The sequence below is a fragment of the Elephas maximus genome, chromosome X, assembly GCF_024166365.1.
Source record: "Elephas maximus indicus isolate mEleMax1 chromosome X, mEleMax1 primary haplotype, whole genome shotgun sequence".
In the NCBI taxonomy this organism is placed as follows: Eukaryota; Metazoa; Chordata; class Mammalia; order Proboscidea; family Elephantidae; genus Elephas; species Elephas maximus.
In genome coordinates, this window is record NC_064846.1 from 110,766,989 (window position 1) to 110,839,077 (window position 72,089).

General features: G+C 39.6%; 2 protein-coding genes across 2 annotated transcripts; both read left to right on the top strand.

Annotated features, from left to right (window-relative positions):
* Nucleotides 1-2,539: 2,539 nt before the first annotated feature.
* Nucleotides 2,540-33,117, top strand: LOC126068771 (spindlin-2-like). Its single transcript, XM_049871480.1, has 2 exons — nt 2,540-2,646; nt 32,483-33,117. Exons 1-2 carry the CDS (start codon nt 2,540-2,542, stop codon nt 32,919-32,921), a joined length of 546 nt encoding a protein of 181 aa, XP_049727437.1. The 3' UTR covers nt 32,922-33,117.
* Nucleotides 33,118-45,418: 12,301 nt separating this feature from the next.
* Nucleotides 45,419-47,117, top strand: LOC126069525 (spindlin-2). The gene is made up of 2 exons (XM_049872998.1): nt 45,419-45,603; nt 46,279-47,117. The coding sequence occupies exon 2, from the start codon at nt 46,281-46,283 to the stop codon at nt 47,055-47,057; it is 777 nt and encodes a 258-aa protein (XP_049728955.1). The 5' UTR covers nt 45,419-45,603; nt 46,279-46,280; the 3' UTR covers nt 47,058-47,117.
* Nucleotides 47,118-72,089: the final 24,972 nt, after the last annotated feature.

Consider the following 72,089-nt stretch of genomic DNA (forward strand, 5'->3'; position numbering starts at 1 on the left):
AGTCCCAACTGAAATTAAAAGAATCATATCAGATTTCTATGAAAAACTGTACTCTAACAAATTTGAAAACGTAGAAGAAATGGATGAATTCCTAGAAACACACTAGACAGCTAATCTAACACAAACAGAGGTAAAACAACTAAATGGACCCATAAAAACAGAAGGGATTGAAAAAGTAATCAAAAAACTCCTAAGGAAAAAAAGCTCTGGCCTGGGCGGCTTCACTGGAGATTTCTACCAAACGTTCAGAGAATAGGTAACACCACTACTACTAAAGGTATTTCAGAGCATAGGGAAGGATAAAATAGTCCTAAATTCATTCTATGAAGCCAGCATATCCCTAATACCAAAACCAGGTAAAGACACCACAAAAAAAGAAAATCACACACCTATATTCCTCATGAACTTAGATGCAAAAATCCTCAGCAAAATTCTAGCCAATAGAATTCAACAATATAGCAAAAAAACAATTCACCATGACCAAGTGGGATTCATACCAGGTATGCAGGGATGGTTCAACATTAGAAAAACAATTAATGTAATCCATCACACAAAAGAGTCACATGATTTTATCAATCGATGCAGAAAACGTATTTGACAAAGTTCAACACCGATTCATGAGAAAAACTCTCAGCAAAATAGGGATAGAAGGAAAATTCTTCAACATAATAAAGGGCCTTTATATGAAGCCAACAGCCAACATCATCCCAAACGGAGAGAGTCTGAAAGCATTTTCCACGAGATCGGGAACAGGACAAGGATGCCCTTTATCACCACTCTTATTCAACACTGTTCTGGAGGTCCTAGCTAGAGCAATTAAGCTAGATAAAGAAATAAAGGGCATCCAAATTGGCCAGGAAGAAGTAAAAGTATCTCTATTTGCAGATGACATGATCTTACACGCAGAAAGCCCTAAGGAATCCTCAAGAAATCTACTGAAACAGCAGAGTATCAAGATATAAGATAAACACACAAAAATCAGTTGGATCCCTCTACACCAGCAAAAAGAACATCAAAGAGGAAATCACCAAATGAATACCATTTACAGTAGCCCCCAAGAAGATAAAATACTTAGGAATAAATCTTCCCAGAGATGTAAAAGACTCATACAAAGAAAACTACAAAACCTTTCCGCAAGAAACCAAAAGAGACCTACATAAGTGGAAAAACATACCTTGCTCATGGATAGGAAGGCTTAACACTGTAAAAATGTCTATTCTACCCAAAGCCATCCATAGACTTAATGCAATTCCAATACAAATTCCAATGACATTTTTTAAGGAGATGGAGATACAAATCACCAATTTCATATGGAAGGGAAAGAGGTCCCAAATAAGTAAAGCATTACTGAAAAAGAAGAACAAAGTGGGAGGCCTCACTCCACCTGATTTTAGAACCTATTATACCGCCACAGTAGTCAAAACAGCTTGGTACTGGTACAACAACAGATACATGGACCAATGGAACAGAATTGAGAATCCAGACATACATCCATCCACATATGAGCAGCTGATATTTGACAAAGGCCTCAAAACAGTTAAATGAAGAAAAAGTCTTTTTAACAAATGGTGCTGGCATAACTGGATATCCACCTGCAAAAAAATGAAACAAGACCCATACCTCACTCCATGCACAAAAACTAACTCAAAATGGATCAAAGACCTAAATCCAAAAGGAAAGTGTGGAGGGAAGGAGCAGGCCGTCTCATTCGGGGGAGAGCAAGTAGGAGTACATAGCAAGGTGTATATAAATTTTTGTATGAGAGACTGACTTGGTTTGTAAACTTTCACTTAAAGCACAATAAAAATTTTTTAAAAAGATGCATACAGTAAACTTAATATTTTAAATGTAGAAAAACATTAAAGAAATAAAAATGTTACAATAGAAAATATTCACATAATACATGATAAGGCAGTTAAGGAGGAACCCAAAACCAAAACCCAGTGCCATCGAGTCGATTGCAACTCATAGCAACCCTATAGGACAGAGTAGAACTGCCCCGCAGAGTTTCCAAGGAGCACCTGGCGGATTCAAACTGCTGACCTCTTGGTTAACAGCCATAGCATTTAACCACAACGACACCAGGGTTTTCTAAGGAGGAACAAAAGATCAAAATAGTCATGAGACACATAGAATACAAATAGTAAGATAGCAGATATAAATCCACCTACATCAATAATGCCATTAAATGGGCTTCCAACCAATACAGCGCAGTAGACAGAAGCACCACACCATGCCTGCACAGCAAAGAACCAAAAAACTATGTAAAACAGAGACTAACATCATTCCTTGAAGCTGAAGTGTCAAATGAAGAGAAAAAGAACTCGGTCTAACACTGAATGGAATAAGAAACTGACAGAGGACAGAGAAGGAGGAGAGATACGTGCAGAGGGCCCCTATCATCTATAACTGCCTGGGTCTGCCATCTTGGACTCCTGTCGGGGATCCGCAGACAGGGAGCACAGGAAAGCAGCTTCGGGGAACTCCCAGCAGGAGACAGAACACTGGGTAACCAGTCACAAATGCTTTCACACCCCCCATGCTCTCCCTGCTGCTCTACCTCCGAGCTTTGGCAGCAGTGGCTCGTCCAGCCAGGATGTGCAGCATCCAAGATGCTTGGATTCACTCCATCCACATCGCAGATAGGTGGGTAGGGAGTATGGGAAAGCAGATTCACGAAGTTCCCAGAAGGAGACAGAGCACCCGGTAACAAGCGATATAGGCTTTCCTAACCCCCACGCTTTTTCCCCTACCCCTTCTGTCTCCTCTGCTTCCTGCCAGCCACAGTCTCTTGGCCGGGAGGCAACTGCTTTGGCTCAGGGAGCTTGGATTCACCCCACCCACAAGGGTTGGCCCTCTGAGCTGGTGTTGCTTCTTTCCATTTCTTTTGGTTTCTTCCATTCCTCCCACCACCTCCCCATCCTTATTCTTGAACACCTGGCTCCCTGTACCATTTTTGCTTCTTTTTGGAAGGCTGTGAAGCCCCGCTTGACTGAGAAACCTCTCCCCAGGCCCCCTACGCCACGCTGGTAGGATCCCTGGGGCATTTTTTTGCTTGTTTTGTTTTGCTTTGTTCTGTTTGTTTTCTTTTTTCTTTTTGTTGCTTGGGAGCCCCTTCTAGCCGGGCTGCACTGCATGGCTTAGGAACCACTCCCCCAATCTGTGCAGCCATGTCGGTGTGATCCCTGAGGGCATTTCTTTCTTTCTTTCTCTTTTTCCATTTCTGTGTTTCTTCATTTCTCAGTTCTCATCTCTCTATACTTACCTTCCTGTCTTCTGAATACCTGGTGCTGTGTGACATCTATGCCTCCTCTAGCCAGGCTATACTGTACAGCCTGGGAGCTATTTCCCCAGTCTTCACAGCCCCACTGGTGGGACTTCTGGGGGCTTTTCTTTTCCAAATTCTTATCTAGTTACTATTTTTCTTTTCCGTTTTTTTTTTTTTTCCTTTTTGCTTTTCTCCGTTCCATGGTTTCTCATCTCTCTACTCCAGCGGTAAGCTCCCTTAGCACTCTTTTTTTCCTTTTATTTATTTGTTTGTTTTTGGCTCGTGTTTCTCTCTCCTCTTTCCGATACCCATATTACCTCCACACATCACAACCTCCCCCCACTTTCTGACCTACCTGCACCATGCACTGAACATCACATTCCTGAATGGAACAGGCACAGCCTACCAGAACCTACCCAGCACTGATTCATGACAAGCCCCATTGGCCCTAGTACATGTCTCAAACAAGAGTCCCAGCCTCTCCCCTTCAGCTGGACCTTCCCTGCTGCACCATAGCTGACAGACTGGCCCTGTCCATTGGACAAGGAGGTGAGAAGTATCATGACTACAGATGAGTAAACAACAAAGAATGCATAGCCTACCTGCTCCAACATAACAAAAAAAGGACAAAACAAACAAACCTACAATCAAGAAATGAAGAAAATAATTACTTAACGTCCCAAAGACAGCAGACAATATCAAAACATTAAAAAAAAAAAAAAAAAAAAAAAAAGGACAGGATGGGTCCAGTAGGTGTCAAAAATAAAAAAGGACAGGATGGGTCCAGTAGGTGTCCAGATGACTTTCCAGTAGAGGAAAAGGCACTAGAACTATCTGACAGGAAATTCAAATCTCTAATATTCAGAGCAATCCAATAGCTAAATCAAAAAGGAGACAAAAATGAGGAAAAATAGACAAACTTATGGAAAATACAGATCAATAAAATGGAAGAATTCAGGAAAATAATACAGGAACAAAATGCCAAAATAAATGCACAACTAGAAATGATACAAAAACAATTATAAATCCAAAAGACAAACAACAAGATATCAGAAATGGACAGGGTCATAGAGGGGCTGAGGAACAGGTTGAAATGACGGAAGACAGGATCAGCAAAATTGAAGACAAACACTTGGCAACAAATATGCTTGAGGAAAAATCAGAAAAAAGGAAAGGAGAAAATTGAAGATACCCTGAGAATTATGTGAGATACAATCAAAAGCAAAAATCTGTGAGGAATAGGAGTTCCAGAACAGGGACAGAAAATGGAAAACACAGAGACAATCATTGAGGAATTGCCCACAGAAAACTTCCATAATATCATGAATGATGAAAAGCTGACTGTCTGAGAACCTCAATGAACCTCATATAGGATAGACCCCAAAAGAAAAACACCAAGGCATATCATAATCAACATTCCTAAAGCTAAAGACAAAGACAAAGAAAAAATCCTGCAAGCAGCTTGAAAAATACAAAAAGCCACATAGAAGAAGAAACACTAAGACTAAGCTCTGATTATTCAGCAGAAACCATGCAGGCAAGAAGGCAATGAGATGACATACATAAAGCCTTGAAAGAAAAACAATTGCCAACCAAGAATAATATACCCTGCAAAACTCTCATTCAAATGTGATGGTGAAATTAGGACATTTCCAGATAAACAGAAATTAGCAGAATATGTAAAAACCAAATTTACAATAATTATTAAAGGGAGTCCTACAGTCTGAAAACAAAGAACATCAGACCACACCCTGAATCTAGGACACAAGGCTGTACCAGCCAGATACCACCCTTGGAAATGAACTCTCAAGGACTATCCAAAACCAAAACAATTGCAACAGGGAACCAGAGAGGTTAATCTATAAATGACAAGAACATCAGGACAATAAAAGAAGGAAAAAACTGTATAGGTATAGAACTTTCTATAGGAGAGGAAGACAAGGTGATACCAAGTAATAATAGACTGGTTGAAACCTAGGAAGATAAGGGTAAATTTCAAGGTAACCACAAAGAAAGTTAAACCAACTCATCAAAATAAAGAAGAAAAACATAAAGTCTCAATAAAAACAAAATTTACAGAAACAAAAGAAATCCACAGACAAAAGGAACTCAGCACAAGAGTGTAAAAGAAACAAAGACTTGTTAGCCCCACAAAAAAAGCACTACAAAATGACAGCAATAAACCTACACCTATCAACAATTACACTGAAATTGGCCTAAGTGCACCCATAAAGAGACAGAGAGTGACAGAATGGATTAAAAAACAGGATCTATCAGTATGCTGTCTACAAGAGACACACCTTAGAAACAAAGATGTAAATTTATTAAAAATCAAAGCATGGAAAAAAAATCAAGCAAATAACTACCAAAAAACAGCAAGAGTGGCAATACTAATCTCAACTGAAATAGACTTTAAAACAAAATTCACCATAAAAGACAAAGAAGGGCATTATACAATGAAAGGGATGATCCATCACGAAGACTTAAACATAATAAACATCTAGCCACCCAATGACAAGGTTCCAAAATAAATAAAACAAACCCTAACAGCACTGAAAACAGAAACTGACTGTTCCACAATAATAGTAGAAGACTTCAACACACCACTCTTGGTAAAGGACAGAACAGCTAGAAAGAAACTCAGCAAAGATAAAGAAAAGCTAAAGAGCACAATCAGCCAAATTGACCTCATAGACGTATATAGAACACTCCACCCAACAACTCCAAAGTACACTTCTTTTCCAATGTACATGGAACATTCTCCAGGATAGACCACATCTTAGACAACAGAGCAACCCTCAACAAAATCCAAAGCATTGGGATAATACAAACTATCTTCTCTGTCCACAATGCCATCAAAGTAGTAACTAACCACAGAAAAAGTAAGGGAAAAACAATCAGTTATATGGAAACTGAATAACACTCTGCTTAAAAACCACTGTGTAATAGAAGAAATCAAAGACGAACCAAAAAATTCCTAGAAATCAAACGAGAATGAAAACACATCATACCAAAACCTTTGGGACACAGCAAAGGCGGTCCTCAGAGGTCAATTTATAGCAAAAGATGCACATGTCAAAAAAAGAAGAAAGAGACAAAATCAAAGCATTAGCTACACAACTTGATCAAATAGAAAGAGAACAGCAAAAGAAGCACACACCCACCAGAAGAAAGAAAATAATAAAGATCAGAGCAGAAATAAATGAAATAGATAATAGAAAAATAATAGGAAGAATCAACAAAATCAAAAGTTGGTTCTTTGAAAGGATCAACAATATCAAAAAACCACTGGCCAAACTGACCAAAGAAAAACAGGAGAGGACACAAATAACCCAATAAGAAATGAAATGGGGGACATTACAACAGACCCAACTGAAATAGAAAAGATCATAACAGAGTATTATGAAAAACTACGGTCCAACAAATTTGAAAACCTAGAGGATATGGACAAATTTCTAGAGACACATTACCTACCCAAACTAATACAAAATGACATTGAAAATCTGAACAGACCCATAACAAAAGAAGAGATTGAAAAGGTAATTTAAGTTTACAATAGCAAAAAGTTGGAAGCAACCAAGGTGTCCATCAACGGATGAATGGGTAAATAAATTGTGGTATATTCACACAATGGAATACTACGCATCGATAAAGAACAGTGACGAATCTCTGAAACATTTCATAACATGGAGGAACCTGGAAGACATTATGCTGAGCGAAATTAGTCAGAGGCAAAAGGACAAATATTGTATAAGACCACTATTATAAGATCTTGAGAAATAGTAAACCTGAGAAGAACACATACTTTTGTGGTTACGAGGGGGGGAGGGAGGGAGGGTGGGAGAGGGTTTTTTATTGATTAATCAGTAGATAAGAACTGCTTTAGGTGAAGGGAAAGACAACACTCAATACATGGAAGGTCAGCTCAATTGGACTGGACCAAAAGCAAAGAAGTTTCCGGGATAAAATGAATGCTTCAAAGCTCAGCGGAGCAAGCGCGGGGGTCTGGGGAACATGGTTTGCGGGGACTTCTAAGTCAATTGGCAAAATAATTCTATTATGAAATCATTCTGCATCCCACTTTGAAATGTGGCGTCTGGGGTCTTAAATGCTAACAAGCGGCCATCTAAGATGCAGCAATTGGTCTCAACCCACCTGGAGCAAAGGAAAATGAAGAACACCAAGGCCACACGACATCTAAGAGCCCAAGAGACAGAAAGGGCCACATGAACCAGAGACCTACATCACCCTGAGACCAGAAGAACTAGTTGGTGCCCAGCCACAATCGATGACTGCCCTGACAGGGAGCACAGCAGAGGACCCCTGAGGGAGCAGGAGATCAGTGGGATGCAGACCCCAAATTCTCATAAAAAGACCAAACTTAATGGTCTGACTGAGACTGGAGGAATCCCGGCGGCCATGCTCCCCAGACCTTCTGTTGACACAGGACAGGAACCATCCCCGAAGACAACTCATCAGAAATGAAAGGGACTGGTCAGCGGGTGGGAGAGAGACGCTGATGAAGAGTGAGCTAATTATATCAGATGGACACTTGAGATTGTGTTGGCAACTCCTGTCTGGAGGGGGGATGGGAGGATAGAGAGAGAGGGAAGCAGGCAAAATTGTCAAGAAAGGAGAGACTGAAAGGGCTGACTCAAGAGGGGGAGAGTAAGTGGGAGTAGGGAGTGAGATGTATGTAAACTTATATGTGACAGACTGATTGGATTTGTAAACGTTCACTTGAAGCTTAATAAAAGTTATTAAAAAAAAAAAAGGTAATTTAAAAAATTACCGACCAAAAAAAGCACTGGCCCAGATGGCTTCACTGGAGAATTCCACCAAACATTCAGAGAAGAGCTTACACCAGTACTACTAAAGCTATTTCAGAACATAGAAAAGGAAGCAATACCTCTGAATTCATTCTATAAAGCCAGCATAACCCTGATACCAAAACCAGGCAACGACACCACAAAAAAAGAAAATTACAGTCCAAATCTCTCACTAATATAGATGCAAAAGTTCTCAATAAAATTCTAGCCAATAGAATTCAGCATCATATCAAAAAAATAATACACCATGACCAAATAGAACTCATACTAGCTATACAAGGATGGTTCAACGTTAGAAAATCAATCAACGTAATCAACCAAATAAATAAAAGGAATCACATGATCATCTCAATCGATGAAGGAAAAGGCATTGGACAAAGTCCAACACCCATTCCTAATAAGAACTCTCAATTAAACAGGTATAGAAGGGAAATTTCTCAACTTAATAAAGGGCATCTATGCAAAATAAACGGCCAACATCATTCTTAAGAGAGAGAGGCTGAAAACATTCCCCTTGAGAATAGGAACAAGATAAGGATGTCGTTTATCACCGCTCCTATTTAACATTATGTTGGAAGTCCTAGCTAGAGCAATAAGGCAAGAAATGGAAATAAAGGGCATCCAAATTGGTAATAAAGAAATTAAACTCTCTCTATTTGCAGATGATATGATACTATACATACAAAACCCAAAAGACTGCACAAGACAACTACTGGAACTAAAAGAAAGATTCAGCAGAGTAGCAGGCTACAAGAGAAACATGCAAAACTCAGTTGGGTTCCTATACACCAGTAAAGGATGATGGAAAAGAAATCCTGAAAACAATACCATTTATAATAGCCTCTAAAAAAATCAAATACTTGGAAATAAATCTAACCAGGGATGTAAAAGATCTATACAAAGAAAACCGGAAAACACTACTGCAAGAAACCAAAAGAGAGCTATATAAGTGGAAAACCGTACTGTGCTCATGGATAGGGAGACTCAACATTGTGAAAATGACAATTCTACCCAAAGTGATTTACAAATACACTGCAATCCCAATCCAAATACCAACAACATTCTTTAAAGAGATGGAAAAACCTATCACTAACTTTATATGGAAAGGGAAGAGGCCCCTGATAGTAAAGCACTAGTGAAGAAGAATAAAGTAGGAGGACTTGCACTACCTGATCTCAGAACCTACTATACAGCTACAGTAGTCAAAACAGCCTGGTACTAGTACAATGACAGATACACTGACCAGTGAAACAGAATTGAGAACCCAGATGTAAATCCACCCACCTATGGTCACCTGATATTTGGGAAGGGCCCAAAGTCCACCAAAAGGAGAAACGCAAGTCTTTTTAACAAATGGTGCCGGCCAAACTGGATGTCCATATGCAAAAAAATGAAACAGGACCCATAGCTCCACACCATATACAAAAACTAATTCAAAATGGATCAAAAACCTAAATATAAAGCCCAAAACTATGAAGGTCATAGAAGAAAAATAGGATCTACGCTAGAGGCCCTAATACATGACATTAAAAGGATACAAACCACAGCCAACAACACACAAGCTCCAGAAGATAAGCTAGATAACTGGGATCTTCTAAAAATTAAGCACTTATGGTCATCAAAAGACTTCACCAAAAGAATAAAAAGAGAACCTACAGACTGGGGAAAAAATTTTGTCTATTCCAAATCAGACAAAGGTCTAATTTCTAAAATCTACAAGAAAATCCAACATCTCTACAACAAAAAGACAATCCAATTAAATGGGCAAAGGAAATCAGCAGACACTTCACCAAAGAAGACATTCAAGCAGTCAACAGACACATGAGGAAATGTTCCCGATCTCTAGCCATCGGAGAAATGCAAATCAAACCCACCATGAGATACCATCTCACCCTGGCATTACTGGTACGAATCAGAAAAACAGAAAATAACAAATGTTGGAGAGGCTGCAGGGAGATTGGAACTCTTAAGCACTGCTGGTGGGAATGAAAAATGATACAACCATTTTGGAAAAGGATATAGTGCTTCCTTAGAAAGCTAGAAATAGAAATACTGTATGATCCAGCAATCCCACTCCTAAGAATATATCCTAGGGAAATAAGTCTTCCGACAGATATATGTACACCCATGTTCATTGCAGCAATTGTTCACAATGGCAAAAAGATGGAAACAATTTAGATGTCCATCAACACATGAATGGATAAACAAACTGTGGTACATAGACACAATAGAGTATTATGCAATAACAAATAATGATGAGTCTGTGAAGCATCTCATAACATGGATGAATCTGGAGGGCATTATGCTGAGTGAAATAAGTAATGCCAGAATGAAATGATGTCTTTGTCATTTTGATTTGCATTTCTCTAATGGCTAGTGATCTTGAGTATTTCCTCATGTATCTGTTGTTGTCATTGCTGTTGTTAGGTGCCGTCGAGTCTGTTCTGACTCATAGTGACCCCATGCACAACAGAACGACACACTGCCCAGTCCTATGCCATCCTCACAATTGTTGCTATGCTTGAGCCCATTGTTGCAGCCACTGCGTCAATCCATCTCATTGAGGGTCTTCCTTCCTCTTTTTCTCTGACCCTCTACTTCACCAAGCATGATGTCCTTCTCCAGGGACTGATCCCTCCTGACAACACGTCCAAAGTATGTGAAATGAAGTCTCACTACCCTTGCTTCTAAGGAGCTTTCTGGTTGTATTTCTTCCAAGACAGATTCGTTCATTCTTTTGGCAGTCCGTGGTATAGTCAATATTCTTCACCAACACCACAATTCAAAGGCATCAATTCTGTTAGCTGCTTGACTGTTTTCTTTGGTAAAGTGTCTGCTCGTTTCCTTTGCCCATTTTTTAATTGGATTATTTGCCTTTTTGTTGTGGAAGTGTTGGATTTTCCTGTAGATTTTAGAGGTTAGACCTTTGTCAGATTTGTCACAGCCAAAATTTTTTTTCCGATCTGTAGGTTCTCTTTTCACTCTTTTAGTGAAGCCTTTTTGATGAGTATAAATGTTTAATTTTTAGAAGGTCCCAGTTATCTAGCTTATCTTCTGGAGTTTTTGTGTTGATAGTTATGGTGTGTATTCTGTTAATGCCATGTATTTGGGCCACTAGCATTGATCCTGTTGTTTCTTCCATGATCTTTATAGTTTTTGGTTTTATATTTAGACCTATTTTGATCTATTTTGCATTAGTTTTGTGTATGGTGTGAAGTACGGGCCCTGTTTCATTTTTTTGCTGATGGATATCCAGTTTTGCCAGGATCATTTGTTAAAAAAATATCTTTTCCCCCCTTTAATGGAGTTTGGATCCTTGTTGAAGATCAGTTGACTGTAGGTGGATGAATTTACACCTGGGTTCTCAATTCTGTACCATTGGTCAATGTATCTAACACTGCACCAGTACCAGGCTGTTTTGACTACCGTAGCTATATAGTAGGTTCTGAGGTCAGGTAGTGTGAGTCCTCCTACTTTATTCTTCATCTTCGTTAGTGCTTTACTTATCCCGGGCCTCTTTGTCCATATAAAGTTAAAGATTAGCTTTTCCGTCTCTTTAAAGAACACTGTTGGTATTTGGATTGGGATTGCATTGTATTTGTAGATTTCTTTGGGTAGAATTGACATTTTCTCAGTGTTGAGTCTACCTATCCATGAGCATGGTATGTTATTCCATCAATATAGGTATCTTTTGGTTTCTTGCAATAATGTTTTTCAGTTTTCTTTGTACAGGTCTTCCACATCCCTGGTTTGATTTATTCCTAAGTGTTTTATCTTTTTAAGAAAAATGGTATTGTTTTCCCAATTTCTTTTTCATCATTCTCTTTATTGGTGTATGGGAATCCAAATGATTTTTGGATGTTTATCCTATATCCTGCTACGGTACTGAATCTTTCTATTAATTTCAGTAGTTTTCTTGTGGAGCCTTTTGGGTTTTTTACATGGAGTATATCTTCTGCAAATAGGAACAATTTTACTTCATTTTTACCAATTCAGATGGCCTTTATTTCTCTTTCTTGTCTTATTGCTCTAGCTAGGACTTCCAGCACAATCTTAAATAGGAGTAGTGATAAAGGTTATCCTTTTCTTGTTCCTGTTCTCAAGGAGAATGTTTTCATCCTCTTTCTGTTACATACGAAGTTGGCTGTTTTTGTATAAAAAAAAAAAAAAGATGCCCTTAATTACATTGAAGAATTTCCCTTTTCTACCTATTTTATTGAGAATTTTTATCAGGAATGGGTGTTGGGTTTTGTCGAAGGCCCTTTCTTATTTGGTGGAGATGATCATGTGATTCTTTTTTTTTTATTTATGTGGTGGATTATGTTGATTGACTTTCTAAATTTGAGCCATCCTCACATACCTAGTATGAATCCCACTTGCTTGTGGTGTGTTATTATTTTTTGATCTGATGCTGAATTCTGTCGGTAAAATTTTGCCCAGAATTTTTGCATCTATATTCATAAGAGATATTGGTCTGTAATTTTCTTTTTTGTAGTATCTCTGGCTGGTTTTGGTATCAGGGTTATCCTGGCTTCATAAATCAGTTAGGAAGTATCCCTTCCTTTTCCATGTTCTGAGATTTGTGTGATACGGGTGTAAGCTTTCCTCTGAATGTTTGGCATTATTCTCCAGTGAAACCATCTGGGCTAGGGCTTTTCATTTGTTTGTTTGGAGTTTTTTGTTTGTTTATTTGTTTTGTTTTTTACCTTTTGAATCTCTTCTCTTGTCATGAGTCTGTTTAGATTTTCTACTTCAGTTTGTGTTAGTTTGGGTAGGTAGTGTGTTTCTAGAAATTTGTCCACTTCCTCTAGGTTTTCAAATTTGCTGAAGTATAGTTTTCCATAGTACTCTGTTACGACCCTTTTTATGTCAGTTGAGTCTGTTGTAATGTCTCTGATTTCATTTCTTATTTGGGTTATTTGCATCCACTCCTGTTTTTCTTTTGTCAACTTGGCCAATGGTTTGTTGATTTTGTTGATCCTTTCAAAGAACCAACTTTTGGTTTGGTTGATTCTTTCTATTGTTTTTCTATTCTCTGTTTCATTTATTTCTGCTCAGATGTTTATTATTTCCTTTCTTCTGGTGGCTGTGGTCTTCCTTGCTCTCCTCTTTATATTTGCTTGAGTTGTGTAGCTAATGTTTTGATTTTATTCCTTTCTTCTTTTTTGATGTGTGCATCTATTGCTATAAATTGGCCTCTGAGCACTGCCTTTGCTGTGTCCTAAAGGTCTGGGTGTGATGTGTTTTCATTCTCATTTGAGTCTAGAAATTTTTTTATTCCATCTTTGATTTTTTTCTATTACCCAGTGGTTTTTAAGCAGGGTGTTAAACTCAGTTTCCATGTGGCTGATTTTTTCCCTTGATCTTCCCGTTGTTAATTTCTACTTTTATGGTGTTGTGATCAGAGAAGAGACTTTCTATTATCTCAATGTTTTGGATTTTGCTGAGGGTTGCTTCGTGGCCTAAAATGTGGTCTATTCTGGAGAACTTTCCCTGTGGGTTGGAAAAGATATGTACTTTGCAGCTTTGAGTGGAGGGTTCTATATACGTCTTTGAGTCAAGTTGGCTGATTGTGGTCTTTAGATCTTCTGTATCTTTGTTGAATTTCTTTCTAGATTTTCTGTCCTTTACCGAGAGTGGTGTGTTGAAGCCTCCTACTATTATTGTAGAACTGTCAATTTCTCCTTCCAGTGCTGTTAGAGTTTGTTTTATGTATTTGGAAGCCCTGTCATTGAGTGCATAGATATTTATCATGGTTATGTCTTCATGATGGATTATCCTTTTAATCATTATATAATACCCTTCTTTGTCTTTTATGGTGGATTTTGTTCTAAAATCTATTTCATCTGAAATTAGTACTGCCATGCCTGCTCTTTTTTGATTGCAGTTTGCTTGATATATTTCTTTCCATCCTTTGATTATAAATAAATTTATGTCTTTGTTTCTAAGGTGTGTCTCCTATAGACAGCATAATGATGGTCCTGTATTTTTAATCCATTGTGTCACTTTTTGTCTCTTTATGGGTGTATTTAGGCCATTTACATTCAGTGTAATTATTGATAGCTGTGAGTTTATTGCTGTCATTTTGTAGTTTTGTGTGTGTGTGTGTGTGTGTGGTACTGATGTCTTCTTTGTTCTTCTTACTCTCCTGGGCTGAATTCCTTTTGTTGGTGGATTTTTTTTTCATTTCTTTTGCTTTTGTAGATTTCGTGTTTACTGAGACTTTATGTTTTTCTTCTTTATCTTGATGAATAGGTTTGTTAACTTTCTGTTTACCTTCAAATTTGCTCTTATGTTCCATAGTTTGAAATATTCTTTTATTATTTGGTAGTGCCTTGACTTTCTCTCCATTTGAATGTTCTATACCTACACCATTTATTCCTTCTTTTATTGTTCCAACATTGTCATTTACAGATTAACCTCTCTGGGTTCCTACTGTAAATCTTTTAGTTTTGGTTTATCCTTGAGAGTTACCCAGGTTGATATCTGGCTGATGCAGCCTCGTGTCCTAGATTCAGGCTGTCACCTGATGTTGTTGGTTCTCTAACTGAAGGACTTCTTTTAATAATTTTTGTAAATTTGTTTTAGTTTTTACATATTCCCTTAATTTTTTTTTGTCTGGAAAGCTCCTAATTTCTCCATTATATTTGAGTGAGAGCTTTGCAGGATATATTATTCTTGGTTGGCAGTTTTTTTCTTTCAAGGTTTTACGTATGTCATTCCATTGCCTTTTGGCCTGCATGGTTTTTGCCAAGTAATCAGTGCTGAGTCTTATTTTTTCCCTTCTGTATGTTACTCTTGACTTTGCTCGAGCTGCTCTCAGGATTCTTTCTGTGTTTTTGGTTTTAGTGAGTGTGATTATGCTATGCCTTTTTTTTTTTTTTTTTTGGTGATTATATTTTGGGGTCTTTCCTACGTGGGGTTTGTTGAGCTTCTTAGATAGTTAGCTTTTCATTTTTCGTATTAGGGAAGTTTTCTGTCAGCAACTTTTCAATGATATTCTCTGTGTTTTCCATTTTCTCCCCCTGTTCTGGAATTCTGATCACTACCAAATTTTTGCTTTTGATTGTATCTGTCATGGATTGAATTATGTCCCCCCCACAGAATGTGTGTATCAATTTGGCTATGTCATGATTCCCAGTATTGTGTGATTTTTCTGTATGTTGTAAATCCTGTCTCTATGATGTTAATGAGGGAGGATGGGCTGCAGTTGTCTTAGTGAGGCAGGATTCAGTCTACAAGACTGGACTGTGTCTTGAGGCAATCTCTTGAGATATGGAAGACAGAAGGGAGCAGAGAGAAAGGAGGACATCATTCCACCAAGAAAGCAGTGCCAGGAGCAAAGCACCTTCCTCGGACCAGGGTCCCTCCTCAGAGAGGCCCCTAGTCTGGGGGGAAGATTGATGAGAAGGTCAACACAGAAAGAAACCCTTCCCATGGAGCTAAAGCCCTGAATGTGGACTTTTAACCTTCTTTATTATGAGAACATGAACTTCTTTTTATTAAAGTCATCCACTTGTGGTATCTCTGTTATAGCAGCACTAGATGACTAAGACAGTATCCCACTTTATTCTCAGGGTTTCTTCATTTTTCTTCATTCTTTTCTCTGATTTTTCCTCAAAGTGGTATCGAAGGATTTGTCTTCAATTGTTTCAAACCTGCTCCTCAAACCTTCTATGACACTGTCCATTTCTGAAATTTTATTGTTTATCTTTTGGATTTCTAATTACTGTTTTTGTATGATATCTAGTTGTGAATTTATTTTGACATTTTGTTCCTGTTTTATATTTCTGAATTATTACATTGTTTTGTCTGTTTTTTCCATGATTTTGTCTATATTCTCCATGAGTTTGTCTGTTTTTTCCTCATTTTGCCTGCTTTTTCCTTCAACTGAATATTAGAGATTTGAATTCCCTATCAAGTATTCCCAGTGTCTTTTCTTCTACTGGACGGTCATCTGATGTTTTATTTTGGATGCCTACTGGAACCACCCTGTCCTGTTTTGATATTGTCTGCTATCTTTAGGACATTCAGTACTTCTTTGTTTATTGATTGTAAATTTGTTTGTTTCATCCTGATTTTTTTGTTTGTGTTTTGGTTATGTCTGAGCAGATGGGCTGGGCTTTCTTTGTTGTTTGCTTTTCTGTGAGCATAGTACTTCTCACTACCTTGTCCAGATGGTGGGGCCATTTGCTCTGCTATACGCAGCAGGACAGGTCCAATGGATGGAGAGAGGCTGAGATTGGTAGTTTGTGGCATGTACTGTGTCCAACAGGGCAGGGCCAGGAATTTGCAGGACAGGTTTTGGTAGACCGTGACTGTGCTGTTTGGGGGTGTGATATTCAGTGCGCAGTGAAGATAGGAAGGAAGTAAGTTGTGAAGTGTGGAGCAAAGTGGTTATGGGACAGAAAAGAAGGAGGACAGAAACAGGAGCCAAGAAAAAAGAGAAAAGGAAAAAATGCTGAGGAAGCCTGCCATTGGAGTGGCACAGACCTAGGGAAGCTGTGTGCCAGTGGCTTTCTAGCCAAGTGGTGAGGTACAGTCCATCAAGAAGGTACAGATATGGCACACGTAACTAGGTGGGCATGAGAAAGGAAACAAAGGAAGTGAGAGAGAGATAAGAAACTAGATTTAAAAAAAGAGAGAGAGAGAAAAGCACATGCAGCCAGGTGGTCAGGAAAAAGGAACGAGAGGAATTTAGGAAGAGACAAGAAAGTGAGAAAAAAATTAAAAAGATGCCAGGTGGTATGGAGTAAGGAAAAGAAGGGATATAAAGAGAGACAAGAAACCAAGAAAAAAAAAAGAAGAAGAAAATGCCCCGAAGGAGCCCACCAGAAGCCAGTCCCAGCCCAGGGACACTGCACAACCTTTCAAGAAGGAGCAGAGATGCCACATGGCGCCAGGTGTTCAGGTGAAGTGTAAGAAAGGAAGACAGAGGCAAGAAACCAAGAAGAGAAAAAATAAAGCCCTGAGGGAGCCCGTTGGTGTGGTGGTGTGGACCAGGGAAGTGGCTTCCCAGCTGAGTGGCATTGCACAGCCCATCTAGAAGGAGCAAAGATGGCACATGGCACTAGGTGTTTAGGAGAAAAGGGCAGATGGATGGTAGAGAGAGAGAGAGGAAACCGAGAAAATAAAAAAAATCCCCAAGGGAGCCCACTGGCTTGGCATTGCAGACTGGAGAAGTGGCTCCCAAGCTGGGGGGGCACTGCACAGCCCATCTAAAAGGAGCAGAAATGGCACATGGCACCAGGTATTCGGGAGACAAGGAAAAGAAGGAAGGTAGAGAGAGATGAGAAACCAAGAAATGAAGAAAAACAAAAAGAAAAAAAGAAAAAAAAATGCCCCCAGGGAGCCCACTGATATGGTGGCCCAGACCAGAGAAGTGGCTTCCCAGCCAAGTGGCACTTCATAGCCTATCAAGAAGGAGCAGAGATGGCACACGGAGCCAGATGTTCAAGAGAATGGAAAGAAAGGAGGTGAGAGAGAAAGAAGCCAAAAGAAGCAGAAAAAAAGCAACAACAGAAGCAAAAAACGGCACTGAAGGAGCTGGCTCGTGTGGATGGGGTGAATCCAAGCAGCAAGGAGCCAGCATCTCCCCGACCAAGCGACCTAAGCCCACCAGAAAGTGGCAAAGGCTGAGCAGTGGGAAGAAAGGTGGAGGATGAGAAAGCGTGTATCACTGGTTACCGGGTGCTCTGTCTCCTGATGGGAGCTCCGTGAAGCTGTCTTTCCATGCTCCCTGTCCAGCATTCTTGGTGTCTGAGGAGTCGAAGATGGCGAATTCTCTGTTCTCTGTCAGTTTCTTATTCCATTCTGTGCTTTGTTGAGTTCTTTATCCCTTCATTTGACATTTAGGGTTCCAGGACTGATGTTTGTCTCTATTTAGTTTTTCGAGTCTTTCCTGTGGAAGGACAGTGCAGTGCTTCTGTCTATAGAGCCATGTTGACTCCGGATCCAAAGGTGTATTTTTAATGAAGTCCAATTTATCTTTTTTTTTCTTTATGGTTGGACCTTTTGGCATCATGAATAAGAAATGTCTGGATATCCCAAGGTCACAAAGGTTTCTTCCATATTTTCTTCAAGAAGTACCATAGTCTTAGATTTTACAGTTTTTTATATGGTCCATTCTGAATTTATTTTGTATGTAGTGCACAGTGTGTGTCAAAAGTTGATCAAAGCTCTTTTTCTTTTCTCTCTTTTTTTTTTTCATGTGGGTCTCCAATTGTTCCAGCACCATTTGTTGAAAAGACCACTCCACTGAATTGCCTTTGCACTGTTGTCTAAAGAGAGTTCTGCAAATTAATATGGATTTACTTCTGGACACTCCTCTGTTCCATCCATCTGTTTGTCTGTCTCAATGCCAAGACCACACTGTCTTGATTACTGAGCTTTATACTACTTCTTAGAAATCAAACAAGATTAGTCACCTAAGTTTTCTCTTCTTTTTCAAAGTTTTCTTACCTATTCTAGGTGCTTTGTATTTCCCATATGAATTTTAGGATAAGGTTTTCAATTTCCACAAAAATATATGAAGGGATTTTGATTGAGAATGCTTTGAATATGTAGATCAAATTGGGGAGGATTTACATGTTAAAAATAATTAAGTCTTCTAACCATTAAAAAGGTTTCTCTCTCCAAATGTGTTAGGTGTTCCTTAAATTCTCTCATTGAAGTTTTGTAGTTTTCACTCTTTCACATCCAATGTCAGATTTATTCCTAAGTTTTTCATATTTTCATGACATTGTATAAATCACTGATTTTTAATTTCAGTTGTTGACAGCTGCTAGTGCATACAAATACAACTTATTTTTGCATATTGTTCTTTTAATACAAAAAAATTATAAATTCAATTATTATATCTAGTATATTTTTATAGACTCCATAGACAATTGCATTCTTTGGTAGTAAAGACAGTTTTAGTTATTCTTTTCCAATCTTGGAGCCTTTTAATTATTTCTCTTGTCAGATTTCACAGAATACAAGCTTCAGTATAATACTGAGAAGAAGTAGCAAGCACTAGCAATCTTGTCTTTTCTCTAATCCTAAAAAAAAAAAAAATCTTAGGGAGTAAGTAATTCAGTCTTTCTCCATTAAGTATGACGCTATCTTCTGGTTTCTGGAAGACATTCTGTTTTAGGTTGAGGAAGTTCCATTATATTCCTAGTTTGCTAACATTTTTTTTTTTAATCAGGAGTTGGTTTTTGTCAAATAATTTAGAGGAATCTGTTGAGATTATCATATGGCTTTTCTTTTTCAGGCTCTTAATATACTGACTGCCATTGATAGGTTTGTGAATGTTAAATCAACCATGCATTCCTGGCATAGACCTCATTTGGTCTTGTTTTATTAATCATGAGTTTTGATTTGCCAAATTTACTTAGAATTATTGCCTCTATGACACTGTGAGATATATTTTTTTAATTATTATTGTGCTTTAACTGAAAGTTTACAAATCAAGTCAGTCTCTCATACAAAAATTTATATACACCTTGCTATATACTCCTAGTTGCTCTCCCTCTAATAAGACAGCACGCACCTTCCCTCCACTCTCTATTTTCCTGTCCGTTTGGCCAGTTTCTGACACCTTCTGCCCTCTCATCTCCTCTCCAGACAGGAACTGCTCGCATAGTCTCATGTGTCTACTTGATCCAAGAAGCTCGCTCTTCACCAGTATCATTTTCTATCCCATAGTCCTGTCCAATCCCTGTCTGAAGAGTTGGCTTTGGGAATGGTCCCTGTCTTGGGCTAACAGAAGACCTGGAGACAATGACCTCCAGGGTCCTTCTAGTCTCAGTCAGACCATTAAGTCTGCTCTTTTTATGAGAATTTGGTGTCTGCATCCCACTGCTCTCCTACTCCCTAAGGGGTTTTCTGTTGTGTCCCCTGTCAGGGCAGTCATAAGTTGTAGCCAGGCACCATCTAGTTCTTCTGGTCTCAGGATGATGTGGTCTCTGGTTTATGTGGTTCTTTCTGTCTCTTGGGCTCATAATCACCTTGTGTCCTTGGTGCTCTTCATTCTCCTTTGATCCAGGTGAGTTGAGACCAATTGATGCATCTTAGATGGCTGCTTGCTAGCGTTTAAGACCCAGACGCCACTCTCTAAAGTGGGATGCAGAATGCTTTCTCAATAGATTTTATTATGCCAATTGACTTAGATGTATCCTGAAACCATGGTCCCCAAAACCCCGCCCCTGCTATGTTGGCCTTCGAAGCATTCAGTTTATTCAGGAAACTTCTTTGATCTTGCTTTAGTCCGGTTGTGCTGACCTCTCCTGTATTGTGTGTTGTCTTTCCCATCACCTAAAGTAATTATTATCTACTATCTAATTAGTGAATACTGCTCTCCCACCCTCCCTCCCTCCCTCTTGTAACCATCAGAGAATATTTTCTTCTGTTTAAACTATTTCTAGAGTTCTTATAACAGTGGTCTTATACAACATTTGTCCTTTTGCACCTGACTAATGTCACTCAGCATAATGCTTTCCAGATTCCTCCATGTTATGAAATACGTTTCACAGATTCATCACTGGTCTTTATAGATGAACAGTATTCCATTGTGTGAATATACCATAATTTATTTGTCCACTAAAATAGTTCTTATCTAATATCTAATAAGTGAAAAGCCCTCTTCCTCCCTCCCCACTCTCGTAACCATCAGAGAATGTTTTCTTCTCCATTTAAACTATTTTTTGAGTTCCTGTAATAGTGGTCTCATACATTATTTGTCCCTCTGCAACTGACTAATTTCACTCAGCATAATGCCTTCCAGATTCCTACGTTATGAAACGTTTCACGGATTCATCATTGTTCTTTAACGATGCATAGTATTCCATTGTGTGAATACACCACAATTTATTTATCCATTCATCTGTTAATGGGTACCTTGGTTGCTTCCACTTTTTCCTATTGTAAAGAGTGCTGCAGTGAACATGGGTGGGCAAATATCTGTTTGTGTAAAGGCTCTTATATCTATAGGATATATTCCAAGGAGTGGGATTGCTGGGTCTTATGGTAGTTCTATTTTTAGCTTTTTAAGGAAGCTCCAAATGGATTTCCAAAGTGGTTGTACCATTTTACATTCCCATCGGCAGTGTATAAGTGTTCCAGTCTCTCCACAACCAGCTTTGTTAGTGTGAGATGGAATCTCATTGTAGTTTTGATTTGCATTTTGAGTCGGAATCGACTCGATGACATTGGGTTTTTTCTTTGTTGGTTTTTAATGGCTATAGATCATGAGCATTTCCTCATGTATCTGTTAGTTACCTGAATGTCTTCTTTAGTGAAGTGCCTGTTCAAATACTTTGCCCATTTTTTAATTGGGTTACCTGTCTTTTTGCAGTTGACTTTTTGCAGTATCATGTACATTTTAGAGATCAGAGGCTGATCAGAAATGTCATAGCTAAAAACTTTTTCCCAGTCTCTAGGTAGTCTTTTTACTCTTTTGGTGAAGTCTTTGGATGAGCATAGGTGTTTGATTTTTAGGAGCTCCCAGTTATCTAGTTTCTCTCCTGCATTGTTAGTAATGATTTATATACTGTTTATGCCATGTATTAGGGCTCCTAGCCTTGTCCCTAATTTTTCTTCCATGATCTTTATTGTTTTAGATTTTATATTTAGGTCTTTGATCCATTTTGAATTAGTTTTTGTGCATGGAGTGAGGTATGGGTCTTGTTTCATTTTCTTGCAGATGGATATCCCATTATGCCAGCACCATTTGTTAAACAGACTATCTTGTCCCCATTTAACTGACGTTGGGCCATTGTCAAATATCAGCTGCTCATATGTGGATGGATTTATGTTTGGATTCTCAATTCCGTTCCATTGGTCTGTGTATCTGTTGTTGTAGCAGTACCAGGCTGTTTTGACTACTGTGGCGATATAATAGGTTCTAAAATCAGGTAGAGTAAGGCCTCCCACTTTGTTCTTTTTCAATAATGCATTACTTATCCAGGGCCTCTTTCTCTTCCATATGATGTTGCTGATTTGTTTCTCCAGCTCATTAAGAAATGTCGTTGGAATTTGTATCAGAATTGCATTGTATCTATAGATAGGTTTTGGTAGAATAGACAGCTATATAATGTTATGTCTTCCTATCCATGAGCAAGGTATGTTTTTTCACTTATGTAGGCCTCTTTTGGTTTCTTGGAGTAGCGTCTTGTAGTTTCCATTGTATAGGTCTTTTACGTCTCTGGTAAGATTTATTCCTAAGTATTTTATTTTCTTGGGGGATTCTGTAAATAGTATTGATTTGGTGATTTCCTCTTCAATGTTCTTTTTGTTGGTGTAGGGGAATCCAAATGATTTTTGTGTGCTTATCTTGTATCCTGATATTTGGCTAAACGCTATTAGTTTCAGTAGTTTTCCTGAGAATTCTTTAGGGTTTTCTGTGTATAAGATCATGTCATCTGCAAATAGAGATACTTTTACTTTTTCCTTACCAATTTGAATACCCTTTTTTTCTTTATCTAGCCTAATTGCTCTGGCTAGCACCTCCAGCACAATGTCGAATAAGAGTGGTGATAAAGGGCATCCTTGTCTGGTTCCTGATCTCAAGGGGAATGCTTTCAGACTCTCTCCATTTAGGATGATGTTGGCTGTTGGCTTTGTATAAATGCCCTTTATTATGTTGAAGAATTTTCCTTCTATTCCTATTTTGCTGAGAGTTTTTCTCATGAATGGGTGTCAAACTTTTTCAAATGCCTTTTCTGCATCAATTGATCAGATCATGTGACTCTTGTTCTTTGTTTTATTTATATGTTGGATTACATTAATTGTTTTTCTAATGTTGAACCATCTCTGCATACCTGGTATGAATCCCACTTGGTCATGGTGAACTATTTTTTTTTATTTTTATTGAGCTTCAAGTGAAAGTTTACAAATCAAGTCAGTCTGTCACGTATAAGCTTATATACACCTTACTCCATACTCCCACTTGCTCTCCCCCAATGAGTCAGCCCTTCCAGTCTCTCCTTTCGTGACAATTTTGCCAGCTTCCAACCCTCTCTACCCTCCCATCCCCCCTCCAGACAGGAGATGCCAACACAGTCTCAAGTGTCCACCTGATACAAATAGCTCACTCTTCATCAGCATCTCTCTCCTACCCATTGTCCAGTCCCTTCCATGTCTGATGAGTTGTCTTGGGGTATGGTTCCTGTCCTGTGCCAACAGAAAGTTTGGGGACCATGACCGCTGGGATTCCTCTAGTCTCAGTCAGAACATTAAGTATGGTCTTTTTGTGAGAATTTGGGGTCTGCATCCCACTGATCTCCTGCTCCCTCAGGGGTTCTCTGTTGTGCTCCCTGTCAGGGCATGGTCAACTATTTTTTGGTATGTTTTTGAATTCTATTGACTAGAGTGTTGTTGAGGATTTTTGCATCTAAGTTCATGAGCAATATAGGTCTATAATTTTCTTTCCTTTTTTTTGTGGTGTCTTTACCTGGTTTTGGTATCAGGGATATGCTGGCTTCATAGAATGAGTCTGGGAGTATTCCGTCCTTTTCCATGGTCTGAAATACCTTTAATAGTAGTGGTTTTAGCTCTTCTCTGAAAGTTTTGTAGAACTCTGCAGTGAAGCTGTCCAGGCCATGGCTTTTGTTTTGTAGGGAATTTTTTAATTACCTTTTCAATCTCTTCTTTTGTTGCAGGTTTATTTAGTTGTTGTAGCTTTGTTTGTGTTAGTTTAGGTGGGTAGTGTTTCTAGAAATTCATCCAATTCTTCTAGGTTTTCAAATTTTTTAGAGTACAATTTATCATAGTAATCTGATATGATTCTTTAAATTTCAGTTGGATCTGTTATAATATCCCCCATCTCATTTCTTATTCAGGTTATTTGCTTCTTCTCCTGTGTTTCTTTTGTTAATTAGTTCAAACATTTATCAATTTTGTTATTTTTTTCCAAGAACCATATTTTGGTCTTGTAGACTCTTTCAATTGTTTTTCTGTTCTCTTAATTTCCTTTAATTCTGCTCTAATTTTTATTATTTGCTTTCTTCTGGTGCCTGAGGGTTTCTTTTGTTGCTCTCTTTCTGTTTGTTCAAGGTGTAGGGATAATTCTTTGATTTTAGCTCTTTCTTCTTTTTGTATGTGTGCATTTATTGATATAAATTGACCTCTGAAGGCTGTTTTTTTGCTGTGTCCCAAAGGTTCTGATGGGAAATGTTTTCATTCTCTTTGAATTCTATGAATTTCTTTATTCCATCCTTGATGTTTTGTATAACCCAGTCATTTTTGATCAGCGTATTGTTCAGTTTCCAAGTATTTGATTTCCTTTCCCTGCTTTTTCTGTTATTGATTCTTACTTTTATGGCCTTGTGGTCAGAGAAGATGCTTTGTAATATTTCGATGTTTTGGATGCTTCTAAGGCTTGCTTTAAGACCTAATATTTGGTCTATTCTAGGGAATGTTCCATGCGTATTGGAAAAGAAAGTATACTTGGCTGCTGTTGGGTGGAGTGTTCTGTATATATCTATGAAGTCGAGTTGGTTGACTATGGCGATTAAGTCTCCGGTGTCTTTATTGAGCTTCTTTCTGGATGTTCTGTCCTTCGTCGAAAGCGTTGTCTTGAAGTCTCCTACTATAATTGTGTCGCTGTCTATCTTACTTTTCAATGCTATTAGAGTTTGTTTTATGTGTCTTGAAGCCCTGTCATTGGGTGCATAAAAATTTAATATGTTTATATCCTCCTGGTATATTGTCCCTTTAATCATTATATAGTGTCCTTCCTTATCCCTTGTGATGGATTTAACTTTCAAGCCTATTTTGCCAGAAATTAATATTGCCACTCTTGCTCTTTTTTGATTGTTTGATTGACATATTTTTTTCCATCCTTCAAGTTTTAGTTTGTTTGTGTTTCTAAGACTAAGGTGTGTCTCTTGTAAGCAGCATATTGATGGATCCTTTTTTTTTTATCCATTCTTCCACTCTCTGTCTCTTTATTGGTGCATTAGGCCATTTACATTCAGCGTAATTATGGATAGGTATGAGTTTATTGCTGTCATTTTGATGTCTTTTTTGTGTGTTGTTGCCTGTTTCTTTTTCCCACTTAATTTTTTTGTGCTGAGTGGATTATCTTTATACATTGTCATTTCCTCTTATTCATTGTAGTTGATTTTTTCCCCCTGAGTCTCTATTTTTTTCTTGTATTTATTTTGATGAGTAGGAGTTTTAGTCTCCTTTGTGGTTACCTTAATATTTACCGCTATTTTTCTAAGTTTAATCCTAACTTTTATTTCTATCACCTTTTCTTCCTCACCATATGAAAGATCTATGACCACATTTCTTAGTCCCTCTTTATTGTTTTAATGTTGTCTTCTTTTACATAATGACACTGCTGTATCACTGTTTTGAGCCTTTTTTATTTTGATTTATTTTTGTGATTTCCCTGTCTGTGCTGACATCTGATTGCTCTGTCCAGTGTTGTAGTCTTGGTTTGATACCTGATATTATTGGTTTTCTAACCAGTGAACTCCTTTCAGTATTTCTTGTAGTTTTGGTTTGGTTTTTACAAATTTCCTAAACTTCTGTTTGTCTAGAAATGTCCTAATTTCACCTTCATACTTCAGAGGCAGTTGTGCTGGATATATGGTACTTGGCTGATCATTTTTTTCCTTCAAGGCTTTATAGAAGTTATCTCATTGCCTTCTTGCCTGCATGGTTTCTGTTGAGTAGTCTGAGCTTATTCTTATTGACTCTCCTTTGTAGGTGACTTTTCATTTATCCCTAGCTGCTCTTAAAATTCTCTCTTTATCTTCGGTTTTGGAAAGTTTGGTTATAAAATGTCTTGGTGATTTTCTTTTAAGACCTACCTTGTGTGGAATTTGATGAGCATCTTGGATGGATATCTTCTCATCTTACACGATATCAGGGAAGTTTTCTGCCAACAAATTTTCAACAATTCTCTCTGTATTTTCCATTATCCCTCCCTGTTCTGGCACTCCAGTCACTCGTAGGTTATTTCTCTTTATATAGTCCAGCATGATTCTTACGGTTTCTTCATTTTTTTAATTCTTTTTTCTGATTTTTCTTCGAATATATTGGCGCCAAATGCTTTATCTTCATTCTCACCAATTCTGCCTCCCACTTGTTCAATTCTGTGCCTCTGACTTTCTATTGAGTTGTCTAATTCTGTAAATTTAATGTTAATCTGAATTTCTGATTGCTATCTCTCTGTGGATTCTTGCAGCTTATTAAATTTTTTGTTATGTTCTTTAGTATCCTTTTTAATTTCCTCAATTGCTTTATCTATGTGTTCCTTTGGATTGTTCTACATTTTGCCTGATCTCCTTCCTGGTCTCGTTCCTGATGTCTTGAAGAGTTCTGCATATTAATCTTTCATATTCTGCACCCGGTAATTCCAGGAGGGCACCTTCATCCAGAACATCCTTTAATTCTTTGTTTTGAGAGTTTTTTGGAGTGATCATGGTCTGCTTCTTTATGTGATTTCATATTGACTGTTGTCTCTGAGCCATTTATAAGTTATTGTATTAGTTTATTTTATGTTTGCTTACTGTATCCTATCTCCTTGCTTTGTTTTGTTTTGATATGTCAGAATTCACTGCTTGAGTGAGCTAGCTTGATTATTTTCCCCTTTCAAGCTCTAACGTCCTTTCACCTGATGGCTAGAGCTGTTTTCAGGTATATGAGCCTAGGAATCCATTCACTTTTCTTGTATGGATTCAGCTGAAGTGTCCAGGTAGTTGGTCATCAAGTGTGTGGTACAGGCTCTGTCCTACAGTGTTAGAGGGGCAGGGGTGATTGGTGTAGGTACAGTTATCTGGTTTCAGCAGGAGATCATGCTCTGATCAAGGCAGGGACCTGCCAACTGTCCCCCGAGTGTCTGTGAGGAAACCGTGACCCTGTCCTTAGAGAGCACTGGTGGGTAAGTTCTGCAGATGGACCTTGGGCATCCAATGCTCTTGGTTTTAAAGACTGGGAGGTACCACTTATCCTTGGACCCCTGTTGCACGAGGCTGGGTTACCTGAGTGGAGCTTCCAGTCCTTAGGTCCTTGATGTGGGTAGGTGACAGCCCTGTTTAATAGGAAAAACAGTGTCAAACATCAAACACCCACCTCTCCACCACACAGCTTAAACAGCCGCAGTCTGCCAGCAAGGGCCCATTCTCCTGAAATAGGCTCACACATGTCCATTCAGAGGGGAAAGGTATTCAAAGTCCATTGACTGTTTATACCTGGACAGGAGCTGCTTCTATCCTGAGCTCCCCAGGTTAGTGGAGCTGGCAGATTATCTTTTCCCCCAATCATGAATTTAATCCTTCTCCATGGGTGGGAGAATGGTTCAAGGCACTCAGCAGGGACTATCTCTGGCCCAGGGAAATTGACAGCCACTGAAGCCAGCTCAGGGGCTGGGGGCATGGTAAAATATGCACAAGTACTTAGCTTTTGCCGAGAGTGCGATTCTTCTCTGCATCCAGATGTGTGGGTAAGCTGTAAGGCTGGCTGTTTCTCCCTGAGGAAACTGTAGCCGAATGCTACCACCAGCCCACTGCAGTCTGAGGGTTCCCAGCTATTCAGGTCTGGCAATTCCTCTCTGCTTTTGAGCCTTCTCTCCCTCCCCCTGCCACTCAGTTCGTGTTCTAACTTTGCCTTTGATGTTCAGGGCTTCTAGCTTGTCACAAAAGTAATCATTTCACTTTTTTTTTTCAGGTCTTTGGTGTAAGAGGGTTCACTGGAAGAGTCTGACTACTCTGCCATCTTGGCCCTACCTCTGTGAGGTATTTTTTATAGTTTTCTTATAATACGTTTGTCTTTTTTTTTTTTTTTTTTTGTATCAGGTTAATGCTTCCCTCAAAGAAGAAATTGGGAAATAAGCTCTCTTCTCTGGAAAAGTTTGTTTAGAATTGGTATTCTTTCTTCATTAAATATTTGGTAAGTTTTATAGTGAAAAGAGCTGGGCCTAGAGTTTCCTTTGAGGAAATATTTTTAAGTATAATTCCAATATCTCTGCTAGATACAGTACTATTACCAAATCAAAATCTAAACCCATTGCCGTCAAGTCAAATTCGACTCATAGTGACCCCATAGGACAGGGTAGAACTGCCCCACAGGGTTTCCAGTGAGTGCCTGTTGGGTTTGAACTGCCAACTTTTTCGTTAGCAGCCATAGCTCTTAACTACTGTGCCACAGAACCCCACGTTGTTATTAAGGTTTTTTTTGTTTGTTTGTTTGTTTTTTATTGGACTTCTGTAGATTGTGTCTTTGTTTCACCAGTTATTGAATTTATTGCCATAAAGTTGTTTATAATGTTCCGTTATTATTCCTTTCATATTTGTAGAATATGTAGTGATGTCACTGCTGATATTGGCATTTTGTGTTTTCTGTCCTTTTGTCCTGATCAATCGCACTAAAGGTTTGTCAAATTTATTGATATTCTCTAAGAACTACTTTTTTCTGTTTTTATTTATTCGTTTTCCACTTTTATTTTTATTAATCCCTTTTTTCTACTTTTGGTTAATTGACAATTCTTTTTTCTAGTTTCTTAAACAGAAAGTGAAGTCATTGATTTGTGACCTTTTTCCCCTAATACAGGCATTTAGTTCTATAAATATGCCCCTAAGTTCTGCTTTAGTGGCATGCCACAGGTTTTGATATATTTGCATTGCCATTTTCTTTCAGTTCAAAATACATTCTAGTTTCTTTTTTGAATCAAGAGTTATTTAGTCATTTATTATTTATCATGCAAATATTTGGGAGATAATCCAAATATTGTCTCTATAATTAATTTTTCCTGAACCAAACAATCATACAGTCAGCCATGCAGGGAGTGAAAAATTGAAGAAGAATGACATTGCATTCATAGTCAAAGAGAACATTTCAAGATCTAGCCTGAAGTACAACACTATCAGTGGTAGGATAATATCCGTAAGCCTACAAGGAAGACCAGTTAATACAACTATTATGCAAATTTACACACCAACCACTAATGACAAAGATGAAGAAACTGAAGATTTTTACCAACATCTGCATTCTGAAATTGACCAAACACGAAATCAAGATGCGCTGATAATTACTGGTGATAGGAATGTGAAAGTTGGAAACAAAGAAGAATTGGTAATTGGAAAATATGGTCTTGGTGATAGAAACAATGCCAGAGATAGCATGATGGAATTTTGCTACCACTTATTCATTGCAAATATCTTTCTCAACAACATAAATGATGACTATACACGTGGACCTCACCAGCTGGAATACACAGGAATCAAATCGACTACATTCATGGAAAGAAACTATGGAGAAGCTCAATATCATCAGACAGAACAAGGCCAGAGGATGACTGAGGAAGAGACCATCAATTGCTCTTATGCAAGATCAAGCCGAAGAAAATGAAAACAAGTTCACAAGAGCCAAAGTACAACCTTTAGTACATCCCACTTGAGTTTAGAGATCGTCTCAAGAATCAATATGACACATCGGGCACTAATGAGAAAAAACCAGATGAGTTGTGAAATGACATCAAGGGCATTACACATGAAGAAAACAAAAGGTCATTAAACAGACAGGAAAAAATGGAAAGACCAAAATGGATTTCAGAAGATACTCAAACTTGCTCTTGAATGTTGTCATGGATTGGATTGTGTCCCCCCAAAATATCTGTCAACTTGGCTGGGCCATGATTCCCAGAACTGTGTGGTAGTCCATCTGACATGATTTCCCTATGTGTTGTAAATCCTATCTCTATGATGTTGAAGAGATGGAATTAGTGGCAGTTATATTAATGAGGCAGGACTCAATCTACAAGATTAGGTTGTATCTTCAGCCAATCTCTTTAGATATATAAAAGAGAGAAGCCAGCAGAGAGACATAGGAAACTCGTACCACCAAGAGAGTAGTGCCAGGAGAAGAGTGTGTCCTTTGAACCCAGGGTCCCTGCTCTGAGAAGCTTCTAGTCCAGGGGAAGATTGATGACAATAACCTTCTTCCAGAGCTGACAGAGAGAGAGAAAGCCTTCCATAGGAGCTGACACCCTGAATTTGGACTTCTAGGCTAGGAGAAAATAAACTCCTGCTTGTTGAAGCTATCCATTTGTGGTATTTCTGTTATAACAGCACTGGATAATTAAGGCAAATATAGAGTAGCTAAAGCTAATAAATGTCAACTAATTCTTTTTGGTATAATGGCTGTGTATTCCTTCCATCTTCTTTTGATGCTTCCTGTGTCGTTTAACATTTTTCCCCATAGAACCCTTCACTATTGCAACTTGAGGCTTGAATTTTTTTCTTCAGTTCTTTCAACTTGAGAAATGCCAAGCATGTTCTTCCCTTTTGGTTTTCTATCTCCAACTCTTTGCACATGTCATTATAATATTTTACTTTGTCTTCTCAAGCCGCCCTTTGACATCTTCTGTTCAGTTCTTTTACTTCTTCATTTCTTCCTTTTGCCTTAGCTGCTTGACCTTTGTGAGCAAGTTTCGGAGTTTTCTCTGACATCCATCTTGGTCTTTTCTTTCTTTCTTGTCTTTTCAATGATCTCTTACTTTCTTCATGTGTGATGTCCTTGATGTCATTCCACAGCTCGTCTGGTCTTTGGTTGCTAGTGTTCAACGCGTCAAATCTATTCTTGAGATGGTTTCTAAATTCAGATGGGATACACTCAAGGTCTTATTTTGGCTCTCATGGACTTGCTCTGATTTTCTTCAGTTTCAGCTTGAACTTGCATATGAGCAATTGATGTTGCATTCCACAGTCAGTCCCTGGCCTTGTTCTGACTGATGATATTCAAGTTTTCCATCATCTCTTTCCACAGATGTAGTCAATTTGATTTCTGTGTGTTCCTTCTGGTGAGGTCCATGTGCATGTTGGTGAAAGAAGGTATTTGCAATGAAGAAGTCATTGGTCTTGCAAAATTCTGTCATTCAATCTCCAGCATCGTTTCTATCACCAAGGCCATATTTTCCAACTACCCATCCTTCTTTTTTGTTTCAAACTTTTGCATTTCAATCACCAGTAATTATCAATGCATCCTGCTTGCACGTTTGATCAACTTCAGACTGCAACAGCTGATAAAAATCTTCAATTTCTTCATTTTTGGCCTTAGGGGTTCATGTGCAAATTTGAATAATAGTCGTATTAACTGGTCTTCCTTGTAGGCGTATGGATATTACCCTGTCGCTGACAGCATTGTACGTCAAGATAGATCTTGAAATGTTCTTTCAGACGATGAATGCAACACCATTCCTCTGGTACTGAAGAAAGAGGTCCAAGCTGCACTGAAGGCACTGGTGAAAAACAAAGCTCCAGGAATTGATGGAATATCAGTTGAGATGTTTCAACAAATGGGTGCCAAGAAATATGGAAGGCAGCTTCCTAACCAACTGACTGGAAGAGATCCATATTTATGCCGATTCCCAAGAAAAGTGATCCAGCCAAAATTATAGAACAATATCATTAATCATATCATATGCATGAGAAAGCTTTACAATGAGTAGGGAGGACTGAAGAATTGACACCTTTGAATTGTGGTGTGGAGAAGAATATTGAATATGCCAAGGAATGTCAAAAGAACGAACAATTTTTTCTTGGAAGAAATACAACCAGAATGCTCCTTAGAAGCAATGATAGAGAGACTGCTTCTTACATACTTTGAACATGTTGTCAGAAGGGATAAGTCCCTGGAGAGGGTCATCATGCTTGGCAATGAACAGAGTCAGCCGAAAAGAGGAAGACCCCCAAGGAGGTGAATTGACACAGTGGCTGCAACAATGAGCTCAAGCATAACAGTGATTTTGAGAATGGTGCAGGACCGGGCAGTGTTTCATTCTGTTGTACATAGGGTCGCTATGAGTAGGAGCTGACTCGGTGGCACGTAACAACAACAACAACAAAGCTAATAAAAGAAATGATGAAGGAAAAGAGCTGAGCAGAAGATTTCAAAGGATGATTAGAGAAGACAAAGTAAAGTATTATAATGAAATGTGCAAATACCTGGAGTTATAAAACCAAAAGGGAGAACAAGCTGTGTAAGTCTCAAGCTGAAAACACTGAAGAAAAATTCAAACCTCGAGTTGAAGTGTTGAAGCATTCTATGGGGAAAATATTGGACCACGCAGGAAGAATCAAAGAAAGATGGAAGGAATACACAGTCACTGTACCAAGAAGAATTGGCCGATGTTCAACCATTTCAGGAGGTAGTATATGATCAAGAACTGAAGGTATTGAAGGAAGAAGCCCAAGCAGTATGGAAGGTATTGACAAAACACTATGCTCCAGGATTGAGGGAATATCAAATGAGATGTTTCAAGAAATGGAAGCAATGCTGGAGATGCTCACTTGTCTATGCCAAGAAATTTGGAAGACAGCTACCTGGCCAACCAACTGGAAGAGATCCATATTTATGCCAATTCCCAAGAAAAGTGATCCAGCCAAAATCATAGAACAATATCATCTCAAGTCAGTGACGCTAACCTTGCAAACACAATAATTGGCAAAGCAGTGGAACATATGTTTGAGGGCGAGCATGGTTCTAAGGATGAATGGAGGGGGATGGTTTTAGCCCAAGCACCTATCATGAAAGCCTGGTTTTATATTACCTATGAGAAAGATCCTGTCTTGTACATGTACCAGCTTTTAGACGATTATAAAGAAGGTGATCTCCGTATCATGCCAGAGTCCAATGAGTCTCCTCCAGCAGAGAGGGAGCCAGGGGGAGCTGTAGATGGCCTGATAGGTAAACATGTGGAATATACCAAAGAAGATGGCTCCAAACGAATTGGCATGGTCATTCACCAAGTGGAAGCCAAACCCTCTGTGTATTTCATCAAGTTTGATGATGATTTCCACATCTATGTCTATGATTTGGTGAAAAAGTCCTAACTGTTATGGTAACTTTTGCCACATTTGTGTGCTCTGTAGACATGCAAAACATGTTCCTTTTTGGTGTATTGAAAGCTTAAGGGTCCTTGTGAACCCTACATCTTAGCTAGAACAACTGTTGTTTTGTTTTCAAAAATACAAATGTATGTGGACATGACATGCCTTGTGTAAGGAATGTGTGTTCTTGAAAAGGTTGAGTGTGTTTTGTGGAGCAGCAGGAAAGGAAGGAACAGCTGTACATTCCGGCTGTGAATAAAGTTAAGCTGGTATCATAATCAGTCATCTAAAAATGGAATAGGACTCAGGTGGCCTGGCCTAGACAGGCGGAGGGGAAGGAATTAGAGATGGGCTGTGAGGGAGAGAGAGGAGGATATAATTGCTTGGGAAGAGATGGGGAGATGCCAGAAATGGAGAGGCTCCCTGGAGAAAAGGGAAAACTAGTGAGGGGGAGATATCCAGCTGAGAAGGTGGTGGAGAATGACAGGGAGAGAGTGAGATCTTAGAGTTTAGAGGAAAACAGACAATAGACTGAGTAGAGAGGGTCACAAAGAAGTATGGAAGGGGTCCAGAGCAAGGGGGTGAGAGATCAAGCTGGCAGGAATCTGGGGGAGATAATAAAGGATGCACAAAGAGAGGATCTGTGCATGCATGGGAAGCCAGAGTGGAAGAAACACGGAAGAAGAAATGTTAGGAAGAAAGACTAACAGAGGGAGTGAGAACACAGGAAAAGGGGTGTGGGGAGTGGGGGTGCAGGATGTATGGGAAAGGCCTGGAAGAAGCTGGAATTCTGGCAGCACCCACATTGCCCTTCCTGGCTCTGTGAAAAAAGAAAGGGACAATTGTCAAAGAAGCCAGCTCAACTGGAGGTTCCCTAGGAGGGTATTTGACTGGATGACTCAGGCCAGTTAAGCGGGAACCAAATTCATACCAGAAGGCTTTTCTTATTTCAGGGAGTCCATGGCACACCCTCTTGCTGCATGTTGCCTCCAGCTGAGCAGAACCTCAGCCCTCAGCTAAACACACTAACCGTGGTAGCCCATAACTGCTGGGCTATGGGGCACCTCCTCACTTTTCCTGGACCACCCTGGTGCAGGAAATATTTGGCCTGAAAGTCTTGGTTCATTTTCCCTTCACTGGATAAGCAATACTTGTGGGGAATGGAACTGTGGGAGATGTGCCACCTTGCATCTGGAAAGTATTTTAGTCAGAAAAACCTGAATCCAAGTATAGCATTTCCCTCACTGTTCTTCCTCTTGGACATTCCTTGCCTCCCTAGAGAGGAGAAACTTCAGAGGCTTGAGCTTGATGTCTCTCCCAGGCATGGGGAGTACTCTGAGAGTGCATCCTTCTCTCAGCAGCTGCCTGAATCCACAGGTGGTGCCACCTAGTGCTCCAACAGTGGGAAGCTCCTGCCTCCAGAAGCACCATGTTGGCCAGATCCCCCACAAAGCCAGGGACTGCCGACCCCTTCGAAAGTACCTCCTAGCCAGTCTTGCCCAACACAAGCTCATCAGGAACTGTGATGGAAGTTTACACAGCTCATTTCTGCTACGTGAGGTAGATTGAGCTGGGAGTTGTGACTGTGACTAACTCCCTCTGGTATGTTGTGCCACATACAGGGATGGTGGTTGGTGATGAGAAGAGTTGGCAACGCCAATAAAGTCATTCAGAAATAAGGTGTCCCAATTCATGGGTCTGCATTCTTCTCTTTCTCTCCTCCTTATTCTCGTGCAGTCATTCTCCTGAAGTACCTTCCCAAGACCTTTCTCTGGGTTCCCCAACCCTCACTAAACTATACCACTGTCCCCTAAGAAAGAGTGCTAGCGAGTCTCCACTGCCCAGGCTTCCCTACCTCCATGCATACTGGAGGGAGGCAGGGAGCTTCCAGGAACTGAAAGATGGTGATAATTCCAGTTCATTCTCTCTGTCCAACATGATTTGAATCTGATTGCTTCAAGATTTACTCGAGACAAGCCCACCTCATCATAGTAGGATTAATTTTCTCTCATATATCACACGATTTATTCCATCAAACACCATGAGACCACCATAAGCCAATTTCAATCAGCTATCATATTTTGTTTGACCTCGTGTTTTTTATTTTTCTCTGTTTAAATTAACTACTTTAGACATTTGGAGGATTTCATATTTCAAAAACCCATATATCTGTCTTCTCCTAAAAAAAAAAATCAAGGATTAGTGCCTACATTCCAACAAGGACACAAGCAGCTGGGTCTGAGAAAGGGCTGAGCCCATTTTGGACTCAAAGTGCCCTCTCCAGTTGGCCACACTCCCAGCTGGCATGCTTCACTCTAACAAAATACCCAGTTACCTCCTGGAGGCATTTGCATCTGTAACTCTTTGGTTAGACCCAGAGAAAATTACCTAGTCCCCGTTTTTACTTACTTGGTCTCCATTCACTTTTTAATTTACTGGTTTTAGCTTCATCCCACAAATTCTTATTTTGGGTGGGCTCTCTGCCAGGCACTCTTCTAGGCACAGGTACTGATGATATGGTAAGAAAGAAAAGAAGCCAAAAGAAAAAAAATTCTCACCCATGGAGTTTCATTTAGTTTGACAGACAGTAAGCAAGATAAACAAGCAAAACATGAAGTATTTTCATAGTGATAAGAGCTGAGAAGGAAAAAAACAAAGCACAGCATGGGAAAATGAAACATTAAGGAAGTGGCTGCTATTAGACAGGGTAGCCAAGAAAGGTCTCACTGAGAACACATGGATTTTGAGTAAACATCTGAAGGCAAGGAGAGAACTAGTCATGGGGCTGCATGTGGGGTAAGCATTCCACATAGAAGAAACAGCTAGTGCTAAGGCCCCAAGACAGGAGTGGGTCTGGTACAGTCAAGGAACACTGAGAATGCCAGCATGGCTGGATTTGAGGGATCAAGGTAGAAAATAGCAGGAGAAGAGTTTGGAGAGGTAATGGGGATGAAAAAAAAAAGGGGGGGGGATGAGGGAGAGGTAAATAGCTTAGAGTCTTGTAGTTCCTAGAATGGAATCTTGCTTTTACACGGAATGAGATAGGGAGCCATCTGTGCATTTTCAGCAAAGGAGTGCTATGATTTGTCTTATATTTTAACAAGTTCTCTCTGGCAACCCTGGAAAATAGCCCATAGGGGTGCAAGGGTGGAGGCAGGGAGAACAATTAGGAGGCTGTTCCAATATTCCAGATCATAGATAATGGTAGTTTCTGACTGTCAGTGGACATGAGAGAATCGTTCGAATTCTGGCTATATTTTTACAAGTAAGGTCTGCAGAATTTGCTATTAGATAGGATATGGGATGAAAGGGAAATATAGAAGGAGCCAAAAACAACACAGGTTTTTTTTGGCCTTCTTTTGAAGATTTCCATGAGACAGACAAACTTTCATGGAAAACCATAGATGAGGCATTTGAGCTCTTACTGCCCTGGATTCACATACAGTGTTGATGATGATGACCCACTGGAGAATCAGAAAGTGACCCAAAGAAATCTAGATATGTTCTTGCAGTCATCTCCACGCCCCCGGAAGGTTCCCCTAGCCCAATGTTAGGACCAAGGGGTACGGATTGAGTCATGTTCCCCAAAAATGTGAATCAACTTGGCTAGGCCATGATTCCCAGTATCGTGTGGTTGTCCAACATTTTGTGATCTGATGTGATTATCCTATGTGCTATAAACCCTAACCTCTATGATGTTAATGAGGCAGAATTAGTGGCAGTAATGTTAATGCGGCAGGACTCAATCTACAGGATTAGGTTGTATGTTGAGTCAACCTCTTTTAAGATGTAAAGGAGAGAATTGAGCAGAGAGGAAAGATACTTCATGCCACCAGGAAAGAAGTATCTGGAATGGACCTGGGGTCCCTGTGCTGAAAAGCTCCTAGACCAGGGGAAGGTTGATGACAAGGACCTTCCCCCAGAATCTACAGAGGGAGAAAACATTCCCACGGAGCTAGTGCCCCAAATTCATGCTTCTAGCCTCCTAGACTGTAACAGAATAAATTTCTGTTTGTTAAAGCCATCTGCTTGTGGTATTTCTGTTATAGCAGCACTAGATAACTAAGACACCAGGTAAGAACCTAAAAGATGATATCTTGGTAATGGGGTAGCAGGTAGTCCAAACAGAGTCTGTCATAGAATTAGAACAGTTAGTGCAGAATTTAAAGCAATTGGCTGTTCGAAAGTGGGTAGGATTAGAGTAGGGCTTGAATTTGTACCTGCCTGGATAAAGGACACATGCGTATACTGCAGTAGAATTGTTCAAAGTGCATTGCAGGTACTGTTCCCCACTCCCCAAAACCAAGTAGTATGGTCCTTTCTGAGTATTGGTGAGTTAAGATGGAGGTGAGTATGATATTAGTGATGGATTCACACAGACAATCAGCTTTGCTCTGTGCATGCATTACAGTTTATATGTATATATAAACTCTTAGAGATCATGATACTGTAGTTAGGTGCCATCAAGACAGTTCCAACTCATAGAGACCCTGTGTATAACAGAACAAAACTTTGCCCAGTTTTGCACCATCCACATAATCATAGCTATGTTTGAGCCAATTGTTGAAGCCACCGTGTCAATCCATCTCATTGAGGGTCTTCCTCTTTTTCTCTAACCCTCTACCTCACCAAGCGTGATGCCCTTCTCCAGGGATTGGTCCCTCCTGGTAACATGCCCAAAGTAAGTGAGATGAAGTCTCGCCATCCTCACTTCTGAGGAGCATTCTGGCTGCACTTCTTGCAAGACAGATTTGTTCCTTCTTTCGGAAGTCCAAGGTATATTCAATATTCTTCTCCCACAGCATAATTCAAATGCAGCAATTCTTCTTTAGTCTTTCTTATTCATTGTCCAGCTTTCATACGCATATGAAGTGATTAAAAATATCATGGCTTCAGTCAGGTGCTCCTTAGTCCTCAAGGTGACAGCTTTGCTTTTTAATACTTTAGTCTTTTGCAGCAGACTTGCCCAATGCAATAAGTCAATTGATTTCTTGACTGCTGCTTCTGTGGGCATTGATTGTGGATCCAAGTAAAATGAAATCCTTGACAACTTCAATATTTTCTCTGTTTATCATGATGTTGCTTATTTGTCCAGTTGTGAAAGTTTTTGTTTTCTTTATGTTGAGATGTAATCCAACCTGAAGGCTGTAGTCTTTGATCTTGATCAGTAAGTGCTTCAAGTCCTCTTGGCTTTCAGCAAGCAAGGTTGTGTCATCTGCATATTGTTAATGAGTTGTTAATGAGTTTTCCTCCAATCCTGATGCCATGTTCTTCATATAGTCCAGCTTCTCAGATTTCCTCAGCAAAAAGATTGAATGGGTATGGTGAAAGGTTACAACCCTGATGCACACCTGTTCTGATTTTAAACCATGCAATATCCCCTTGTTTTGTTCAAGCAATTTCCTCTTGGTCTATGTAAAGGTTCCACGTAAGCATATTTAAATGCTCTGGAATTCTCATTCTTTGCAATGTTATCCACGCCTGACATCAGCAATGATCTCCCTTGTTCCATATCCTCTTCTGTATGGAGCTTGAATTTTTTGCATTTCCCTGTTAATGTAATCCAAGTCTTATATTTACTTTGGCGAAGTAATGTTAGATCCAGGTATATCTTTAATGTTTCGGCCTTTCCCTCCGGATTGAGACTGTGCCACAGTTCAACATAATGTTACAGTTGAGGTTTCAGAGGGCTAATAAATAACTACTTTTTATCTTTACAATTTTGTAACTAATCAAGAAACAAGCACAAGAATCATACAAATGAAGTCAAAATATCACCTTTGTAATTGTTAAAAGTCAATAGTTAGATATGGGCCCACAATGACTTCCTTATGCTTCACCTAGTTACAGGCAGAGCTGGATAGCTTCAGGCATCCCTCATAGGAACAAGTAATCCTGCCCATAAAGCTTACCCTGTGGTAGAGAGTAAATCAGAATGCATCTTTTGCCTAAAAGAGAGTAGGCCCAAGAGATAACATAAAAGGTTTCTCAGATACCCAACTCCTCCCAAACTCACCAACTAGAGAAATCAGATGAAGATATGAAGCCAGAGGAATTGAAAGATAGTATTTGATGACCATTATATATAATTCTGCGACCCCTGGTGGTGCAGTCTTACATGATCGACTGCCAGCTGAGAGGTTTTCAGTTAGAGCTCACTAGTTGCTCCGGGAGAGAAAGATGTGGCAGTCTGCTTCTGTAAAGATTGCAACTTTACAGAACTTTACAAAGGTAACAACTTTACAGAGGTAACAAGGTACAACTCAGGATAGACTTCTTGATCAGGGCAGCTTCTTCTTGCCCTCTGCTGCTGGGCCCTACTCTGGGCCTTGTCCAGCAAGCCCCACTGTCCTAGCACTTCTACTCGGTCGGTCCTATAGGGTCGCTATGAGCTGGAATTGGGTTTGGTATATATAATTGTTGGTATGAGAAAAAAAATTGAATTCCTTAACTTTGTGCAGTTACCATTTTGCACAATATAACTGGGCATAATTTGCAATGGGGTATAGTTTAGGGGAGAAAATTTTTCAGTGGGGCCTTAAATAAATAATTTATTTTATAAGGATCAGCACAAAGCTGGTTCCTATGAGTCGGAGGTTAAAGATGTCCCAAATATTCAATTTTTCCAAACTGCTGTACCACTCCATGATCTCTAATATCAACTAATCCCCATCCCCTCAGTACTCTCCCTCTGGTCTTTAGGTTCAGTAATTTGGTAATTCACTACTATGTCTCAGAGAACTCATGATCCACACTTAAAGTTAAGTGGTTTATTAGGGTGGTAACAAGGTACAACTCAGAACAGACTTCTTGATCAGGGCAGCTTCTTCTTGCCCTCTGCTGCTGGGCCCTACTCTGGGCCTTGTCCAGCAAGTGCTAAAACTCTTAGCTATGTGGATCGGCAAGCCCCACCACAGCCACCTTGCTTGCACAGGTCTCCTGGTTCCTACTGTCTTGTGTTGCTATTGCTCTTGCTACTGCTGCATGACCGTTTTTCACTGTCATCTGTGTTACAGCTTCTCTCTCTGTCTCCTGGGCAGGAGTAGATTATCCAATAGCAAAGTAAGCATTGTGCAGATTATCTGTAGTCAACAATTTCACTACACATCAAAGTTGTGGAGAAACCCATGTGAAATTGTTCACTACAGATTAGTAAGTAAACACAAGTAAGTCTGTGCTTACCTTGCTTACTGGGTCATTCACCCTGTCGGCGTTTGTAAATTTGAAAAGAGTCTTTGATTTTTTAAGAAGGTGCTGTGGGGTTGGGAGAGAGACAGATGCCAACCATACCTAGAAGCAGAATCTTTGACGTGATGAAAAAAACGTTAAATTGTTCGCTACAGATGATCTGGTAAGCAAGGTAAGCATACTGCTTGCTTACCTTGCCTATTGGATAATCCACCCTTGCTCCTGGGTCTAGGAGGTTTGCAGTGCAGAAACTCCGGGTCCAACAGATGTGCTCCACACCTGTCTCTTCTTATTGGTGGTAGTGAGACTCCCCCTTTCTGCCTCTGGGATAGGTCATTTTAAGCCTAGTGGGATGGCAAAACTGACCAACCCCCTCATTAGAGTTCCACACACCTTATTTGCATGGACCCACCCCCACAAGGGTGCCATGCACCTTATTTATATTATTAGCAAGCTATCCAATCACCTTAGTGGGCCATAAGCACCTTATTTGCATAGCCCTATCCAATCATTTGGTAGGAGTTACAAGACCATGGCTGGAAAGGCCATGTAAAAGTGATCCATCGCACCACAGGCCTTAATGTCTTTGTTTTTTTTTAACTACTTCCTGTGACTTCTGAGATTAACCATGAACTTCTTACCTCACTTGTCAAAGGAACAGCAGTAGTATTGAGGGAGGGAACTCATAAAGTAGGAACATGACTCCTGTGACTCCCCTGTAATCTTCTGGTCTCCATCATCAAGAAAGGGAACTGCACACTGGTTTATGACAGGATAAAAAGTGAGTAGATGAAAACTCTTCCACTAAAAAATGCTTGATAAAATAACAGGTCTCCTTATATTTGAGCTTTAAAAATGGTGAGAAAAATCCCCAGGGACCAACAACTAAGAGGTAAATGAAAACAAGAGCAGTAAGCACATGACCTGATGCTTTGGCACCCTGGAGGAGGATTTAGTCTCCATAACTAAAGGATTTGGAAGAGAAGATAAGGCGTTGGGCCTGATTAAATTTGGTGTGTGGAACTAAGGTCTCCTAACCGGGTGTCCTTGCCTCCAATCTTGCCTTCCTTCAATTCTCCACATAATAGCCAAATCATTTAAAAATGGAAATGATTATGTCACCCTCTCGCCTAAAACTCTCCAAAGGTATCTTATTGTATGTGATATACAATCCAGTCTTCCTGCCTTACCCTGCAAGCCTTAGATCATACATTCTTGACAAAGTTGATCTTGCCCCCAAGGGGGAGAAAATTAATACTTTTGGGGCACAGGGAGGGAGGTGAAAAAATGTTAGCTATTATAATGATTTGTGGCACTCCAAAGCTCAATCATATCTTATAAAATCTTATTCCTTAGATTGAATTTCTCTCTTTGGGGATTTCTTAGGTATCACATCAGCGACATTTAAGTGGAGTTCATGGAAGATATATACACAAAGTGCATGTAATATCAGCACTACTGAACCATGGCAAATAGATGGTTGTGACCAGAAGACTTTCAATCAATTGCTTATTCTTGAACTCATATCACTAGAGGCGGCTTACCTCTGCCTATTGACTGTCATTAGCTACCTTTATATTTGATCCTCAGTGCCTTTACATGTGACTTGGGCTTTGAGAACTAAATAAAAATTGTTTACAATAAATTTTACAAAACTATTCAATCTATCATTAATCATGTCAAGTGCTGAAAAGAAAAAAAATACTGACGACATCTAGCATCTAGTTAAGCTTAAACTTTTCTCTAGCAAGAAAGAGTTAAAAACATTTTTTAAGAAAATAATTTAATAATTTCCATTGTTTTATTTTCCCTGGAAAAATAAGTTTCAAATGATTTTTTAAAATGTGATTACATTGCAATTGTTATGTATTTATGCCAGTTACTAATTTGAATATATAATTTGATACATTATATTTCGTATAAGTAAATTGCATTGAGTCAGCTAATACAGTTATGCAGTTAAGTTAGATGTTAATAGCTTTCTAATTTTTAATTTAAGGTCTAACTTCAAATTTTACTCATTCTGATCACTGCATTGAGTAAAAATAGTAAGCTTTAGGCTAACTGTTTTCATGTATAAAGCACGGACATATAAATAATTAATAAACAGATAGTATACCTGTAAAAAAAAAATTTACTTTTTTCTTTTTATACCTGTGGTTTTAAATTTTCATGGTGGAGCAATTAGAAACAAACATGTATAAAAAGGTTTCTTGGGGGTTGTTACTGTTAGGTGCTGTTTAGTTGGTTCTGACTCATAGGGACCCTATGTACAACAGAACAAAACACTGCCTATTCTCACAATCGTTTGCTGTATTTGAGCCCATTGTTGCAACCATTGTGTCAATTCATCTCATTGAGGGTATTCCTCTTTTTCACTGACCTTCTGCTTTACCAGGCATGATGTCCTTCTCCAGGGTCTGTCCCTATTGATAACATGTCCAAAGTACATGAGACAAAGTCTTGCCATCTTCACTTCTAAGGAGTATTTTGGCTGTACATCTTCCAATACAGATTTGTTCAGTCTTTCTGGCAGACCATGGTATATTCAATATTCTTCCCCCACACCGTAATTCAAATACATCAATTCTTCTTTGGTCTTCCTTACTCATTGTCCAGCTTTGTATGTGTATGAGAAAATTGAAAATACCATGGCTTGCATCAGGCGTACCTTAGCCCTCAAAGTGCCATCTTTGCTTTTCAACACTTTAAAGAAGCATTTTGCAGAAGATTAACCCAATGCAATAAGTTGTTTGGTTTCTTTACTGCTGCTTCCATGGGCTTTGATTGTGGATCCAAGTAAAATGAAATTCTTGACAACTGCAATATTTTCTCTGTTTATCATAATGTTGCTTGTTTTCCCACTTGTGAGGATTTTTGCTTTCTTTATGTGGAGATGTAATCCAACCTGAAGGCTATAGTTTTTGATCTTCATCAGTAAGTACTTGAAGTCCTCTTGGCTTTCAGCAAGCAAGGTTCTGTCATCTGCATATCACAGGTTGTTAATGAGTCTTCCTCCAATCATGATGCTGTGTTCTTCTTCATTTAACCTGACTTCTCTAATTATTTGCTCAGCATACAGATTGAATAAGTATGATGAAACGATACAACGCTGACTCACGCCTTTCCTGATTTTAAACCACTCAGTATCCCCTTGTTCTGTTTGAACTCCATAACCATTAATAAAGTTAGGTCTGTATATACTTGCCTCTTCTAGATATCTCATATAAGTGGAATTATACACTATTTGTCCTTTCCTGACTGACTTACCTCATTCAGCATAAAGTTTTCAAGGTTGATCCATGTTGTAGCATGTATCAAAACTTCATTTCTCTTTATGGATGAGTAACATTCCATTGTATGTATATAACACACTTTGTTTATCCATTCATCTGTTGATGGATTTTTAGGTTTCCATCTTTTGACTATTGTGAATGGTGCTGCAATGAAGATTTGTATATGTGTATCTTTTTGTGTTCCTGCTTTCAGTTCTTTTGGCTATGTACCTAGAATTGGAATTGATGGATCATTTTTTTTTAATGCTAATTCTGTGTTGAACTTTTTGAGGAACTTCCAATCTCTTTTCCACAGTGGCTGTACCATTTTACAATCCCACCAGCATTGGATTAGGCTGGGATTCTCACCAATACCTGTCATTTTTTTAATTTTTAATCCTAAGCATTTGGTGGGGCTAAAGCCATATCTCATTGTGGTTTTGATTTGCATTTCCCTTATGACTAATGATGCTGAGTATCTTTACTTGTGCTTATTGGCCATTTCTACCTAAAGCAATTTGTAGATTCAACAGAATAATCATCAAAATTCCAACAGCCTTCTTTGCAAAAATGGAAAGCTAATGCTCAAATTTATATAGAGAGATATGGGGCCCCTAATTGCCAAAGCAATATTGAATAAGAAGAACAAAGTAGAATGACCCAATATTTCCACATCTCTGAAACAACACAATAAAAAAAGGTGTACCCAACTTGAATAGACATTTCACCAATGAATTCACATTTTTATTGATGTTAGTTTCCTTTTTAGAAATTATTTTATTGTTTTAAACCTATTTCTGTCGACATCCAACCCATCCCTTGATTCAGATACCATAAGTAACTAAAATATTCATATGTCCTTGGGGGTTTTACATTCATTCATGTGCTATTTGTTTTGTTTTATTCTGCTGCATTTTACATTTTAATTAATCAAATATTAATATGGGTATGAATTTAGTATAAAACCTTTTCCCAAAATATTTAAAGGATCATTCCATATTCCTTAAAAAATACTCAATCTTCCTCCACTGATTTATAAAATACCATTTTTACCTACTGAAAAAATAAAGTTATTTTTTCCAAAGCTCTCTATTTTGATAAATAGATCATATTACCATTTCTTGTGGAAACATTATCCTAAATGTCTAGTAGCAGGAGATAAATTTAAATTATGGGTGACTCTATAATAGATTGTTATTGACCAAGTGACAGGAATGTAATAGGTGCTGAATAAATATTTGTTGAATGAATTTTTTAAATAACTTATTCAAAACCATATAATGCACTGAGCAAATGTTTATTCTATATGAAAAAGGGCAGATTAAATATGCAAATTAAATATACAAAATTCTGCTAGGATTCGAAAAAGCTTAGAAAACAGGCAAAGGAAATAATGAATGTTATTATTTTGTTGTGAGCCCTGGGGAAAAAAAGTGAGATTAATAATTTTCTTCTTAACAACACTTTTCTGAAATTTAAACAGTGTTCACATAGTGCATGTAATTATTTTGCAGTCAGATAAAAACAAAAAGAAAAATAAATGTAATCGAGAGATAAAACCGGGAATGACCAGTCAGAAAATATTACAAGAGTCATTGAGCACTGTGCATCTCTTGTTCTACCCCAAGTCCCCTTATATGAGAGGAAAGGCATATATGTGTATATAAAGGTAATACCATAAGCGCACTAGGAACAAGGAAAAGGAGAATTCCTGCAGTATGGAAAGCAGAGGGGCAGAGGCCAGGAGGGGGAAGAGGTTGGTGAGTGCAGTGAGGCTAAACCCTGGGTAGGGACATTAGGAATTGCAGTGAGGTGATTCTGGACCCAAATGCCCACACTTTAGAAAGGAGAAGGACCCAGGCACCAGACATGACTCCCGTGCCCACAGGGCTGCAGGGAGTGTACACTGAAGGGGCACGCTCTGTTTGGAAGGAAGGGGAGGACTCTCTCCTGGCAGGAAGCTGCGCTACCTTAAGAGGGAGGAGACTGCAGCTGCTGCTGCAGCAGGGCGAGTGGGAAACCTGTGTAGCAGAGAGACCCAAGCACCAGCAGAAAGGCCGAGGACTCTCAAGCCGGGATCTGATGACCACAGTCATCCTCTTCACCTGCCTCTCCGCCCTCCTAGACACGCTCCTCGCCTAAGGATCATCCCCTCCCAGCTCTTGCGGATCCTCCTTCACCGCAAGCTCACAACACTGGCGGCAGGGAGGTGTCTGATTTGGGTACGTGAGGCTCGAGATCCCTGGCGGTGGCTCCAGGCAGGGCAAGGCCATTGGTGGGCACCAGGGTGGAAGAAGGACAAGGGGGAAGATGGACTCCACGGGGTGGGGGGCGTGGGGATATATGGGGTGAGGATGGGCGCCCGGTGATGTGGAGGAGTGCAATGGGCAATAGGGAAATGGGGTGGCCTTAGGAGCCAGGAAAGGATTTGAAGGTGAGCGCTGGAAAGCAAGGACGGTGGGTACCAAGAAACGGATTGGGGTCGGAGCGGGGCATGTGGGCAGCCAACTGCAGCGCCTTCAGGACAAGAGGGCAGTGGGTGCTGGTCAGGGGGATGGAGGGATGGGAGCTTTGTAGAGGGCTGGGAGTGGGCGCCAGTGGCAGGGGAGTGGGGGCAGTGGACACTGGGGACCCTCAGTAGGGAGGAGGTAGCCCGCCCTTCTCCTGCACAGTTCCTTACCCCAGCCAGAACCACCAATGCTCCCGCCCTTCCGAACATATTAAGGAACATAGAAGGAGGGCACTGCAGGCACGCAGCCAGAGTTTCCGGCATTGGTGTGCGGCTCCTTGTGAAAATTTTGGCGCCAACACACGGTGCAGAGAGACATCGCTATCGGAAGAAGTTCACCTTATGACATAATAAATTTTTCTTTCTGTCCTCTCTCTTCCACCTGCAGGCATGAAGACCCCCAACGTACAGGAGACCGAAGGGCAACAAACCAGAGCAGATGCAGGACTGGCCACCGGGTCTGCAAACATGTCAAAGAAAAAAGTCTTCCAAAAGAAGCAGAGGGGTAGACCTTCTTCCCAACCCCTCAGGAACATTGTGGGATGCCGAATTTCACACGGATGGAAGGAAGGCGATGAGCCCATCACCCAGTGGAAGGGAACAGTTCTGGATCAGGTGCATATAAATCCTTCTCTTTATCTGGTGAAATATGATGGAATTGACTGTGTCTATGGACTGGAACTTCATAGAGATGAAAGAGTTTTGTCTCTTAAAATTCTTTCTGACAGGGTGGCATCATCTCAAGTCAGTGACGCTAACCTTGCAAACACCATAATTGGCAAAGCAGTGGAACATATGTTTGAGGGCGAGCATGGTTCTAAGGATGAATGGAGGGGGATGGTTTTAGCCCAAGCACCTATCATGAAAGCCTGGTTTTATATTACCTATGAGAAAGATCCTGTCTTGTACATGTACCAGCTTTTAGACGATTATAAAGAAGGTGATCTCCGTATCATGCCAGAGTCCAATGAGTCTCCTCCAGCAGAGAGGGAGCCAGGGGGAGCTGTAGATGGCCTGATAGGTAAACATGTGGAATATACCAAAGAAGATGGCTCCAAACGAATTGGCATGGTCATTCACCAAGTGGAAGCCAAACCCTCTGTGTATTTCATCAAGTTTGATGATGATTTCCACATCTATGTCTATGATTTGGTGAAAAAGTCCTAACTGTTATGGTAACTTTTGCCACATTTGTGTGCTCTGTAGACATGCAAAACATGTTCCTTTTTGGTGTATTGAAAGCTTAAGGGTCCTTGTGAACCCTACATCTTAGCTAGAACAACTGTTGTTTTGTTTTCAAAAATACAAATGTATGTGGACATGACATGCCTTGTGTAAGGAATGTGTGTTCTTGAAAAGGTTGAGTGTGTTTTGTGGAGCAGCAGGAAAGGAAGGAACAGCTGTACATTCCGGCTGTGAATAAAGTTAAGCTGGTATCATAATCAGTCATCTAAAAATGGAATAGGACTCAGGTGGCCTGGCCTAGAGAGGCGGAGGGGAAGGAATTAGAGATGGGCTGTGAGGGAGAGAGAGGAGGATATAATTGCTTGGGAAGAGATGGGGAGATGCCAGAAATGGAGAGGCTCCCTGGAGAAAAGGGAAAACTAGTGAGGGGGAGATATCCAGCTGAGAAGGTGGTGGAGAATGACAGGGAGAGAGTGAGATCTTAGAGTTTAGAGGAAAACAGACAATAGACTGAGTAGAGAGGGTCACAAAGAAGTATGGAAGGGGTCCAGAGCAAGGGGGTGAGAGATCAAGCTGGCAGGAATCTGGGGGAGATAATAAAGGATGCACAAAGAGAGGATCTGTGCATGCATGGGAAGCCAGAGTGGAAGAAACACGGAAGAAGAAATGTTAGGAAGAAAGACTAACAGAGGGAGTGAGAACACAGGAAAAGGGGTGTGGGGAGTGGGGGTGCAGGATGTATGGGAAAGGCCTGGAAGAAGCTGGAATTCTGGCAGCACCCACATTGCCCTTCCTGGCTCTGTGAAAAAAGAAAGGGACAATTGTCAAAGAAGCCAGCTCAACTGGAGGTTCCCTAGGAGGGTATTTGACTGGATGACTCAGGCCAGTTAAGCGGGAACCAAATTCATACCAGAAGGCTTTTCTTATTTCAGGGAGTCCATGGCACACCCTCTTGCTGCATGTTGCCTCCAGCTGAGCAGAACCTCAGCCCTCAGCTAAACACACTAACCGTGGTAGCCCATAACTGCTGGGCTATGGGGCACCTCCTCACTTTTCCTGGACCACCCTGGTGCAGGAAATATTTGGCCTGAAAGTCTTGGTTCATTTTCCCTTCACTGGATAAGCAATACTTGTGGGGAATGGAACTGTGGGAGATGTGCCACCTTGCATCTGGAAAGTATTTTAGTCAGAAAAACCTGAATCCAAGTATAGCATTTCCCTCACTGTTCTTCCTCTTGGACATTCCTTGCCTCCCTAGAGAGGAGAAACTTCAGAGGCTTGAGCTTGATGTCTCTCCCAGGCATGGGGAGTACTCTGAGAGTGCATCCTTCTCTCAGCAGCTGCCTGAATCCACAGGTGGTGCCACCTAGTGCTCCAACAGTGGGAAGCTCCTGCCTCCAGAAGCACCATGTTGGCCAGATCCCCCACAAAGCCAGGGACTGCCGACCCCTTCGAAAGTACCTCCTAGCCAGTCTTGCCCAACACAAGCTCATCAGGAACTGTGATGGAAGTTTACACAGCTCATTTCTGCTACGTGAGGTAGATTGAGCTGGGAGTTGTGACTGTGACTAACTCCCTCTGGTATGTTGTGCCACATACAGGGATGGTGGTTGGTGATGAGAAGAGTTGGCAACGCCAATAAAGTCATTCAGAAATAAGGTGTCCCAATTCATGGGTCTGCATTCTTCTCTTTCTCTCCTCCTTATTCTCGTGCAGTCATTCTCCTGAAGTACCTTCCCAAGACCTTTCTCTGGGTTCCCCAACCCTCACTAAACTATACCACTGTCCCCTAAGAAAGAGTGCTAGCGAGTCTCCACTGCCCAGGCTTCCCTACCTCCATGCATACTGGAGGGAGGCAGGGAGCTTCCAGGAACTGAAAGATGGTGATAATTCCAGTTCATTCTCTCTGTCCAACATGATTTGAGCCTGATTTCCTCAGGAATTATTGAAGCCAATCCCACCTCACCATGTTGTTGCTGTTGTTTTTAGGTGCCGTCGAGTTGGTTCCGACTTATAGTGACCCTATAGTGGACAGAGTAGAACTGCCGTATAGGGTTTACAAGGAGCAGCTGGTTGATTTGAACTGCCGGTCTTTTGGTTAGCAGCCGTAGCTCTTAACCACTTTGTCACCAGGGCTCCAACCTCACCATAGTAGTTTTAATTTTCTTTCACACTTCACACAAATTATTCCATCAAACACCAGGAGACCACCAGAAGCCAGTTTCAGCCAGCTATCATGTTTCGTTTGACCTTGTGTTTTTTCTTTTTCTCTGTTTAAATTAACTACTTTAGACATTTGGAGAATTTCATATTTCAAAAACCCATATATCTGTCTTCTCCTAAAAGAAAAAAAATCAAGGATTAGTGCCTACATTCCAACAAGAACACAAGCAGCTGGGTCTGAGGAAGAGCTGAGCCTGTTTTAGACTCAAAGTGCCCTCTCCAGTTGGCCACACTCCCAGCTGGCATGCTTCACTCTAACAAAATACCCAGTTACCTCCTGGAGGCAATTGCGTCTGTAACTCTTGGGCTAGACCCAGAGAAAACTACCTAGTCCCCGTTTTTACTTACTTGGTCTCCATTCACTTTTTAATTTACTGGTTTTAGCTTCATCCCACAAATTCTTATTTTGGGTGGGCTCTCTGCCAGGCACTCTTCTAGGCACAGGTACTGATGATATGGTAAGAAAGAAAAGAAGCCAAAAGAAAAAAAATTCTCACCCATGGAGTTTCATTTAGTTTGACAGACAGTAAGCAAGATAAACAAGCAAAACATGAAGTATTTTCATAGTGATAAGAGCTGAGAAGGAAAAAAACAAAGCACAGCATGGGAAAATGAAACATTAAGGAAGTGGCTGCTATTAGACAGGGTAGCCAAGAAAGGTCTCACTGAGAACACATGGATTTTGAGTAAACATCTGAAGGCAATGGGAGAACTAGTCCTGTGGCTGTCTGTGAGGTAAGCATTCCACATAGAAGGAACAGCTAGTGCCAAGGCCCCAAGGCAGGAGTGGGCCTGGCACATTTGAGGAACACTGAGAATGCCAGCATGGCTGGAATTGAGAGATCATGGTAGAGGATAGCAGGAGAAGAGTTCAGAGAGGGGATGGGGATGGGGATGAGGGAGAGGTAGATAGCTTAGAGCCTTGTAGTTCCTACGATGGAATCTTGCTTTTACACAGAGATGGGTAGCCATCTGAGTATATTCCGCAAAATATCGTATGATTTGTCTCATTTTTTAACAAGATCATTCTAGCAACTTTGGACAAGAGTTTGTAGGAGAGCCAGAGTGGAAGCAGGGAGATCAATATACCCGTGAAACAGAGAAACCCAGAAACAAATTTGAGCATAGAAAACATGAATCATTGTAAAGATTTCAAATGAATGATGATTGAACAAATGATAAATGTTGCTGAATTAATAAATGCATTCAATTCAGTAAATTCACCATCCAATGAATGGTGCTAGATAAATTGATTATCCATATGTTGGATATGAAAGAAAATTCAACGTCTGCACACTGTACATGCTGTACTTACAAAATATATTCCAAGTTGAAAACATTAATACTTAAACACAAACAGCATAATATGTAAAATGTTTAAAGGAAAATATAAAGACACAAAATGTATATATCATGAAGGAAAATGTTGATAAATTTGAATAGAATAAATTATACAACTCCCTAATGACAAAACTTACCATAAACCAATTGGGAAAAATAACATTATGCTATAAACTAAGGTAGTCATAATGAATGAATAAATAATAGTATATCAGTAAGAGAATAACAAACAGTTCATAGAAAAGTGAGGGAAAGATGTGAACAAGCAATTCAGGAAAAACAGGAAAGCAAATGTTCAATAAGTGTATATTACCTCGATCTGACCCTTTACTCTATGTTTTCCATAACATACATCATTTTCTAACATGCAATATAATTCACTTAGTTAAATATATTTATTGTTTCCCCTGGCCAAAATATAAGCTCTGTAGGTGCATGATTTTTCTTCCTTTATGGTCACTGATGTGTCCCAAGTACTTAGAAGAGTACCTGGCACATAGTATGTGCTCAGTAAATATTTGTTGAATATGTGAATCTCACCAGGAATCAGGAAAATGGAAATTAAAATGGCCTACCATTTCATATGCATCAGATCAGCAAGATGTAAGGAATTTGAAAACATGCATCGGCAAGCAGGTAAAGAAGTGGGAAGATCCTATGCACTGTTGGTGGGAGTTTAAATAGTAGAGAAGGTTGGCATTTTGTAGTGAGTTTTAGTATGGCATATTTCTAGCAGCTTCACTCTTATATTTTGTTGAAAGATGATTCTGCATGGGTCTCTCATGTTTCTGCACATCTTACAAGCAAGGCACTCACTGTTGTTTGTTTCAGATTATCCTTTGTAGGATGTTTGTATAGCAATAAGCTTTGGAAGATACAGATAATGTCTCCATCTGGATTAAAGAGCAGGCTTGATTAGAACCTTGAAAGATAGAGTGATTGCCTCTGGAGCAAAGGGCAGGAATGCTTACTCTAATATAATAAAGATAACGAGTCCTTCCAGAGCAAAAGGAAGGCATGCTTACTGCCCATTCTGAAAGACTGTTGTTCCCTAAATTCAAGTTTTCCCTCATGTAATGCAACCTACTGGGAGTCCCTGGCTGGTGCAAATGATTAATGTGCTCGCCTGCTAACAAAAAAGTTGGAGGCTCGAGTCCACTCAGAGGCACCTCAGAAAAAAGATCTGGTGATCTACTTCTGAAAAATCAGCCATTGAAAATGCTATGGAACACAGATCTACTCTAACACACATGGGGTCACCATGAGCCGGAATCAACTCAAAGGCGGCTGGTATAATGCAACCTACTATATATGTTGGTGTCTTCTGCCTATTCACACCCTGTGGATCTGGGATGAAATTGCTGATACCCTATTGCCATTGCTGTGGATAATAAACTGTCCTTTCGTCTCTGATTCAAGAGTTTTGTGTCCTCTACCAGCACTCATGAAACAGTGGCAGGCTACCTAGTTAACTTACAAGTAGGGTAAAACTCTCATCGCTTTCACAGTTCTTGACAATTGTAGCAATGAGGGGGATACTGACAGAAACATGGCTTTTCATAAGAGTAGGAATGAGAACCTCCCAGCCAATTAATGGGATTTGAGGGAAATGTATGGGAATCAGTAGTAAATGTACATACCATAGTATATGGTCAACCGTGCAATAAATGGTCCTCCACCTGTTAATGAGGAATGGATTGAAGAGATGGCTGCAGGATAAGTACTGGAAAATAAGCTCAAAGAAAGAGGACTGAACGATGCCTTGTGTTTTGCTAACTCTGCTCCAGGTGAGGAAACTTCTCCCCTGCCCCAGTTTGATGGATAACCTCAGGCCCTCTAAATTGTGACAACTGGTACTAAGATTCATCCCTGGTGGACAGAAGTGTTTGTGCCCTTTCAGACAACAGTTACAGAGACATGCAACAACACTGAGCATGAAAGGAATGAAATTGCAACCCCCAAGGACAGAAGCCAGGCACAGCATTAGAATTCTGAATGATTCACTTGCGAGAGGAAAGGGCTGGGCAAATAATGCTTGTTAGTGAGGAATTAAAATTGCTGGGATGTCTTATGATCATGCAAACCTTAGATCCATTTGAAGATGACAGTAAATAACAGAATTGTTTGTTTTTGCTTTTTGTAGTGGCTCCTGGCTGCTATAGGGGAGCTCTGGTCCTCTTGGGAAGGCTTCTAAGACAAACTCCTCTGTAAACCATAGAGAGTCATTGACTAGCATTTGTGCTCTTACTGCACCAGACTGGCTATTCATGATACGAATGAAATTACTCACTAAAGAATGAGAAACTGACCCAAAGAAATGTAGATAAATTCTTGCAATCAGTCCCATCACCCTGAGAAATCCCTCTAGTTCTTATGTGAAAACTGGGTGAGAAAATAAGATGTTTATACTAGATTACTGTCAATTGAATTCAGGTTTTGATCCCATAGTCTTGGCTCTTGTAGGTAGATATTGTAACTAACTGAACTCATTACACAGAGTGTTGACATATGGCACATTATTTTGAATATTGACAACACCTTCTTTCTCATACTGCTGGCATCTGGGTATCAAGATCTGTTTGCGTTCATGTGGCAAAGCCTCCAATATAAGTGTATGGTACTTCACCAGAAAAAAATTAAAATATTACTGTCAAGTCAACTGTGACTTATGGAGATCCCATACGTACAGAGTGGAACTACTGCAAAGAGTTTTCTTATCTGTAATCTTTAGAAGCAGATTGTCAGGCCTTTCATCCACTAAATAGCTGGGAGGGTTGGAACTGCCAACCTTTAGGTTATTAATAGAGCACAAACCATTTATGCCACCAATGCACCTCATACCAGGGTTTTCTAAACTCCACTGCCATTTGCCACAAGTGGGTACATTAGAATTTAGCATAAATGTGTCTGCTCTCTGTTTTCCAAAAATTTTACTATATGAATTAGAACCTTGTGGTTGGCAGTCAGAAGCCTCAGTCTCAAGAGCTCTGGCTATGATATTACACATGCCATAGGAGGAGTGGCTGAAATTCCACAACATTATTCAGGGGCCTGCTTGCCGAGTAAAGTCTCTTGGGACAATGAAGGCAGATTCACAATGCCCAACACAGTTAGCAATCAAAGAAAAACTGTTCTTTCTTCAGCCCACCTCCAAAAAGGAGGCCTAGCAACCAATTGGACCCTTTGGATATCGTTAAGTTTGTGCATTGCTTGGATATTCTACTTGGTCGTTTATATCAACTAACTGACATCTGGAAACTCTCCAGCAAGCTGTGGCATGCTTTCTACGCTTGGTGCCCCACAATCAAAACGCCTCCTTGGAACTACAAGTCTCTCCATGATTTTTTTTTTAATTTTTGTTGTCCTTTAAGTGAAAATTTACAAAACAAGTCAGCCTCTCACACAAAAACCCGTATACACCTTGCTGCATACTCCCAATTACTCTCCCCCTAATGAGACAGCCTGCTCCCTCCCTCCACTATCTCTTTTCCTGTCCATTTCCCCAGCTTCTAACCCCCTCTACCTTCACATTTCCCCTCCAGGAAGGAGATGCCGACATAGTCTCAAGTGTCCACCTGATCCAAGAAGCTCACACCTCACCAGCATCCCTCTCCATCCCATTGTTCAGTTCAACACTTGTCTGAAGAGTTGGATTCGGGAATGGTTCCTGTCCTGGGCCAACAGAAGGTCTGGGGGTGATGACCACCGGGGTCCTTCTAGTCTCAGTCAGATCATTAAGTCTGGTCTTTTTATGAGAATTTCGGGTCTCCTTCCCACTGCTCTCCTGTTCCCTTAGGGGTTCTCTGTTGTGTTCCCTGTCAGGGCAGTCATCGGTCATAGAAGGGCACCATCTAGTTCTTCTGGTCTCAGGCTGATATAGTCGCTGGTTCATGCGGCCCTTTCTGACTCTTGGGCTCGTAATTGCCTTGTGTCCTTGGCGTTCTTCATTCTCCTTTGATCCAGGTGGGTTGAGACCAATTGATGCATCTTAGATGGCTGCTTGCTAGCGTTTAAGACCCCAGATGCCACTCTTCAAAGTGGGATGCAGAAATTTTTCTTAACAGATTTTATTACGCCAGTTGACTTAGAAGTCCCCTGAAACTATGGCCCCCAAACCCCTGCACTTGCTACCCTGGCCCTCGAAGCGTTCAGTTTATTCAGGAAACTTCTTTGCTTTTGGTTTAGTCAGGTTGTGCTGACCTCGCCTGTATTGTGTGCTGTCTTTCCCTTCACCTAAAGTAGTTCCTATCTACTATCTAATTGGTGAATACCACTCTCCCTCCCTCCCTCCCTCCCTCCCTCCCCATCCCGTAACCACAAAAGAATGTTTTCTTCTCAGTTTAAACTATTTCTCAAGTTCTTATAATAGTGGTCTTATACAATATTTCTCCATTTGCATCTGACTAATTTCACTCAGCATAATGACTTCCAGGTTCCCCCATGTTATGAAATATTTCACAGATTCATCACTCTTCTTTATCAATGCATAATATTCCATTGTGTGAATATCCCATAATTTATTTATCCATTCATCCATTGATGGGCACCTTGGTCGCTTCCATCTTTTTGCTATTGTAAAGAGTGCTGCAATAAACATGGGTGTGCATATATCTGTTTGTGTAAAGACTCTTATTTCTCTAGGATATATTCCAAGAAGTGGGATTGCTGGATCATATGGTATTACTATTTCCAGCTTTTAAGGAAGCGCCAAATGGATTTCCAAAGTGGTTGTACCATTTTACATTCCCACCAGCAGTGTAGTGTTCCAATCTCTCCACAGCCTCTCCAACATTTATTCTTTTGTGTTTTTTGGATTAATGCCAGCCTTGTTGGAGTGAGATGAAATCTCATTGTAGTTTCAATTTCCATTTCTCTAATGGCTAATGATAGTGAGCATTTCCTCATGTATTTGTTAGCTACCTGAATGTCTTCGTTAGTGAAGTGTCTGTTCATATTTTTGCCCATTTTTTAATTGGGTTATTTGTCTTTTTGTAGTTGAGTTTTTGCAGTATTATGTAGATTTTAGAGATCAGGCCCTGATTGGACATGTCATAGCTAAAAACTTTTACCCAGTCTGTAGGTAATCTTTTTACTCTTTTGGTGAAGTCTTTGGATGAGCATAGGTGTTTGATTTTTGGGAGCTCCCAGTTATCTAGTTTTCCTTCTGCATTCTTAATAATGTTTTGTATAGTGATTATGTCATGTATTACGGCTCCTAACATTGTCCCTATTTTTGCTTCCATGGTCTTTATCATTTTAGATTTCATATTTAATTCTTTGATCCATTTTGAGTTTTTTTTGTGCATGGAGTGAGGTATGGGTTTTGTTTCATTTTTTTGCAGATGGAGATCCAGTTATGCCAGCACCATTTGTTAAAAAGACTGTCTTTTCCCCCATTTAACTGTTTTGGATTTTTTGTCAAATATCAACTGTTCATATGTGGATGGATTTGTGTCTGGATTCTCAATTCTGTTCCATTGGTCCATGTATCTGTTGTTGTACCAGTACCAGGCTGTTTTGACTACTATGGTGGTGTAATAAGTTCTAAAATCAGGTAGAGCAAGGCCTCCCACTCTGTTCTTCTTTTTCAGTAATGCTTTACTTATCCAAGGCCTTTTCCCTTCCGTATGAAGTTGGCGATTTGTTTCTCCATCTCATTAAAGAATGTCATTGAAATTTGGATCAGAATTGCATTAAATGTACAGGCTGGTTTTGGTGGAATAGACATTTTTATAATGTTAAGTCTTCCTGTCCATGAGCAAGGTGTGTTTTTCCACTTGCGTAGGTCTCTTTTGGTTTCTTGCAGAAGTGTGTTGTAGTTTTCTTTGTATAAGTATTTTACATCTCTGGTAAGATTTATTCCTAAGTATTTTATCTTCTTGGGGGTCTACTGTAAATGGTATTGATTTGGTGATTTCCCCTTTGATGTTCTTTTTGTTGGTGTAGAAGAATCCAACTGATTTTTTATGTTTATCTTGTATCTCAATACGCTGCTGAACTCTTCTATTAGTTTCAGTAGTTTTCTCGAGGATTCCGTAGGGTTTTCTGAGTATAAGATCATGTTGTCTGTAAATAGAGATAATTTTACTTCTTCCTTGCCAATCTGGATGTCCTTTATTTCTTTATCTACCCTAACTGCTCTGGCTAGGACCTCCAGCACAATGTTGAATAAGACCGGTGATAAAGGGCATTCTCTTCTGGTTCCTGTTCTCAAGGGAAATGCTTTGAGGCTCTCTCCATTTAGGATGATGTTAGCTGTTGGCTTTGTATAAAAAAATTTTTTTTTTTTGTATAAATGCCGTTTATTATGCTGAGGAATTTTCCTTCTCTTTCTGTTTTGCTGAGAGTTTTTGTCATGAATGGGTTTTGAACTTTGTCCAATGCCTTTTCTGCATCAATTAATAAAATCATGTGATTCTTATCTTTTGTTTTGTTTATGTGATAGGTTACACTAATTTTTTTTCTAATGTTGAACCATCCCTGGATACCTGGTATGAATCCCACTTGGTCATGGTGAATTTTTTTTTGATATGTTGTTGAATTCTATTGACTAGAATTTTGTTGGGGATTTTTGCATCTAAATTCATGAGGGATATAGGTCTGTAATTTCCTTTGTTTGTAGTGTCTTTACCTGGTTTTGGTGTCAGGAATATGCTGGCTTCATAGAATGAGTTTGGGTGTATTCCATCCTTTTCTATGCTCTGAAATACGTTTAGTAGTAGTGGTGTTAACTCTTCTCTGAAAGTTTGGTAGAAGTCTGCAGTAAAGCCGTCCGGGCCAGGGTTTTTTTTGTTGGGAGTTTTTTTTTATTACCTTTTCAATGTCTTCTTTTGTTATGGGTCTATTTAGTTGTTCTACCTCTGTTTGTGTTAGTTTAGGTAGGTAGTATGTTTCTAGGAAACCATTCATTTCTTCTAGGTTCTCAAATTTGTTAGCGTACAATTTTTTGTAGTAATCTGATATGATTCTTTTCATTTCAGTTGGGTCTGTTGTAATATCTCCCTTCCCATTTCTTATTCAGGTTATTTGCTTTCTCTCCTGTTTTTCCTTTGTCAGTTTGGCTAATGGTTTATCAATTTTGCTGATTTTTTCAAAGAACCAGCTTTTGTCCTTGTTAATTGTTTCAATTGTTTTTCTGTTTTCTATTTCATTTAGCTCTGCTCTAATTTTTATTATTTGTTTTTTTCTGGTGCCTGTGGGTTTTTTTTTCTCTCTCTCTCTCTATTTCTTCAAGTTGTAGGGGTAATTCTTTGATTTTGGCCTTTTCTTCTGTTTGTATGTGTGTATCTATTGATATAATTTGACCTCTGAGCGCTGTTTTTGCTGTGTCCCAAAGGTTCTGATAGGAATTGTTTTCATTCTCATTGGAGTCTATGAATTTCTTTATTCCATCCTTAATGTCTTCTATAATCCAGTCTTTTTTGATCAGGGTATTGTTCAGTTTCCAAGTGTCTGATTTCTTTTCCCTGCTTCTTCTGTTATTGATTTCCACTTTTATGGCCTTATGGTCAGAGAAGATGCTTTGTAATATTTCAATGTTTCAGATTCTGCAAAGGCTTGCTTTATGACCTAATATTTGGTCTATTCTAGAGAATGTTCCATGTGCACTAGAAAAGAAAGTATACTTGTTTGCTGTTGGGTGGAGTGTTCTGTATATGTCTATTGAGGTTATGTTCGTTGACTGTGGCATTTAGATCTTCCATGTCTTTATTGAGCTTCTTTCTGAATTTCCTGCCTTTGCCGAAAGTGGTGTGTTGAAGTCTCCTACTACGATTGTGGAGCTGTCTATCTCACTTTTCTATGCTGATAGAGTTTGTTTTATGTATCTTGCAGCCCTGTCATTGGGTGCATAAATATTTCATATGGTTATATCTTCTTGGTATATTGTCCCTTTAGTCATTAAATAGTGTCCTTCCTTATCCTTTCTGATGGATTTAACTTTCAAGTCTATTTTGTCAGAAATTAATATTGCTACTCCTGCTCTTTTTTGATTGTTGTTTGCTTGATGTATTTTTTCCCATCCTTTGAGTTTAAGTTTGTTTGTGTCTCTAAGGTGCGTCTCTTGTAGGCAGCATATAGACAGATCTTGCTTTTTAATCCATTCTGCCACTCTCTGTCTCTTTATTGGTGCATTTAATCCATTTACATTCAGCGTAATTATGGATAGGTATGAGTTTAGTGATACCGTTTTGATGTCTTTTTTGTGTTGTTGACAGTTTCTTTTTCCCACTTAATTTTATGTGCTGAGTAGATTATCTTTATATATTGTCATTTCTTCATATTTGTTGTTGTTGATTTTGTTTCTGCTGAGTCTGTACTTTTTTCTTGTATTTTATTTTGACGAGTAGGGTAGTTTGTCTCCTTTGTGGTTGCCTTATTATTTTCCCCTGTTTTTCTAAATTTAAACCTAACTTTTATTTCTTTGTATTGCTGTATCTTCCTCTCCATGTGGAAGATCTTTGATTACATTTCTTAGTCCTTCTTTATTGTTTTAATGTTGTGTTCTTTTATATAATAACTTCGCTGTTACCCTGATTTGAGCTTTTTTTATACTCATGCCTTTTTTTTTTATTTCTCTGTCTGGGTTGACTTCTGATTGCTCTGCCCAGTATTCTGTTCTTGATTTGATACCTGATATCATTGATTTTCTAACCTAAGAACTTCATTTAGTATTTCTTGTAGGTTTGGTTTGCTTTTTATGAATTCCCTAATCTTCTGTTTATCTGGAAATGTCCTAATTTCACCTTCATGTTTAAGAGACAGTTTTGCTGTTTATATGATTCTTGGCTGGCAATTTTTTTCCTTCAGTTTTTTCAATATGTCATCCCATTGCCTTCTTGCCTACATGGTTTCTGCCGAGTAGTCCAAGCTTATTCTTATTGGCTCTCCTTTGTAGGTGACTTTTTGTTTGTCCCTAGCTGGTCTTGAAATTCTCTCTTTATCTTTGGTTTTGGCAAGTTTCGTTATAATATGTCTTGGTGACTTTCTTTTAACATCTACCTTATGTGGAGTTCAATGAGCATCTTGGATAGATACCTTCTCATCTTTCATGATATCGGGGAAGTTTTCAGCCAACAAATATTCAACAATTCTCTCTGTATTTTCTGTTATCCCTCCCTGTTCTGGTACTCCAATCATTCCCATGTTTTTTTCTTTTGATAGAGTCCCACATGATTCTTAAGATTCATTTTTTTTAATTCTTTTGTCTGATTTTTCTTCAAATATGTTAGTGCCAAGTGATTTATCTTCTAGTTCAGAAATTCTGGCTTCTACTTGCTCAATTCTGCTCCTCTGATTTTCTATTGAGTTGTCTAGTTCTGTAATTTTATTGTTAATCTTCCAAACTTCTGATTGCTATCTGTATATGGATTTTTCCAGCTTATTAAATTTTTCGTTATGTTCCTGAATAATCTTTCTAATTTCTTCAGTTGCTTTATCTCTGTGTTCCTTGGCTTGTTCTGTATATTCCCTCATTTCCTTCCTGATGTCTTGAAGCGTTCTGTATATTAAACTTTTGTATTCTGCCTCTGGTAATTCCAGGAATGCACTTTCATCTAGAAGATCCTTAGATTCTTTGTTTTGAGAGCTTGTTAAGGTGATCATGGTCTGTTTCTTTATGTGACTTGATATTGACTGTTGTCTCTGAGCCATCTATAAGTTATCGTATTAGTTTATGCTTGCTTTGTTTTGTTTTGGTATGCCCAGAAGGGTTGCTTGAGTGAGCTAGCTTGATTATTTTCCCCTTTGGGACTCTGATGTCCTGTCCCCAGATGGCTAGAGCTGTTATCAGGTATATCAGTCTAGGAGTCCATTCAGTTTTCTTGTATGAATTCAGCACAGGTTTCCAGGTAGCTGATCATGAAGTGTGTGGCACAGACTCTGTCCTACGGTCTTGTAGGGGCAGGGGTGATGGGTGTAGATCCTAGTATCTGATTGCAGCAGGGGGTCATGCTCTGAACAAGGCAGGGTGCTGAGAACCGACCCCCAACTCTCTTGAGGAATACACATCTCTGTTCCCTAGAGCGTGCTAGTGGGTGAGTTCTGCGGAGGGACCATGGGCACACAAAGTTTTTGGTTGTTAGTACTGGGAGGTACCAGTTATCTTTGGAAACCTGTCATGGGTGGCTCTGTGACCTGAGTGGAGCTACCAGTCCTTATGTACCTGATGTGGGTAGGTGAGGACCTTGTTTAATAGGCAAAGCAATGTCAAACATCAAACACCCACCTCTCCACTGCACAGCTGAAGTGGTTGGAGTCTGCCAACAAGGGCCTATTCTCCTGAAATAGGCCTACACAGGTCCATGCAGAAGGGAAAGATGCTCAAAGTCCACGGACCCTTTATGCCTGAACAGGAGCCGCTTCTGTCCTGAGCTCTTCCAGTTAGTGGAGCTGGCAAATTATCTTTTCCCCCAAATGCAAATTTTTTCCTTTTCCAAGGCCAGGAGAATGGCTGTAAGTGCTCAACAGTGCCTATCTCAGGCCCAGGGAATTCAGCTGCTGAAGCCGGCTTGGAGGTGGGGGAGGGGGGCATGGTAAAATATGCACAAGTACTTAACTTTTGCCAAGAGCACCGTTCTTCTGAGGTGCCGGAGGTGTGAGTAGGCTGTGTGGCTGGCTGCTTCTCCCTGAGGAAAGTGCTGCTGAACGCTAGTACCAGCCCACCGCCACCGTCCCTCCGGGGATGGTCCCTGAGGGCTCCATGCGATTCAGGTCTGGTAATTCCTCTCTGCTTCTGAACAGTCTGTTCTTCTCCCCGCTGCTCAGTTGTTTTCTAAGCTTGCCTTTGAAGCTCAGGGCTCCTAGCTTGTCACAGATATACTCGTTTCACTTTTTTTTTCAGGTCTTTTTTGTAAAGAGGGCTCGCTGGAAGTGTCTGTCTATTCCGCCATCTTGGCTCTGCCCCTCCTCTTGATGATTTTCTAATTGGTGCCTTTGACAAAATGAAGTAATCTCCAACTGGATGCAAGCCTTGGTGTTTTGGATTCCTCTTCTCTTTAACCTGACTCCTTTTTAAAATCAAATATTATATTGCTACTGGACTGTTTTTGAAACCTAACACTGGAGCCATAGAGAACTTATGACTCAGTGGCCTGTTCCCATTTTGGAACAATTCCAGCTCAACAACTGTCATGATGGGAAGGGCTCAACAAGCCTCAACTGTCAAATTTAAATAGTATACGCAAAAACCTACCTGGCCTCACCCCAGGGGTATATAGGCTTTACATAAAAAATTGGCTACTATTCTTTCTAGGGAAACTGTTCCCCACTCTGCCACCTGAAGTAACACTGCTGGCTAAATGAGACTTTTGACTTATGGAGGTTCCACTAAATGCCTGGATCTGATTCACTGATGGTTTGGATAAACTATAATCTGATGGTGTCCATTGGACTGCTGCATATGTTCAAATTCACTGCCAGCTATGCAGAATTGAAAACAGATGTGGTAGCTCTCCCCAGTGGCAAGAACTCAAGGACATTTTCATAGGTTTGGGTTATACTACCCTTGATGAAGTTTGTTATACTTTTGCTGACTGTTTAGTCTGCCATTTGGGAAACTACAGAATTGTAGATTAAAGCCATCCTTCTTTGGGGCTGCAAGCTATGAAGCCAAATAGGTGCTTCTGCTCAAACCATCTGAGTCACTCACATAGATGACCATAGAAATAACCCATTGTCTGATGGCACTGAAATAAAACTACTGATTGAGCATTAATCACCCAGTTTGCTGATCATTGACTGGATCCATCACTGTTCTGGACATGGAAAAGTGTTCACCTTCTTAAACAGGAACAAATTGAAGGACTCTGTTTCTGAAGAAGAGGTTACCACTGCATGCCAGACTTGTGACTCCTGCCAAACCTGACCAGTTCCTCTCCTAGTGAGAGAACCCACATTGAAAGGTGTGTTGCCCTCCCTGTACCTGACTTCCTCTAAGGGTTATCAGTGGTGCCTCACCACTGTTGACAATTTTTCAGATTATTGTGTTGTTGTTCCAGTCCAATCAGCCAAGTGTGGGCATGCCATTATGGTCCTTGAAACTAATATGTGTAGTGTTTTTACCTTTCTGGACCATTTGAAGTCTGACAATGGTATATCTGTAATCACAAAGGCCACTTAATGGGCTGGTAATCAAGGTATTCATGGACCATCCAGGCTTCCTACCATCCACAGGTAGATGGTATTTTTTAAACAGCTTTATTGAGATAAATTTACATACAATTAACCCACTTAAGGTGTACAACTCAACGATTTTTAGTATATTCACAGTTATATGCAACTATTACCACAATCAATTTTAGAACATTTTCAAAAGGATACCTAGTACCAATTAGGAAACCCTGGTGGTGTAGTGGTTAAGAGCTACAGCTGCTAACCAAAAGGTTGGCACTTCGAATCCACCAGGCGCTCCTTGGAAACTCTATGGGGCAGTTCTACTGTGTCCTACAAGGTTGCTATGTGTCAGAATAGACTCAACAGCAGTGGATTTGGTTTTTTTTAGTACCAATTAAGCAGTCACAGCACATGACTCCCTCTGCCAGCCACTGGCAACCAATAATCTACTTTCTGTCTCTATAAATTTACCTATTACAGATAATGGAACCGTACAATATGTGACCTTTCATGTCTGGCTTATTTCACTTTCCAATGTCTGTCCATGTTAAAACATTCTTTTTTTTTTTTTTTTTTAGCATTAGGGTTACAGTTAAGGATAGGGTCAGGTTTAGGGTTACGGTTAGGGCTAGGGTTATTACTAGGGTAGGTCTAGGGTTAGGGCTAAGGCTAGGATTAGGATACTAGCTAGCTTTAGGCTAGAAATAGGGATAGTGCTAGGGCAATGCTAAGGTTCAAGTTTGGGTTAGGGTTAGAATTAGGGTAAGTGTTAGTTTTAGGCTTAGGTTTAGAGTTAAGGTTAGGATTAGGTTTAGGCTTGGATTAGGTGTAGAATTAGGATTGGAGATAGGGCTAGTGTTAGTGTTAGAGTTAGGTTTAGGGTTACGGTTAGGACTAGGGTTGAGTTTAGCGTTATTAGGGTTACTGTTAGGTGTACGGTTAGGGTTAGGGTTAGAGTTAGGGGTTTAATTAGGTCTAGGGCTAGGGCTACTGTTAGGTATTGTGTTATATTTAGGGCTAGAGGTTGGGTTAGGGTTAGGGGTCGGGTTAGGGTTAGGGGCAGAATTAGGGTTAGGATTAGCTTTAGTTTAGGTTTAGTAGTAGAGTTGGGGCTAGATCTAGAGCTAAGGTTCAGTTTAGATTTCGGTTTGCACTTATTCTTTTTATGGCTGAATAATATTCCATTTTATTTATATATCACTGTTTCCACATTCATCCATTGATAGATGTTTGGATTGAGGTTAGGGTTAGGGTTAGCTTCAGGGTTACAGATGGGGCTAGGGTTAGGAATATTGTTAGTGTATAGGTTAAATTTTGAGGGTGGAATTTGGAATTTGAGTTTGGGCTAGGGCTAGGTTTAGGGTTAGTGTATGTGTTAGATTTAGCAGTATAATTATGACTAGGAATCGGGTTAGGGTTAGAGTTTGTGTTAGGGTTGGTTTTAGGGTTAGGGTTAGTTTTAGGATTAGGTGTAGGTTTGGGGTGGGTATAGAATTAGGACTAAAGATAGTGCTGGTGTTAGGGTTAGAGTTAGGGTTAGGGTTACAGTTAAGGTTAGGGTTAGAACAGGGATTAATTTTAGGGTTACTGTTAAGTTTATGCTTAGGGTTATGGTTAGAGTTAAAGGTTTAATTAGGTCTAGGGCTAGGGTTAGTATTAGGTTGTTGTTGTTAGGTGCCATCCTGTTGGTCCCAACTCATAGCCACCCCATGTACAACAGAACGAAACACTGCCTGATGTGCCATACTTACAATCCTTGTTATGCTTGAGCCCATTGTTTCAGTCACTGAGTCAATGCATTCCATTGAGCGACTTCTTTTTTGATGACCTGTTTTTTTGTTTTTTGGGGTTTTTTTTTGTACTTTACCAAGTATAATGTCCTTCTCCAGGGACTGATCCCTCCAGACAACATGTCCAAATTATATAGGTGCAGTCACGCCAATGTTGTTTCTAAGGAGCATTCTGATTGTACTTCTTCCAAGACAGATTTGTTTGTTCTTTTGGCAGTCCATGGTATATTCAATATTCTTCGCCAAAACCACAATTCTTCTACAGTTCTCCTTATTCATTGTCCTGCTTTCGCATGCATATGATGTGATTGATAATACCATGGTTTGGGTCAGGCCCACCTTAGTCTTCAAGGTGACATCTTTGCTTTTCAACACTTTAAAGAGGTCCTTTGCAGCAGATTTGCACAATGCACTGAGTCATTTTATTTCTTGACTGCTGCTTCCATGGGTGTTGATTGTGGATCCAAGTAAAATGAAATCTTTGACAACATCAATCTTTTCTGTTTATCATGATGTGGCTTATTGTTCCAGTTGTGAGGATTTTTGTTTTCTTTACATTGAGGTGTAATCCATACCGAAGGCTGTGGACTTTGATCTTCATTAGTAAGTGCTTCAAGCCCTCTTCACTTTCAGCAAACAAAGTTGTGTCATCTGTATAACACAGGTTGTTAATGAGTCTTCTTCCAATCCTGATACCCCGTTCTTCTTCATATAGTCCAGCTTCTTGGATGATTTGCTCAGCATACAGATTGAATAGGTATGGTGAAAGACACAATCCTGACGCACACCTTTCCTGACTTTAAGCCACTCATTATCCCCTTGTTCTGTCCGAACAACTGCCTCTAAGTTTATGTACAGTTTCCTCATGAGCACAATTAGGTGTTCTGCAATTCCCATACTTCGCAATTTTGTCTGTAATTTGTTATGATCTACACAGTAGAATGCCTTTGCATAGTCAATAAAACACAGGTAAAAATCCTTCTGGTATTCTCTGCCTTCAGCCAAAATCCGTCTGACATCAGCAATGATATGTCTGGCTCCCCATCCACTTCTGAATCTGGCCTGAATTCCTGGCAGTTGCTCATTGATATACTGCTGCAGCTGTTTTTTAATAATCTTCAGCAAAATTTTACTTGTGTGTGATATTAATGATATTGTTCAATAATTTCCACATTTGGTTGGATCACCTTTCTTGGGAATAGGCATAAATATGGATCTCTTCCAGACGGTTGGCCAGTAAGCTGTCGTCCATATTTTTTGGCATAGGTGAGTGAGCATTTCCAGCGCTGCATCCGTTTGTTGAAACATCTCAATTGATATTCCATCAATTCCTGAAGCCTTGTTTTAAACCGAAGTCTTCAGTGCAACTTGGACTTCTTCCTTCAGCACCATCAGTTCCTGATCATATGCTACCACGTGAAATGATTGAACATGACCAATTATTTTTGATATAATGACTCTGTATTCCTTCCATCTTCTTTTGATGTTTCCTGCGTCATTTAACATTTTCCCCATAGAATCCTTCACTATTGCAACTCAAGGCTTGAATTTTTTCTTCAGTTCTTTCAGCTTTAGAAATGCTGAGTGTGTTCTTTCCTTTTGGCTTTCTATCTCCAGCTCTTTGCACATGTCATTATAATACTTTACTTTGTGGTCTCGAGCTGCCCTTTGAAATCTTCTGTTCAGTTCTTTTACTTCATCAGTTCTTCCTTTTGCTTTAGCTGCTTGACATTCAAGAGCAAGTTTCAGAGTCTCCTCTGACATCCATTTTGGTCTTTTCTTTCTTTTCTGTCTTTTCAATGACCTCTTGCTTTCTCCATGTATGATGTCCTTGATGTCATTCCACAACTCATCTGGTCTTCCGTCAGTGCTCAACGTGTCAAATCTGTTCTTGAGATGGTCTGTAAATTTAGGTGGGATATACTAAAGGTTGTATTTTCGCTCTTGTGGACTTACTCTGATTTTCTTCTGTTTCTGCTTGAACTTGCGTATGAATAATTGATAGTCTGTTCCACAGTTGACCCCTGGTCTTGTTCTGACTGATAATATTGAACTTTTCCATCGTCTCCTTCCACAAATGTAGTAGATCTGATTTCTGTGTATTCCATCTGGTGAGGTCCATGTGTATAATTGCCGTTTATGTTGGTGAAAAAAGGTATTTGCAATGAAGAAGTTGTTGATGTTGCAGAATTCTGTCATTCGATCTCCAGCATTGTTTCTATCACCAAGGCCATATTTTCCAACAACCAATCCTTTTTCTTTGTTCCTGACTTTTGCATTCCAATCACTGGTAATTACCAATGCATTCTGATTGCATGTTTGATCAATTTCAAACTGCACCAGGTGACAAAAATCTTCAATTTCTTCATCTTTGGCCTTAGTGGTTGGTGGGTAAATTTGAATAATACTCATATTAACTGGTCTTCCTTGTACATGTATAGATATTATCCTATCACTGACAGTGTTGTACTTCAGGATAGATCTTGAAATGTTCTTTTTAAAAAAAAATTATTGGGGGATATGTAGCAGGCAGGACCAAGATGGCGGACTAGGTAGACGCTACCTCGGATGCCCCTTGCAACAAAGACTCGGAAAAACAAGTGAATCGAACACATACATAACAATCTACGAACCTGAACAACAAACACAGATTTAGAGACGGAGAACGAACAAATACAGAGAAGGAGCGACTGTTTTCGGAGCCTGGAGCCAGCGTCCCAGTCAGCGCATTTTCTGGAAAAACAAGTTTCCCAGGTCTGATATCTCTGCTTATTCAACAAAGCCCTCACTGACCCACAACAGGGAACTGAGGGCTGAAGCTCCTCCTAGACCACCTAGCCTCTTGCCTGAGGGGTCTAAGGAGGGTGACACCTACCAATCAGTAGAGGTACTTGCATTGGGGGCCTAAGGTACAGCTACAGTGCCCTCCCACCAAGGTGTTACAGGAATAGAGACACACCTACCTCAGTGACACTTGGAGGAAGCCTGTCAGCATCCTGACCCCCCAGAGGGTGAGCTCCAGCTGCTAATAGAATCTGGTGCACACAACTATCACCACTACTTCTCGAGGTGGATAGGTGTTAGGGTGCAGCACACACTTGATGACCCAAAATCAGATTCTACTCACGAATAGTGAACAGACTCAGGCATATATATCTGGCAACACCCCAAACCAGCTGGTAATAGGTCATAAGTAAGTCAAGGGCTACAACAAACAAGACAGCACAATCTAGTAGCCCATCCACATATATTGAAAGAAAACAAAACAAGATAAGACTCAGTGAGCAATTACAGAATAAAACACTACAATATCTTAGTGATGACTTGGAGACAGCAGTCGATATCAAACCACATAAAGAAGCAGACCATGACAGCTTCTACAACCCCCCAAACAAAAGAATCAAAATCTTTCCCAAATGAAGACACAATCCTGGAATTATCAGATACAGAATATAAAAAACTAATTTACAGAATGCTTCAAGACATCAGGGATGACCAAAGAAACGAAATAAGGCAAACTGCAGAAAAAGCCAAGGAATACACTGATAAAACAGTTGAAGAACTCAAAAAGATTATTCAAGAACATAGTGGAAAAATTAATAAGTTGAAAGAATCCATAGAGAGACAGCATTCAGAAATCCAAAAGATTAACAATAAAATTACAGAATTAGACAACACAATAGGAAGTCAGAGGAGCAGACTCGAGCAATTAGAATGCAGACTGGGACTTCTGGAGGACCAGGGAATTAACACCAACATAGCTGAAAAAAAAATCAGATAAAAGAATTTAAAAAAATGAAGAAACCCTAAGAATCATGTGCGACTCTATCAAGAAAGATAACTTGCGTGTGATTGGAGTCCCAGAACAGGGAGGGAGGACAGAAAACACAGAGAGAATAGTTGAAGATCTCCTGACAGAAAACTTCCCTGACATCATGAAAGATGAAAGGATAGCTATCCAAAATGCTCATCGAACCCTATTTAAGATTGACCCAAAAAGAAAAACACCAAGACATATTATCATCAAACTTGCCAAAACCAAAGATAAAGAGAAAATTTTAAAAGCAGCCAGGGAGAAAAGAAAGGTCTCCTTCAAGGGAGAATCAATAAGAATAAGTTCAGACTACTCAGCAGAAACCATGCAGGCAAGAAGGCAATGGGATGACAAATACAGAGCACTGACGGAGAAAAACTGCCAGCCAAGGATCATATATCCAGCAAAACTCTCTCTGAAATATGAAGGCGAAATTAAGATATTTACAGATAAACACAAGCTTAGAGAATTTACAAAAACCAAACCAAAGCTACAAGAAATACTAAAGGAAATTGGTCAGAAAACCAATAATATCAGATACCAGCACAACACAAGGTCACAAAACAGAACATCCTGATATCACCTCAAATAGGGAAATCACAAAAACAAATTAAGATTAATTTAAAAAAATGCTCATAACAGGGAATCATTGAAGGCAATACGTTAAAGATCACAATAATCAAAAAGAGGGACTAAATACAGGTGGCATAGAACAGCCATATGGAGAGGGATACAAGGCGATACAGGACAATACAAGTTAGGTTTTTACTTAGAAAAATAGGGGTAAATATTAAGGTAACCACAAAGAGGTATAACAACTCCATAACTTAAGATAAAAAACTTAAGATAAAAAACTTAAGATAAAAAACGTAACGACTCAACAAACATAAAGTCAAACACTACGAAAATGACGATCTCACAATTTACTAAGAAAAACATCTCAGCACAAAAAAGTAAGTGGAAAAATGAAATTGTCAACAACACACATAAAAAGGCATCAAAATGACAACACTAAACACTTATTTATCTATAATTACGCTGAATGTAAATGGACTAAATGCACCAATAAAGAGACAGAGAATCTCAGACTGGATAAAGAAACACGATCCATCTATATGCTGCCTACAAGAGACACACCTTAGACTTAGAAACACAAACAAACTTAAACTCAAAGGATGGAAAAAAATATATCAAGCAAAGAATAAGCAAAAAAGAGGAGTAGCAATATTAATTTCTGACAAAATAGACTTTAGACTTAAATCCACCACAAAGGATAAAGAAGGACACTACATAATGATAAAAGGGACAATTGATCAGGAAGACATAACCCTATTAAATATTTATGCACCCAATGACAGGGCTGCAAGATACATAAATCCAATTTTAACAGAACTGAAAAGTGAGATAGACACCTCCACAATTATAGTAGGAGACTTCAACACACCACTTTCCGAGAAGGACAGGACATCCAGTAAGAAGCTCAATAGAGACACGGAAGACCTAATTACAACAATCAACCAACTTGACCTCATTGACTTATACAGAACTCTCCACCCAACTGCTACAAAATATACTTTTTTTTCTAGCGCACATGGAGCATTCTCTAGAATAGACCACATATTAGGTCATAAAACAAACCTTTGCAGAATCCAAAACACCGAAATATTACAAAGCATCTTCTCAGACGACAAGGCAATGAAACTAGAAATCAATAACAGAAAAACTAGGGAAAAGAAATCAAATACTTGGAAACTGAACAATACCCTCCTGAAAAAAGACTGGGTTATAGAACACATCATGGAGGGAATAAGGAAATTCATAGAATGCAACGAGAATGAAAATACTTCCTATCGAAACCTCTGGGACACAGCAAAAGCAGTGCTCAGAGGCCAATTTATATCGATAAATGCACACATACAAAACGAAGAAAGAGCCAAAATCACAGAACTGTCCCTACAACTTGAACAAATAGAAAGTGAGCAACAAAAGAATCCATCAGGCACCAGAAGAAAACAAATAATAAAAATTAGAGGTGAACTAAATGAATTAAAAAGAACAGAAAAACAATTGAAAGGATTAACAAAGCCAAAAGCTGGTTCTTTAAAAAATTTCACAAAATTGATAAACCATTGGCCAGACTGACTAAAGAAATACAGGAAAGGAAACAAATAACCTGAATAAGAAACTAGATGGGCCACATCACAACCAACCCAACTGAAATTAAAAGAATCATATCAGATTATTACGAAAAACTGTACTCTAACAAATTTGCAAATCTAGAAGAAATGGATGAATTACTGGAAAAACACTACCTACCTAAACTAACACATTCAGAAGTAGAACAACTAAATAGACCCATAACAAAAAAAGAGATTGAAACGGTAATCAAAAAACTCCCAACAAAAAAAAGCCCTGGCCCAGATGGCTATACTGCAGAGTTCTACCAAACTTTCAGAGAAGAGTTAACACCACTACTACTAAAGGTACTGCAAAGCATAGAAAATGACGGAATACTACCCAACTCATTCTATGAAGCCACCATCTCCCTGATACCAAAACCAGGTAAAGACATCACAAAAAAAGAAAATTATAGACCTATAACCCTCATGAACATAGATGCAAAAATCCTCAACAAAATTCTAGCCAATAGAATTCAACAACATACCAAAAAAATAATTCACCAAGATCAAGTGGGATTTATACCAGGTATGCAAGGCTGGTTTAATATCTGAAAAACCATTAATGTAATCCACCACATAAATACAACAAAAGACAAAAACCACATGATATTATCAATTGATGCAGAAAAGGCATTTGACAAAGTCCAACACCCATTTATGATAAAAACTCTCACCAAAATAGGAATTGAAGGAAAATTCCTCAACATAATAAAGGGCATCTATGCAAAGCCAACAGCCAACATCATTCTAAATGGAGAGAACCTGAAAGCATTTCCCTTGAGAACGGGAACCGGACAAGGATGCCCTTTATCACCGCTCTTCTTCAACATCGTGCTAGAAGTCCTAGCCAGAGCAATTAGGCTAGACAAAGAAATAAAGGGCATCCGGATTGGCAAAGAGGAAGTAAAATTATCTCTATTTGCAGATGACATGATCTTATACACAGAAAACCCCAACGAATCCTCCAGAAAACTACTGAAACTAATAGAAGAGTTTGGCCGAGTCTCGGGTTATAAGATAAACATACAAAAATCACTTGGATTCCTCCACATCAACAAAAAGAACATCGAAGAGGAAATAATCAAATCAATACCATTCACAGTAGCCCCCAAGAAGATAAAATACTTAGGAATAAATCTTACCAAGGATGTAAAAGACCTATAGAAAGAAAACTACAAAGCTCTACTACAAGAAATTCAAAAGGACATACTTAAGTGGAAAAACATACCTTGCTCATGGATAGCAAGACTTAACATAGTAAAAATGTCTATTCTACCAAAAGCCATCTATACATACAATGCACTTCCGATCCAAATTCCAATGTCATTTTTTAAGGTGATAGAGAAACAAATCACCAACTTCATAAGGAAGGAAAAGAAGCCTGGGATAAGCAAAGCATTACCGAAAAATAAGAAGAAAGTGGGAGGCCTCACTCTACCTGATTTCAGAACCTATTATACAGCCACAGTAGTCAAAACAGCCTGGTATTTGTACAACAACAGGCACATAGACCAGTGGAACAGAATTGAGAATCCAGATATAAATCCATCCACAT

What these genes read in the sequence shown, in the direction of transcription:
- LOC126069525 (XM_049872998.1), top strand. Translation starts at nt 46,281, where the DNA reads ATGAAGACCCCCAACGTACAGGAGACCGAAGGGCAACAAACCAGAGCA.
- LOC126068771 (XM_049871480.1), top strand. Translation starts at nt 2,540, where the DNA reads ATGCTCTCCCTGCTGCTCTACCTCCGAGCTTTGGCAGCAGTGGCTCGT. An exon ending in TCCATCCACATCGCAGATAG is followed by an intron (nt 2,647 to 32,482) that starts GTGGGTAGGGAG and finishes CCAAAATCATAG; the next exon opens with AACAATATCATCTCAAGTCA.